This window comes from Ammodytes marinus (genome assembly GCF_949987685.1).
Source record: "Ammodytes marinus genome assembly, chromosome: 16".
NCBI classification, from domain to species: domain Eukaryota; kingdom Metazoa; phylum Chordata; class Actinopteri; order Uranoscopiformes; family Ammodytidae; genus Ammodytes; species Ammodytes marinus.
The window spans coordinates 21,730,980-21,803,068 of record NC_137220.1 but is presented as its reverse complement, the minus strand read 5'-3'; the positions used below and the strand labels follow the sequence as shown (position 1 = coordinate 21,803,068).

The 72,089-nt window shown below is 42.0% G+C and overlaps 3 protein-coding genes across 4 annotated transcripts; all 3 read right to left on the bottom strand.

The window, feature by feature from the left end:
- Positions 1–37,678: 37,678 nt before the first annotated feature.
- Positions 37,679–39,958, bottom strand: coa3b (cytochrome C oxidase assembly factor 3b). Its single transcript, XM_080043576.1, has 2 exons — positions 39,783–39,958; positions 37,679–38,427 (listed from the first exon to the last, which is right to left on the bottom strand). The coding sequence occupies exons 1-2, from the start codon at positions 39,949–39,951 to the stop codon at positions 38,321–38,323; spliced, it is 276 nt and encodes a 91-aa protein (XP_079899702.1). The 5' UTR covers positions 39,952–39,958; the 3' UTR covers positions 37,679–38,320.
- A 359-nt stretch (positions 39,959–40,317) lies between these two features.
- On the bottom strand, positions 40,318–52,992 carry LOC307263329 (NACHT, LRR and PYD domains-containing protein 3-like). 2 transcript variants are annotated; one of them, XM_080044461.1, is made up of 13 exons: positions 52,720–52,992; positions 51,326–51,356; positions 50,884–50,928; positions 49,742–50,027; positions 47,422–49,222; positions 47,159–47,329; positions 46,368–46,541; positions 46,098–46,271; positions 45,557–45,730; positions 45,266–45,439; positions 44,953–45,126; positions 44,005–44,051; positions 40,318–41,664 (listed from the first exon to the last, which is right to left on the bottom strand). In XM_080044461.1, exons 4-13 carry the CDS (start codon positions 50,013–50,015, stop codon positions 41,051–41,053), a joined length of 3,777 nt encoding a protein of 1,258 aa, XP_079900587.1. In that variant the 5' UTR covers positions 50,016–50,027; positions 50,884–50,928; positions 51,326–51,356; positions 52,720–52,992; the 3' UTR covers positions 40,318–41,050. The 2 variants fall into 2 exon arrangements, with proteins under 2 accessions (XP_079900587.1, XP_079900588.1); XM_080044462.1 differs by lacking the exon at positions 51,326–51,356.
- Positions 52,993–54,049: 1,057 nt separating this feature from the next.
- On the bottom strand, positions 54,050–63,173 carry nags (N-acetylglutamate synthase). Its single transcript, XM_080044503.1, has 8 exons — positions 62,709–63,173; positions 61,970–62,256; positions 61,577–61,790; positions 60,126–60,306; positions 59,456–59,495; positions 59,015–59,146; positions 58,645–58,827; positions 54,050–56,970 (listed from the first exon to the last, which is right to left on the bottom strand). The coding sequence occupies exons 1-8, from the start codon at positions 63,075–63,077 to the stop codon at positions 56,754–56,756; spliced, it is 1,623 nt and encodes a 540-aa protein (XP_079900629.1). The 5' UTR covers positions 63,078–63,173; the 3' UTR covers positions 54,050–56,753.
- Between the last annotated feature and the right edge of the window lie 8,916 nt (positions 63,174–72,089).

The following is a 72,089-nucleotide window of genomic DNA, read 5'->3' as shown; positions in this document are numbered from 1 at the left end:
TGCTGTAATTTGATCCAGGTGTCAGGGGAACTGAATCTAAAAGCTGTCTTTCCAAGCTCAGATCGTACTTGTGGAACATAGAACATGAGCATGTCAGTGGTGATTTTCCTGATCTTTTCCACCTTTGTCTCGGCCTCAAAATCAAACTTGCTGCTACTCAGAAACCAACACAGAAACGTGCCATCTGCCATCCGCGTCATTGTCTGCTTGGAACGCATGCAAATGGAAAACTACTCGGATGACATAACATTAAAAAGTTTTCTGATTCTCTTGTGTGAAGGTCATTCATATCACTGTTCTCATTATGATGAGAAACCAAATAAAAATGTTGGGGGGGGTGGGGGAGGGGGGGCAGATGGGAGAGTGTACATATTGGATTCATGAGTGTAACAATTAAGAACAGCTGATTTCAAAAGGCAAAAAAAACAGAGGGGAAAAAATTGTATATTTGTCAGTGAAGCTCCTCCTCCAAGTTTCAGATGACGTTCCAATCGCGGCCGAACTAATATAATATGTTAGAGAGAGGAGGCTGAGCATGTTCACCTCCTACCTCCCTCTCTCCCTCCCTCCCTCCCTCTCTCACTGGGCGTGCCTCCTCAGCCTGAGCTAGAGAACTCCCCAGGAATGTGGGATGAAGAGAGACAGCCAAATGGCTTCACAAGCTTTTAATGTGTTTCTATAGGTGTGTGCTTTTTTGTATTACCCTGTGTGTGTGTGTGTGTGTGTGTGTGTGTGTGTGTTTATATGTGTGTTTGTTTGTTTTCATGTGTCAAAAGTTGTCTCACGAGAATCAGCATGCATCATTCCAGTCAAATAAAACAATTTAGAGCGTCTTTAGTTTTCCATGCTTGTTGAATTTGTTCCCTATTCACAAATCCAATATGAAGTAATAATGTAATGTAATATAATGTAATGTAGTAGCACTGAGACAGTTCAGTTTGTAATGACTGATGCATTGAAGACAATATTAACACTGAGCCAAATAAACTTTATGAAAAAAACTGACAAGCATAATCAAGAAGCTTACCAGTTAAATTATGAGATAATACAATACAATAAAAAAGGTACAGCCAGCCAATAACCAACCATCTGAACAGAAAAATGTTGTCAACTTTCCTGAAAGGTTATCGAATCAGCCGTGGAGGAATATCCAGATCCTTCATAAATAAATGTTGCCTATAACCAAAATACAATAGTTATGCATTCATAATTTAATAACTTAAAGAGTAAAAGTGTAAAAGTATATGTGCATTATAAGATAAATGTTCTTAATGTTATAATTGTATGTAGGTGTGGCTTAGCCCTAATTGAACTATGTAACATACTGTTTGTGTCCATTGATATATACAATTGTATTGTATCATATCGTTGAACTAGTTCCCCTGGAATTGAAGTGGAGTAGAAGTAAAAGGTGGCATGAAATATGTAACCTTAGATCTATATGCTCAAATGCAGCACTGGCTCCAATATAACACATTTCTTATGATAATACGTTTAAAACATGGGGGTTGACATTTATCTGAAGATGACTATCAGAGTTATTTTAGTTTATTTTAATGGAGAGAGTACCAATATGAATGATGCCAGCTCATCCAAAAAGTGTTGCATTGTGGGTTGTTTGCTGCCTAATTATGCAAAGCATGTCTGTTTAAAGTTTAAGAGATAGATTTAAAATTTTGCTGAAGTTAAAACTATAGTGTTAACAAACTCTTAAACAAAACTGTCAACTTCTAAAGCACTTACATCAACTAAACTTTCCATAATCATGCTTAGCGCTATTCTGAAGGTGATAACAGAAGGATGTGTTCATATGCTGATTTATGATACACTTTGATATGAAAAACATGACGAAAATGAATTTGTAAGACCTGTGCATAGTTGACTTCTATGTAAAAACAGGAATAAAAAAAGGATGTATCCAAATCTGTTCCGTAAAAACTTGGACACTAATATGTTGTAAGACTTAGATAAAGACTCTGGCTTTATCTAACATCCAGATATCGTTTTTTAAAGAGTGAATGAATATACAAATAATTAGGTAGATATTCCCAAATTAGCATACATTTGAAAGATTTCCTAAAAAACTAATGTAAGTTATAAACCAGCAAAGTTTAATTATGATATTCAGAAGTTCACACTTTTTACCTATTTACCTGCACTGAATTTCAATGCAGTATATTTATTCACACTGATGTTTTTTTAACTTCCACACTAGCATGTATCCCTCCCTCTTTCTCTCTCTCTCTCTCTCTCTCTCTCTCTCTCTCTCTCTCTCTCTCTCTCTCTCTCTCACTCTCTCGTTTCCTCTATGTCTCTCTGCCTCTCTCAGTCAGCCTGTCTATGCCTGCCTCTGGCATACCTAAAGTTCCAGCCCACTTCTCCTAACAGTGTACGTCTCTCTCTCTCTCTGTCTCTCTCTCTCTCTCTCTCTCTCTGCCGCTGCTCCTCAGCGTCTTCTCTTCCTGTAAGTGTTCTTTTTCCTCCCCTCTGCAACCCCTTTCCTGGCTTCACCAGATTACTACCACTGAATTGATACAGTCCCCACCAACATTTGAGTCTGTTGAAACTTTCCTGCACAACTGTGTGTGCGACTCTGTGACCACCCAAGCTTCGAAACGCACACACACACACACGCACACGCACACACACACACACACACACACACACACACACACACACACACCGCCTGTAGTCCCATTACACTCGTTTGACCTCTGCCTATATCCAAACACATAGGGACAAGACTGCACAGGCATGCCATGTGGATATAGGGTTACACACACATTCACACGTTTGTTCAGGACACCCTCACACACAACAGGTCTTCCTCAGAGTGAGGAGGGGGTATTTAGATATGGACAAGAAGTAGTGTCACTGCTTCGTTTGTATTGAAAATAACTTGATAAGGTGAATTCTGAAGTTTGAGCATCAATGGTTCTGACACACCTTAAATAATGTTGTCTGGTCCTAACCCAACAAAAAAGACAACCAACGGACACAGCTGCTAGACGATCCCTACAGTGCCCATGTTTTACAAACCTTTACAAATGGTGCTAGCTGCCTTTCAAAACAAGCCATTTGTTTCCCTCTCCCAGATCAGTCTGGAATTTCCCCAATCTCAGTGGAGAGGAGCCAAACAAAGAATGAACAGGCTAATCAATACCCGCATTCATACCTATTGTTCATACTTTATAGTAGAAGGCAGCTTCTGATTGGTTCATGCACTTGTCAGTCTAGCCAAGTGAGACCAGCCATCTCACAGGGCATCTCACAGGGCATCTCACAAGCTTATTCGTCGATCCATGTTGATGTCAACGACTACATGAGCCAATAGGGAGCTGCCTTCCACTAACGAACGGAGCCAATCCAATCCACCATCCCCCCTGATTTTTTTTACAACTCGAGTACTGGGTCCGGGGGAATGCTGGAATAATTTATAGACACAGAATGACCAAAAAGCAGAAAGAAGAAATGTACATGTTTAAAAAATCCAGTCAGCTTCGGGAATTTTTTTCCTTCGTTGTATTTTTTAATGGCCCAATATAGGCCCCTGATCTTCGTAGCCCCGAACAATGTTATTTAAAAAATAACAAAAATGTACTGACGAATGAAAGGCCCATGAAATCTTTTTTTCCCCTAAATAACGTTTTTCTGGGCCTTCAAAGATCAGGGGCCTATATTGAGCCAGTAAAAAAAATAAAATAAAATATTTTTTTGGGTGCAGCCCCCCTCTGCCTTGGGCCCCCCAAGCAAGTCCGCAGTCCGACGGCCCTGAACGTAACTGACCATCGTCAGATGCTCATAATTACCGAGTAGAAGTTGAATGCGATATAATACAATTCAATGCAGCCTCTGAATGGGCGGCCCTCTGCTGTGTGTGTGATTGGGCCAGGCCCAGCCTAGAACCAATCATAATGAGTAATGGCCTGGGACAAAGTTTTATTTAACTTTCAGGTGAAGTTGACAGCCTGCACGCACAATTATATGTCCATGGCACTCCCGAGAGGGAAGGGCCCTCGGCTGTGTGACTTGGCCGGGCCGGGCCGAGTCACACAGCCGAGGGTCCATTAAAAAAAAAAAAAAAGATTTTAATTTAAATTTTTTTTTTTTAATGGACCCGGCCCGGCCCAAAATGCCTGCCGGCCCACCGGGCATTTGCCCGGTACGCCCGATGGCCAGTCCAGCCCTGGGCACAGCCCATGTAGGTGAAACACAGGATGTGGGTATGTCATGGAAAGTTATTTAGTGCGCTGGCAAAACTGCAAATATGAAACCAAACCTACACAGATCAAATCCATACAGGGGATTAAAACAAGAGTCCCTATTTAAGACGTTGGTACGGATTGTTAGGTGTGAAAGTCCCCTTAATCCCCTTCATACCTAGGGGGCAAAACCCCTTTTTTTTGGAAAAACAGACATGGAGCGTTGTAAAAGGTTGTTCACCAGAAATGATATCCGGGACCTTCCACGATCACAACCTGGGTGGACAACCTGGTCAACTAGCTGCTGGAAAGCTACAGGGGGCCGACATAGAGCAAATCAGAACCACTGTTTAAGTGAATGGGGGTGGGCTAATAGGGAATTTTTTAAACTTATAGATATCATTATGAAACTTTGCAAGTTGATTACTGACATTAAAACAACAACTTTTTGTATTACAGTATTTTCCAAAAAGTTTGAATAAATATGAAAAATCATCAATATCTTACTAATGATGCGTACATTTGCATATCTGCAAAGCCCCAAAATCTAGATGTTGGACAAAAGCAGAGTCAATTTGTTTTTAAATTTTGAAAACAAAACAAGTGTCCAACTGCCTGAAGCTTTTCCTAATCACAGTTCAAATTTGATCAATAACCCATAGAAAATGAATTTTTTACACTGTTTTTTCCAAGGGAATGTCTAGCCGTTTCCTAAAATACCAGCTGGAGACTCCAAAAGGACACTTTTGGTCCATAGCACATGAAATGTAACTGTGTAAAAAATGTATTCTCTATGGGTTATTGATCAAATTTGAACTGTGATTAGGAAAGGCTTCAGGCAGTTGGTCACTTGTTTTGTTTTCAAAATTTAAAAACAAATTGACTTTGTTTTCTTCCAACATCTAGACTTTGGGGTTTTGCAGATATGCAAATTTACGCATTATTAGTAAGATATTGATGATTTTTCATATTTATTTAAACATTTTCGAAAATACTGTAATACAAAAAGTTTTTGTTTTAATGTCAGTAATCAACTGGCAAAGTTTCATAATGATATCTATAAGTTCAAAAAATTCCCCATTAGCCCATCCCCATTCACTTAAACAGTGGTTATGATTTGCTCTATGTCGGCCCGCTGTAGCTTTCCAGCAGCTTGTTGACAAGGTTGTCCACCCAGGTTGTGACTGTGAAAGGTCCTAGATGTCATTTTTGGTGAACAACCTTTTACAACGCTCCATGTCCATAAAATCCGTTTGCCCCCTGGGTATCAGCTTGTGAAACGAGTCAACATTTTAACCAGATCTCAATTTTATCTTAGTATGAATTGATATGGGAACATCCACCACAATCATCAGAAACAAAAACAAATTAGGAAATATCTTTGCGACAAAAGGGGTCAAGGTCTTCATCAGTGCATAGCTTTTGAGCCACCTACTGAGTCATGCACCAGCAGCTGCCCATTGTTAACTCATTAAGCTCTGATTGGTCATGGCTGGTCTCTGGCAACATTTATAACCCATCACATTTGCCATGTTCATCAGTGGTGCCCTTCACGATGAAGACTGCACAATTCTTTTCAGGGTGAGTAGCTGCCATGCTTTAAGTTGCCCTTTGGTTGGTGTTTGGGAAACTATTGTTGACACTTTTTTCTTCTTTGAAATTGTTTCAGGGCCTCCCTCTTTGCTTTGCTGATTGTGGATGTATGCTGCTTCCCTGTTGAACAAGGTAATGTTTCATCCAATCAAGTTAAACATGGCATGTTTCTGTTGACTTCTTCCCTGATTAAACTTGCATTATTTTGTACCCAGGATCTAATCCAAGTGATTCATATGGTGGTGGTGGTTATGCCAAATCTGATTTTGGCTCTAAACAAGCCGTACCTTCTGGCTACCCTTCTCCTGGAGATATGCCTTACATTGCTCCCTCCAGCTATTCGGGTTCAAAGGTGCCAAGCCATACCAGCTCTGCACAACCAGGTACTGCTTTTGTTTGCTTTTAAAAGAAAAAAATAAGTTTGACATCAGGCAGTTGTTCTATGCCTTAAGGGTATCCAATATCGGCATTAACTTATTCCTGGGATGAGTTTCGGTTACATACTCTGAATTTCTGTACCCAGGATACAATCCCAGTGACTCCCATGGTCGTGGTTACACCTATTCTGATGTTGGCTCTGAACAAGCTGCATCTTCTGGCTATCCTTCTCCTGGAGGTATGTCTTGCAGTGTTCCCTCCAGCCACACAGCTGGGGTTTTTGGGGATTTCAAAATTAAACTCCAAGTTTGGCCTCAGTCTATGTTTATGATAACAAATATGGGCTTGAACAGTAATTCCTTGGATGAGTTTATTATAGCAACCTACTCTGAATTTCTGTCTTATAGGCTTCCAATGGCTTGTTGCTCCTCCAAGTCCTGCCTCTGGAGGTGAGAAAATGTCATTAGGTCACATGAAGCCAGCTGGACCACTGTACCAGGCAGGAGAGTTGTCCACTTATGCAAACATCATTGAGGCTGGCGACTCCCAGAAGGAGACAGAGGAGCATGGCTACATGCACCCACCACCCAAAATGGGTTACAGTGCTGTACACAAAGTCATCAGCCATCAACAACCACAGTTTGGCAAGGCTTTTTACCCTCCCTACGACTATATGTTCCTGACTGGCCAGTATCCTCCAGGCATCGTCACTCGATACACGAGTAGCCATGAGCAGGGGTCGGACAACTGGCACGACGTTCATTATGTGAGGGACTACGTACGTCATCATGGTCCTGCACAGGAGACCATGGTCTACAGTGACGACTTTTCGTCCCCCCAGAGCTTTTCCGCATGGCCGTTAGTCAAGGGTTCTGCTGGCTATATACGAGATGATGCACAGGTTAGTTTACCTGAGTCTTACTATAGAAGCGTCACAGCCAGCTCAGTTTGAAAAGCCAACTCTCGGCCGAGCAGGTGGCCATGACATGGACAAGATATGTTATGCACAAATTACTATTGAGAGCTTGCAGCAACTTGCACTAATTATGTTTTTTCTTGCCTTTCAGTTGGAATACTAATGGCAGATTCCCTACAGCATGAACAAGGCTTTCTGAATTCAATAAAGACATGTAAAATAATGTGGCTTCAAGGTCTCTTTATTAGACTGCAGTAATAAAAACTAACCAAGATTGGTTTTGAGCATATCCACCTTCTCTTGAGAATTTTTAATTAAAGCAAATTCCTTGCTGGGTGAACATCTTCTCTGCAGGTAAAACAAGGTTTAAGTGAGGGCTGCATTTACCTATTTAGTGACTGAGGTTAGACCCTCAACCCCCACGGTGCACCTGGTGGCTCACTGGGTAAAGTCCTTGACTTCGGCTCAGGGGCCGTATTCACAAAACATTTTATCTTAGCCAGCTGGACCACTGTACCAGGCAGGAGAGTTGTCCACTTATGCAAACATCATTGAGGCTGGCGACTCCCAGAAGGAGACAGAGGAGCATGGCTACATGCACCCACCACCCAAAATGGGTTACGGTGCTGTACACAAAGTCATCAGCCATCAACAACCACAGTTTGGCAAGGCTTTTTCTAACCTTTATTTATACAGGTAAATCCCATTGAGACCGAAGACTCTTTTGCAAGGGAGACCTGTTTTCCTTTCCCACGTTACCATTCACACACACATTCATACACCGATAGCAGGCTAACTATCGACATTCACACAAGGCAAGGTGGGTTAAGTGTCTTGCCCAAGGACACAACAACTGTGACACAGGTGGCAGGGCGGGGATCGAACCTCCAACCCTTTGATCATCAGCCGACCCACTCTACCAACTTTTTACCCTCCCTACGACTATATGTTCCTGACTGGCCAGTATCCTCCAGGCATCGTCACTCGATACACGAGTAGCCATGAGCAGGGGTCGGACAACTGGCACGACGTTCATTATGTGAGGGACTACGTACGTCATCATGGTCCTGCACAGCAGACCATGGCCTACACTGATGACTTTTCGTCCCCCCAGATCTTTTACTAAAGGCAGTCTGTCTAGGGTCCTGCAATGGCTGGCTATAGACAAGATGACGCGCAGGTTAGTTTACCTGAGTCTTACTATAGAAGCGTCACAGCGAGCTCAGTTTGAAAAGCCAACTCTCGGCCGAGCAGGTGGCCATGACGTGGACAAGATATGTTGATAAGCACAAATTACTATCGAGAGCTTGCAGCAACTTGCACTAATTATGTTTTTTCTTGCCTTTCAGTTTGGATACTAATGGCAGATTCCCTACAGCATGAACAAGGCTTTCTGAATTCAATAAAGACTTTGTCAAATAAAGTGGCTTCAAGTTCTCCTTTTTAAAGACTTTTGCAAACACTGACCTCAAATGTAGTTCAGTGGACTAAACTGCCACAACATAGCTACATTATAGCATCAAAACTAACCAAGATTGGTTTTGAGCATATCCACCTTCTCTTGAGAATTTTTTTAATTTAAGCAAATTCCTTGTTGCGTGACTGCTGGGTGACCATTTTCTCTGCAGGTAAAACAAGGTTTAAGTGAGGGCTGCATTTACCTATTTACAGTAGTGACTGAGGTTAGACCCTCAACCCCAAGGAGCACCTGGTGGCTCACTGGGTACCAGGTTACGTCCTTGACTCCGTCTCAGACCCTTTAATGCAGGGTTAGGCCTGGACTATACAGCGCTGCAGGAAATTAATCTGTCCACATTTTTGTTCATTCATTCAAACTTCTGAAGGCTACCGCTGACTAGAAACACAAACACATGCCCATCTTCAAACCAATCAATGTCCAGTATAGGGGGCACAGCCCATTCAGGTGACGGAACACAGGATGTCGGTATGTCATATATAAATATGAAACCAAACCTATGCAGATCAAATCCATACAGGGGATTAAAAAGAGTTCCTCAGATATTTAGGGATTGTGACCCACACCTTGCCTTCTCTTTATTCTGCCAATTTTGCCCCTTGGTTGCCCAGCTTGGATTGGATTTTAAGAGGTGGAACTATCTCCCTCTGTCATTGAGAGGTAGGATTAATGTGGTAAAGATGAATGTCTTGCCAAGATTTCTATTTCAGCGCACTAATTTATTTGTCAAAGTTTTTCTTTTTAAGTCGTTGGATGGTACTATTACTTCCTCCTTGTGGGGGGGTAACACAGCCAGGATAAGAAAGACGGTCTCGTCTTACCAAATTTTCTTCTATATTGGTCAGCACAAATGCATAAATTAACTTGTGTCGTTCCCCCGATCTATTAGAATAATAATAATTCATTTTATTTGAGGGCGCCTTTCATAGCACTCAAGGTCACCTTACAGGGCAGTGTTTAAAAAACAAAATCAACAATCATAAACACAAAAAGATACATTGAAACAATTTACACAAGTGGGGTGAAATGGGTGGGAGACAATAGACTAGATTGAATATGTCAGTTTAAAAAGATGTGTTTTTAGACGGGACTTAAAATTGGAGAGAGTGTCAGAGTTACGGATGTCGGGTGGGAGGGTGTTCCAGAGGTGGGGGGCAGATGGGCTGAATGCCCTGAACCCCATGGTGACCAGGCGGGCGGGTGGTACAGTTAGTTAAATCAAAGAGGAGGACCGGAGAGTGCGGGTGGGTGTATTGGTGTGCAGAAGTTCACAGATGTATGGAGGGGTGAGGTTGTGGAGGGCCTTAAAGGTGAGGAGCAGAATCTTGAAATCGATGCGGGTTTTGACTGGGAGCCAGTGAAGCTGCTGAAGGACAGGAGTGATGTGATTAATGGGGGGGGTTCTGGTGATGATGCGAGCAGCAGAGTTCTGGACCAGTTGGAGTTTGCGGATGGACTTGAGGGGGAGACCAAAGAGGAGGGAGTTACAGTAATCGATGCGGGAAGTGACCAGGGTGTGAACAAGGATGGCTGTGCTATGGGGTGTAAGGGATGGGCGGAGGCGGTTGATGTTGCGTAGATGGTAATAGGCAGACCTGGTGACGTTATTAATGTGTGCTTGGAATGATAGTGTGCTGTCGAGGATGACACCCAGACTCTTAACCTGAGGGGAGGGGGAGACTGAAGTGTTATTGATAGTGATGGAAAAGCTGTCAGGTTTTGTCTGGGTTAATTTGGTGCCGATGAGGAGAACTTCTGTTTTATTGCTGTTAAGTTTGAGAAAGTTGCAGGTGAACCAGGTTTTTATTTCAGAGATGCAATCAGTAAGGGAAGTGGGCGGGAGAGTGGACGAGGGCTTGGTGGAGAGGTAGAGCTGGGTGTCATCAGCATAGCAGTGGAAATGAATGTCAAATTTGCGGAAGATCTTGCCGAGGGGAAGGAGGTAAATGATGAAGAGTAGGGGCCCTAGGACAGAGCCCATGGGAACACCTGAAGTGACGGGGGAGGGGATGGATTTAAAAGACTTTGGTTGGACAAATTGAGTACGGCCAGAAAGATAAGAAGTGAACCAGTCAAACTGAGTGTCGGTGATGCCAATGGAGGATAGTCTGTTGAGGAGCGTGGTGTGACAGATGGTATCAAAGGCTGCACTCAGGTCCAGGAGGATGAGGATGGTGAGTAGTCCAGAATCAGCTGCCATAAGGAGGTTGTTGGTGATCTTTATAAGTGGTGTTTCAGTGCTATGGAGTAGGCGGAATCCGGACTGGAACTGTTCGTAAAGGTAATTGTCAGATAGGTGAAAATGGAGTTGGGAGGCAACTGTCTTTTCCAGGATTTTGGAGATGAAGTAAGAGAGGAGTGGATGATTGCAGAAATGAGAGGAATAGGGAGGGGAGGGAGGCCTTAACCAGATGTGTGGGTAGAGGGTCAAGTTGACAGGTGGATGGCTTGGATTTCCGAATGAGTTCAGTGATTTCTGAGATAGCAGGGAGCTGGAAGGAGGAGAATGAGTGTGTGGAAGGGTGAATGTCGGCTGAGATATTTAGATGAGGGGTTGATCCAAGGTGCTGGTGAATGTTTTTGATTTTATCAATGAAAAAGGACATCATGGAGTTGCAGAAGGAGGTTGTGTACAGGTGAGGGGGGAGAGAATCCTGGGGTTGGGTAATTTTGTTAAGTAGGGCAAAGAGTGACTTAGAGTTTCCTTTGTTGGCAGTGATCATATTGGAGTAGTAGTGGGTTTTAGTGCTGGCAATGTAGTCCTTATAATGCAAGATGTGGTTCTTGTACATCTCTTTGTGAATACTGAGACCAGTTTTCCTATGAAGACGTTCAAGTTGCCGACCTTTGGCTTTCATTAAACGGAGATCGCGAGTGAACCAAGGGGCAGAGACGGAAAAGGAAACAGATCTGGTTTTTAATGGGGCAAGGGAATTGAGGATATTATTGAGTCCAGTGTTGTAACGAGAGACCAGATCATCAGGAGTGGATAGATTGTGAATGTCACAGAGGCAGGAGGAGTGGATTCTTGAAGTGAGAGTGGCAGGGTCAATATTCTTTATATTACGAAATGAAATAGGGCGGGGGTTTTTTTTAGATGGAGAGAGTGAGTTTAAATGTAAATGAGAGGAGAAAATGGTCAGTTATGGGGTGTTCATCAGCTGTCAGATCAAAAGGGGTGACACCAGAGCAGCAGATTAAGTCCAGAATGTGTCCTTTCGAGTGTGTGAGGAAAGTGGTATGTTGTTGACATCCAACACTCTCTAAACAGGAAGTAAGTCTTTGGTGAGAGGCAGATTGATATTGTCCATGTGAATGTTAAAATCACCCAGTATAATTATGTTTGGTGAGAGAGGATACATGGGTGAGAAAGGCAGCAAAGTCATTTAAAAATGCATTATTCGGTTTAGGGGGGCGGTAGACAGTAGCAATGATGGTTGGAGTGGGACCAGACAACAGATTCAAACAAGCTGCAGACAGGCACTGACACCGGCGAGACCTTCAACTTATCGCGGTAAATCATCGCGAGACCTCCTCCCCGGCGAGAGCCACGGGGTTGACAGATGTAAACAAACCCGCTAGGAGTGGATTCAATCAGCTGAGAGAAGTCGTTGGGCTGTTGCCATGTCTCGGTTAAACATAGAAAGTCTAGCTTGCGATCAGTGATGATATCCTGGATGAGTTTTCTTTTGCTTGTCAGTGAGCGGATATTAAGCAGAGCGAAGTTGAGTGCGGTGTTGTCACAGCTGACGGAGCTAGCCGACCGAGCTAGGCGGGCCAACACACTGTGGTCGACGCTGTGGTCGACAGCCCGGCTGGTTGAGCGTGGAGGGGGAGGAGAGCTGGACCAGAGGGACTTAATTCCTGTAGAGCTGTTGTGGTGGAAATTCCTGCAGGACCCTCGGTGGATGTATCTACGGCGGGGCTGGAAAGCGATGTCCGGGTGGAGGTGGAAAGCCTCCGGCGTAGGTCCGGGCAGGTGACAGCGGAGCCGGAGCAGGTCAATGGCTGAGTACTGGAGCAAACCTGTCACTGGTAGATGAGCAGGCATTAATAAGATCCAGACACAGACAAACCAGATGTATGTCCTAGCGGCCCACATTGTAGACTTTGGCAGCATCAACAACCATTATGGTTTAAGCTTGAAACCCAGTCCTGTTTCTCCTCTACACGATCGGCTTTACTCACATCTTCATTGCCCAGTAATCCTTCTGCTCTCACAAAGAATCCAATTGTGCAAACTACTTTGAGGATTTGGTTCCAATTTAGGCGCCATTTTAAGTTTTCCTCTGCATCCACTCTGATACCCATAGTGAACAATCACCTCTTCCCCCCCATCTGTTGGGAATATCTCCTACATCTTATGGCAAAATCAAGGCATTAAAGTGTTCAGAGACCTTTATAAAGACGGCACTTTTGCTACTTTTTCAGACCTGTCCAAATATTTTAATTTACCTACACCCCATTTTTCATGTTATCCCTCCCTCGCTATTAACCAACCATGGGAAGATCTTCTGACCTTAAAACCTCAGCGGAAATCATTAATATCTAAGATTTATGACAAACTCATGGCTCTGGAAAACAATTCCGCTGTCAAAAGCAAAAATGCTTGGGAGCGTGAGCTTGGGGTAGATTTGACAGATCAATGGTGGGATAAGGCTGTACACAGTACTCGAGTTGTAAAAAAAATCAGGGGGGTGGTGGATTGGATTTAACATTTAGGGACATATCATTTGTGCTGATGACAGTGCATATGATGGGAGACCAACGGTGTACCCTTATGATTATTGTTTAAGCACAGATAGAGATAATTGTTATATTATATTCAGTGCTTGAAATTGGGGGGGGGGGAGAGTGCCAGTACTCCCTTATTGACATATTAGCTTGCAAATCACCAAACCATTGTAATATTCTGAATCTTTAGTGAAGATGCAAATATTCAACAGCCTCTCCATTCAGGTGTTGTGCTGATACAAATAGGCCTAATAGGTTGGCAAAGCAAGGCTACCTAAGATGCGACCTTGCAAAGCACGCAAGCAGAATTTTTGCCCTTGCAAGATCTTTGCGCTTGCTTTATGCCACAGTTACTGTATGTAAGGTTTAGACACATCAATATTGTATGGGGGATGATAGCACTGCTAAGCTTTCCACATCAGTATAACAACCATCTGCCACCTTCTATGAAAAGCAGAAATATTTAATTTTCAAATTTTCTTAGGAAATAATAGATCATTATGATGACAGTATCTCTCAATTAAAAATCCACTTGTGCTGTCAGAAACACTGATATTAAGGAATGTTCCAGACAAAACTAGAAAAATTGCAAGAGGGAAAAATCTAATTTATGTAAAAGAAATAAAAAAATAAAACCTGTAGAACGCAACATGCAATCGACTTTGATTTCATTCTTGCTGTTTTGTTTCCAAATGTTTCATGAATAAAAACAAAACGTTTATATAAACATCACCTTTTAGTTTCTTTTTTTAATTTGCCCAGCAGCAGCATCGTTGGAGGCGGAAGCAGCACTAGGCTTGTTTACAGGCTTAAATAAGCAATACGCTTAACAAACAGTTGTGTAAGTCGGTTTGGATAAAGTAGGAAGTGAATAAGCTTTTACGCACAGCATTTACTATCCGAAAGAACAAGTTAACGTGTGAGAAAAGTCGCCAAGTAGCCTACTAACTGCATTTGAAAAGGAGAGACTGCGCTCTGTGGACGTGATTGACGGTTGACCACAGGAAAGCAGGTGGTGATGCGATGGGTGATTTTGGAGGTGGGCTTTAGCCGTGCCCATCCAATCAGAAGCTAGGAATGGTAATGGTATATTATATAGACATTTTTTAATTGGCTGAAAAAATGTAAAGACATTTCCCCTGCCCTGGCAAGTGCCGGAATCAAGTGCAGAGTGAAGTACCGGCAGCATATGCGCCGGTGTTACTAAATGTTGAAATAGTGGTAATATTTCCACATTCATTGATAAAATAACAGGGGATGGCCGTTTTAGAATGGGGATGATTTTGCGATATTTATTTCCAAGGGGGATGGCATCCCCCCTCAACTCAAGTACTGGCTGTACATACTGTAGTATATGCTCATCTTCTCCTTGTGCCAGGCTGCAGCTTATACAGTTTAAAGTGTTACATAGAGTCCATTTTAGCAAATCCAGACTATCTGAAATGTATCCAAATGTTGTGGACCAATGTGACAGATGCCACGCCTCCTCTTGTAACTTGATTCATGTGTTTTTTTACTGTCCCAGACTAAACAGATTCTGGAATGACTTTTTGTATGACCATGACAAAGGTTCTAGGAGCCCAAATTAAAACAGACCCCTTTATTGCAATATTTGGAACCCCATCTCAACGACCCCATATCACAGCCTTACAATCAGAAACATTAGCCTTTACTTCCCTTCTGGCAAGACGCCGTATTTTACTCATGTGGAAATCCCCTAATCCCCCATCAATTCAAATATGGCTCCAAGATGTTATGTTTTCTTTTAAATTCGAAAAAATTAAATTAACAGTGAAAGTCTGTGCTAATACATTTGAAAGAAAATGGGATTTTTGTATAACTTATTTAAATTCTTTATCAACCCTGGCCCAAGACTAAACCCCCCCCCTATTTTTATTTATTTGTATACTTTCTTTTAACTGTTTTGTTTGTGTTCCTAACTTTATTTAGTCGATGCTTGCTTGTTTTTTTTTGTTTTTTTCTCATCTATGTTTCTAAACAGTTTTGTATGAAAACCCATTTTTTTATGATGTATTTTGATTTAATTTGAACTCAGAGACAGTTGTTCCTTGTGTTTGTTCTTGTTGCCATTAAAAATGAAAAATCCAATTAATAAATGAAAAAAAAAAGTTCCTATTTCAGACGTTGGTAGGATTGTTAGGTGTGAAAGTCCCCTCAATCCCCTTCATCTTGTGAAACGATTAAACATTTTAACCAGATCTCAAATGTATTTTGGTATGAATTGATATGGGGATATCCAACACCATCATCAGAAACAAAAACAAATGAGGAAATGTCTTTGTGACAAAAATCATGATTTCATAAGTCAAGGTCTTCATCAGTGCATAGCTTTTGCACTGGTGTGGCATACATTTTACATGGCAATACAAATGTTGGCCTCAGTAATCGCTGTGATTTGAGCCACCTACTGAGTCATGCACCAGCAGCTGCCCATTGTTAACTCATTAAGCTCTGATTGGTCATGGCTGGTCTCTGGCAACATTTATAACCCATCACATTTGCCATGTTCATCAGTGGTGCCCTTCACGATGAAGACTGCACAATTCTTTTCAGGGTGAGTAGCTGCCATGCTTTAAGTTGGTGTTTGGGAAACTATTGTTGACACTTTTTTCTTCTTTGAAATTGTTTCAGGGCCTCCCTCTTTGCTTTGCTGATTGTGGATGTATGCTGCTTCCCTGTTGAACAAGGTAATGTTTCATCCAGTGAAGTTAAACATGGCATGTTTCTGTTGACTTCTTCCCTGATTTAAACTTGCATTCTTTTGTACCCAGGATCTAATCCAAGTGATTCATATCGTGGTGGTGGTGGTTATGCCAAATCTGATTTTGGCTCTAAACAAGCCGTACCTTCTGGCTACCCTTCTCCTGGAGATATGCCTTACATTGCTCCCTCCAGCTATTCGGGTTCAAAGGTGCCAAGCCATACCAGCTCTGCACAACCAGGTACTGCTTTTGTTTGCTTTAAAAAAAAAAAAAAAAAAAAAAAAGTTTGACATCAGGCAATTGTTCTATGCCTTAAGGGTATCCAATATCGGCATGAACTTATTCATGGGATGAGGTTCAGTTACATACTCTGAATTTCTGTACCCAGGATACAATCCCAGTGACTCCCATGGTCGTGGTTACACCTATTCTGATGTTGGCTCTGAACAACCTGCATCTTCTGGCTACCCTTCTCCTGGAGGTATGTCTTGCAGTGTTCCCTCCAGCCACACAGCTGGGGTTTTTGGGGATTTCAAAATTAAACTCCAAGTTTGGCCTCAGTCTATGTTTATGATAACAAATATGGGCCTGAACAGTAATTCCTTGGATGAGTTTATTATAGCAACCTACTCTGAATTTCTGTCTTATAGGCTTCCAATGGCTTGTTGATCCTCCAATTCCTGCCTCTGGAGGTGAGAAAATGTCATTAGGTCACATGAAGCCAGCTGGACCAATGTACCAGGCAGGAGAGTTGTCCACTTATGCAAACATCATTGAGGCTGGCGACTCCCAGAAGGAGACAGAGGAGCATGGCTACATGAAGCCAGCTGGACCAATGTACCAGGCAGGAGAGTTGTCCACTTATGCAAACATCATTGAGACTGGTGACTCCCAGAAGGAGACAGAGGAGCATGGCTACATGAAGCCAGCTGGACCAATGTACCAGGCAGGAGAGTTGTCCACTTATGCAAACATCATTGAGACTGGCGACTCCCAGAAGGAGACAGAGGAGCATGGCTACATGTACCCACCACCCAAAATGGAAGAGCCGGCTGTACACCAAGTCATCAGCCATCAACAACCACAGTCTGGCAAGGCTTTTTACCCTCCCTACGACTATATGTTCCTGACTGGCCAGTATCCTCCAGGCATCGTCACTCGATACACGAGTAGCCATGAGCAGGGGTCGGACAACTGGCACGACGTTCATTATGTGAGGGACTACGTACGTCATCATGGTCCTGCACAGCAGACCATGGCCTACAATGATGACTTTTCGTCCCCCCAGAGCTTTTCCTCATGGCCGTCTGTCTAGGGTCCTTGGCTATAGACAAGATGACGCGCAGGTTAGTTTACCTGAGTCTTACTATAGAAGCGTCACAGCCAGCTCAGTTTGAAAAGCCAACTCTCGGCCGAGCAGGTGGCCATGACGTGGACAAGATATGTTGATGAGCACAAATTACTATCGAGAGCTTGCAGCAACTTACACTAATTATGTTTTTTCTTGCCTTTCAGTTTGGATACTAATGGCAGATTCCCTACAGCATGAACAAGGCTTTCTGAATTCAATAAAGACATTGTCAAATAATGTGGCTTCAAGTTCTCCTTTTTAAAGACTTTTGCAAACACTGACCTCAAATTTAGTTAAGTGGACTAAACTGCCACAACATAGCTACGTTATAGCATCAAAACTAACCAAGATTGGTTTTGAGCATATCCACCTTCTCTTGAGAATTTTTTTAATTTAAGCAAATTCCTTGTTGCGTGACTGCTGGGTGACCATTTTCTCTGCAGGTAAAACAAGGTTTAAGTGAGGGCTGCATTTACCTATTTACAGTAGTGACTGAGGTTAGACCCTCAACCCCAAGGAGCACCTGGTGGCTCACTGGGTACCAGGTTATGTCCTTGACTCCGGCTCAGACCTTTTAATGCAGGGTTAGGCCTGGACTATACAGAGCTGCAGGAAACTAATCTGTCTACATTTTTGTTCATTCAAACTGGTGAAGGCTACCGCTGACTACAGACGCATGCCCATCTTCAAACCAATCAATGTCCAGTATAGGGGGCACAGCCCATACAGGATGTTGGTATGCAAATATGAAACCAAACCGACGCGGATCAAATCCATACAGGGGATTAAAAAGAGTTCCTCAGATATTTAGGGATTGTGACCCACACCTTGCCTTCTCTTTATTCTGCCAATTTTGCCCCTTGGTTGCCCAGCTTGGATTGGATTTTAAGAGGTGGAACTATCTCCCTGTCATTGAGAGGTAGGATTAATGTGGTAAAGATTAATGTCTTGCCAAGATTTCTATTTCAGCGCACTAATTTATTTGTCAAAAAGTTTTTCTTTTTAAGTCGTTGGATGGTACTATTACTTCCTCCTTGTGGGGGGGTAAGACAGCCAGGATAAGAAAGATGGTCTCGTCTTACCAAATTTTCTTCTATATTATTGGTCAGCACAAATGCATAAATTAACTTACTGGTGTCGTTCCCCCGATCTATTATAATAAAAATAATTCATTTTATTTGAGGGCGCCTTTCATAGCACTCAAAGTCACCTTACAGGGCAGTGTTTAAAAAACAAAATCAACAATCATAAACACAAGAAAAAGATACATTGAAACAATTTACACAAGTGGGGTGGGAGACAATAAACTAGATTGAATATGTCAGTTTAAAAAGATGTGTTTTTAGACGGGACTTAAAAGTGGAGAGTGTCAGAGTTACGGATGTCAGATGGGAGGGTGTTCCAGAGGTGGGGTAGCCTGGAAATCCAGACCCTGATATCTTGAACGATAGAGGGTCTGGCCACGATCATTAGTAATTTCCAAATCAAGGGGCGGCTCCTACTCGTGCATTTCAAATGCCACTGCACGCAGTTGGATAGCACTACAACCAATCAGAGCGATGCACAAGGCGACGTAAGCCCCTTTCGTTTAGCGAACAGCTGTTAAACTGTTAAATTAAACGTTTGCCGTTGTTGGTCGGCAAAATAGAACATTCCACTTACTTGCTGATGAAAGATTTGAGTGCCGTCTTCCAAATCGTTAAGGGTCGAGGCCAAAGGAGTCTCAAACTCACACAACATATCCGCAGCCATATTTGATGTTTACTATCACGGCTTCGACGTCGCATGCACGTCACTGTCGTCATCCGGTTACGTCCTCCCCAGAGCACCATATAAAGGGCTCTGCCGCGCCCATATTAGATAGAACCAATTGAAACCACCAGCCAGATTTCTGGCTTTCTTGATAAAGCTTCAACGGAGCGTGTCCAGACCAACACGCGCAGCAAATTTAATTTGCCAGCGCCTAGTGGCAGGTCTGGGAATGCCAGGCTAGAGGTGGGGGGCAGATGGGCTGAATGCCCTGGACCCCATGGTGACCAGGCGGGCGGGTGGTACAGTTAGTTAAATCAAAGAGGAGGACCGGAGAGTGCGGGTGGGTGTATTGGTGTGCAGAAGTTCACAGATGTATGGAGGGGCGAGGTTGTGGAGGGCCTTGAAGGTGAGGAGCAGAATCTTGAAATCGATGCGGGTTTTGACTGGGAGCCAGTGAAGCTGCTGAAGGACCGGAGTGATGTGATTAATGGAGGGGGTTCTGGTGATGATGCGAGCAGCAGAGTTCTGGACCAGTTGGAGTTTGCGGATGGACTTGAGGGGGAGACCAAAGAGGAGGGAGTTACAGTAATCGATGCGGGAAGTGACCAGGGTGTGAACAAGGATGGCTGTGCTATGGGGTGTAAGGGATGGGCGGAGGCGGTTGATGTTGCGTAGATGGTAATAGGCTGACCTGGTGATGTTATTAATGTGAGCTTGGAATGATAGTGTGCTGTCGAGGATGACACCCAGACTCTTAACCTGAGGGGAGGGGGAGACTGAAGTGTTATCGATAGTGATGGAAAAGCTGTCAGGTTTTGTCTGGGTTAATTTAGTGCCGATGAGGAGAACTTCTGTTTTATTGCTGTTAAGTTTGAGAAAGTTGCAGGTGAACCAGGTTTTTATTTCAGAGATGCAATCAGTAAGGGAAGTGGGCGGGAGAGTGGACGAGAGCTTGGTGGAGAGGTAGAGCTGGGTGTCATCAGCATAGCAGTGGAAATGAATGTCAAATTTGCGGAAGATCTTGCCGAGGGGAAGGAGGTAAATGATGAAGAGTAGGGGCCCTAGGACAGAGCCCATGGGAACACCTGAGGTGACGGGGGAGGGGATGGATTTAAAAGACTTTGGTTGGACAAATTGAGTACGGCCAGAAAGATAAGAAGTGAACCAGTCAAACGGAGTGTCGGTGATGCCAATGGAGGATAGTCTGTTGAGGAGCGTGGTGTGACAGATGGTATCAAAGGCTGCACTCAGGTCCAGGAGGATGAGGATGGTGAGTAGTCCAGAATCAGCTGCCATAAGGAGGTCGTTGGTGATCTTTATAAGTGCTGTTTCAGTGCTATGGAGTGGGCGGAATCCGGACTGGAACTGTTCGTAAAGGTAATTGTCAGATAGGTGAAAATGGAGTTGGGAGGCAACTGTCTTTTCCAGGATTTTGGAGATGAAGTAAGAGAGGAGTGGATGATTGCAGAAATGAGAGGAACTAGGGAGGGGAGGGAGGCCTTAACCAGATGTGTGGGTAGGGGGTCAAGTTGACAGGTGGATGGCTTGGATTTCCGAATGAGTTCAGTGATTTCTGAAATAGCAGGGAGCTGGAAGGAGGAGAATGAGTGTGTGGAAGGGTGAACGTCGGCTGAGATATTTAGATGAGGGGTTGATCCAAGGTGCTGGTGAATGTTTTTGATTTTATCAATGAAAAAGGACATCATGGAGTTGCAGAAGGAGGTTGTGTACAGATGAGGGGGGAGAGAATCCTGGGGTTGGGTAATTTTGTTAAGTAGGGCAAAGAGTGACTTAGAGTTTCCTTTGTTGGCAGTGATCATATTGGAGTAGTAGTGGGTTTTAGTGCTGGCAATGTAGTCCTTATAATGCAAGATGTGGTTCTTGTACATCTCTTTGTGAATACTGAGACCAGTTTTCCTATGAAGACGTTCAAGTTGCCGACCTTTGGCTTTCATTAAACGGAGATCGCGAGTGAACCAAGGGGCAGAGACGGAAAAGGAAACAGATCTGGTTTTTAATGGGGCAAGGGAATTAAGGATATTATTGAGTCCAGTGTTGTAACGAGAGACCAGATCATCAGGAGTGGATAGATTGTGAATGTCAGGGAGGCAGGAGGAGTGGATTCTTGAAGTGAGAGTGGCAGGGTCAATATTCTTTATATTACGAAATTAAATAGAGCAGGTTTTTTTTAGATGGAGAGAGTGAGTTTAAATGTAATTGAGAGGAGAAAACGGTCAGTTATGGGGAGTTCATCAGCTGTCAGATCAAAAGGGGTGACACCACAGCAGCAGATTAAGTCCAGAATGTGTCCTTTCGACTCTCTAAACAGGAAGTAAGTCTTTGGTGAGAGGCAGATTGATATTGTCCATGTGAATGTTAAAATCACCCAGTATAATTATGTTTGGTGAGAGAGAGGATACATGGGTGAGAAAGGCAGCAAAGTCATTTAAAAATGCATTATTCGGTTTAGGGGGGCGGTAGACAGTAGCAATGATGGTTGGAGTGGGACCAGACAACAGATTCAAACAAGCTGCAGACAGGCACTGACACCGGCGAGACCTTCAACTTATCGCGGTAAATCATCGCGAGACCTCCTCCCCGGCGAGAGCCACGGGGTTGACAGATGTAAACAAACCCGCTAGGAGTGGATTCAATCAGCTGAGAGAAGTCGTTGTGTTGTCACAGCTGACGGAGCTAGCTGACCGAGCTAGGCGGGCCAACACACTATGGTCGACAGCCCGGCTGGTTGAGCGTGGAGGGGGAGGAGACCTGGACCAGATGGACTTAATTCCTGTAGAGCTGTTGTGGTGGAAATTCCTGCAGGACCCTCGGTGGATGTATCTACGGCGGGGCTGGAAAGCGATGTCCGGGTGGAGGTGGAAAGCCTCCGGCGTAGGTCCAGGCAGGTGACAGCGGAGCCGGAGCAGGTCAATGGCAGAGTACTGGAGCAAACCTGTCACTGGTAGATGAGCAGGCATTAATAAGATCCAGACACAGACAAACCAGATGTATGTCCTAGCGGCCAACATTGTAGACTTTGGCAGCATCAACGGCCATTATGGTGTAAGCTTGAGACCCAGTCCTGTTTCTCTTCTACACTATCTGCTTTACTCACATCTTCATTGCCCAGTAATCCTTCTGCTTTCACAAAGAATCCAATTGTGCAAACTACTTTGAGGATTTGGTTCCAATTTAGGCGCCATTTTATGTTTTCCTCTGCATCCACTCTGATACCCATAGTGAACAATCACCTATTCCCCCCCATCTGTTGGGAATATCTCCTACATCTTGTGGCAAAATCGAGGCATTAAAGTGTTCAGAGACCTTTATAAAGACGGCACTTTTGCTACTTTTTCAGACCTGTCCAAATATTTTAATTTACCTACACCCCATTTTTCATGGTATCCCTCCCTCGCTATTAACCAACCATGGGAAGACCTTCTGACCTTAAAACCTCAGCGGAAATCATTAATATCTAAGATTTATGACAAACTCATGGCTCTGGAAAACAATTCCGCTGTCAAAAGCAAAAATGCTTGGGAGCGTGAGCTTGGGGTAGATTTGACAGATCAATGGTGGGATAAGGCTGTATACTCGAGTTGTAAAAAAAATCAGGGGGGTGGTGGATTGGATTTAACATTTAGGGACATATCATTTGTGCTGATGACAGCGCATATGATGGGAGACCAACGGTGTACCCTTATGATTATTGTTTAAGCACAGATAGAGATAATTGTTATATTATATTCAGTGCTTGAAATGGGGGGGGAGGGGGAGTGCCAGTACTCCCTTATTGACATATTAGCTTGCAAATCACCAAACCATTGTAATATTCTGAATCTTTAGTGAAGATGCAAATATTCAACAGCCTCAACAACCAATCAGGTGTTGTGCTGATACAAATAGGCCTAATAGGTTGGCAAAGCAAGGCTACCTAAGATGTGACCGTGCAAAGCACGCAAGCAGAATTTTTGCCCTTGCAAGATCTTTGCGCTTGCTTTATGCCACAGTTACTGTATGTAAGGTTTAGACACATCAATATTGTATGGGGGATGATAGCACTGCTAAGCTTTCCACATCAGTATAACAACCATCTGCCACCTTCTATGAAAAGCAGAAATATTTAATTTTCAAATTTTCTTAGGAAATAATAGATCATTATGATGACAGTATCTCTCAATTAAAAATCCACTTGTGCTGTCAGAAACACTGATATTAAGGAATGTTCCAGACAAAACTAGTAAAATTGCAAGAGGGAAAAATCTAATTTATGTAAAAGAAATAAAAAAATAAAACCTGTAGAACGCAACATGCAATCGACTTTGATTGTTCCTGTGAGAGATTTCATTCTTGCTGTTTTGTTTCCAAATGTTTCATGAATAAAAACAAAACGTTTATATAAACATCACCTTTTAGTTTATTTTTTTAATTTGCACCTTGCATCAATCTTAAAACATTTACAGTAAGCAGCCTGAGCCGATAGAAGAGAAGGCTTTGGGGGAGCGCTTGCTGAGAGGAAGAGACAGTGACCCCGCTGTTGCAGCAGCAGCATCGTTGGAGGCGGAAGCAGCACTAGGCTTGTTTACAGGCTTAAATAAGCGATACGCTTAACAAACAGTTGTGTAAGTCGGTTTGGATAAAGTAGGAAGTGAATAAGTTTTTACGCACAGCATTTACTATCCGAAAGAACAAGTTAACGTGTGAGAAAAGTCGCAGAGTAGCCTACTAACTGCATTTGCAAAGGAGAGACTGCGCTCTGTGGACGTGATTGACGGTTGACCACAGGAAAGCAGGTGGTGATGCGATGGGTGATTTTGGAGGCGGGCTTTAGCCGTGCCCATCCAATCAGATGGTATATTATATAGACATTTTTTAATTGGCTGAAAACATTTAAATACATTTCCCCTGCCCTGACAAGTGCCGGAATCGAGTGCAGAGTGGAGTACCGGCAGCATATGCGCCGGTGTTGCTAAATGTTGAAATAGTGGTAATATGTCCACATTCATTGATAAAATAACAGGGGATGGCCGTTTTAGAAGGGGGATGATTTTGCTATATTTATTTCCAAGGGGGATGGCATCCCCCCTCAACTCGAGTACTGGCTGTGCATACTGTAGTATACGCTCATCTTCTCCTTGTGCCAGGCTGCAGCTTATACAGTTCAAAGTGTTACATAGAGTCCATTTTAGCAAATCCAGACTATCTGAAATGTATCCAAATGTTGTGGACCAATGTGACAGATGCCACGCCTCCTCTTGTAACTTGATTCATGTGTTTTTTTACTGTCCCAGACTAAACAGATTCTGGAATGACTTTTTGTATGACCATGACAAAGGTTCTAGGAGCCCAAATTAAAACAGACCCCTTTATTGCAATATTTGGAACCCCATCTCAACGACCCCATATCACAGCCTTACAATCAGAAACATTAGCCTTTACTTCCCTTCTGGCAAGACGCCGTATTTTACTCATGTGGAAATCCCCTAATCCCCCATCAATTCAAATATGGCTCCAAGATGTTATGTTTTCTTTTAAATTCGAAAAAATTAAATTAACAGTGAAAGTCTGTGCTAATAAATTTGAAAGAAAATGGGATTCTTTTATAACTTATTTAAATTATTTATCAACCCTGGCCCAAGACTGAACCCCCCCCCCCCCCTATTTGTATTTATTTGTATACTTTCTTTTAACTATTTAGTCGATGCTTGCTTGTTTTTTTTTCATCTATGTTTCTAAACATTTTTGTATGAAAACCCAATTTTTTTTATGATGTATTTTGATTTAATTTGAACTCAGAGACAGATGTTCCTTGTGTTTGTTCTTGTTGCCATTAAAAATGAAAAATTCAATAAATAAATGAAATAAAATAAGTTCCTATTTCAGACGTTGGTATGGATTGTTAGGTGTGAAAGTCCCCTCAATCCCCTTCATCTTGTGAAACGATTCAACATTTTAACCAGATCTCAATTTTATTTTGGTATGAATTGATATGGGGATATCCAACACCATCATCAGAAACAAAAACAAATGAGGAAATGTCTTTGTGACAAAAATCATGATTTCATAAGTCAAGGTCTTCATCAGTGCATAGCTTTTGCACTGGTGTGGCATACATTTAACATGGCAATACAAATTTTGGCCTCAGTAATTGCTGTGATTTGAGCCACCTACTGAGTCATACACCAGCAGCTGCCCATTGTTAACTCATTAAGCTCTTATTGGTCATGGCTGGTCTCTGGCAACATTTATAACCCATCACATTTGCCATGTTCATCAGTGGTGCCCTTCACGATGAAGACTGCACAATTCTTTTCAGGGTGAGTAGCTGCCATGCTTTAAGTTGCCTTTTGGTTGGTGTTTTGGAAACTATTGTTGACACTTTTTCCTTCTTTGAAATTGTTTCAGGGCCTCCCTCTTTGCTTTGCTGATGGTGGATGTATGCTGCTTCCCTGTTGAACAAGGTAATGTTTCATCCAGTGAAGTTAAACATAGCATGTTTCTGTTGACTTCTTCCCTGATTAAACTTGCATTCTTTTGTACCCAGGATATAATCCAAGTGACTCATATCGTGGTGGTTATGCCAAATCTGATGTTGGCTCTAAACAAGCCGTACCTTCTGGCTACCCTTCTCCTGGAGATATGCCTTACATTGCTCCCTCCAGCTATTCGGGTTCAGAGATGCCAAGCCATACCAGCTCTGCACAACCAGGTACTGCTTTTGTTTGCTTTAAAAAAAAAATGAACCTATTCCTGGGATGAGTTTCAGTTACATACTCTGAATTTCTGTACCCAGGATACAATCCCAGTGACTCCCATGGTCGTGGTTACACCTATTCTGACGTTGGCTCTGAACAAGCTGCATCTTCTGGCTACCCTTCTCCTGAAGTTAAGTCTTACAGTGTTCCCTCCAGCCACACAGCTGGGGTTTTTGGGGATTTCAAAATTAAACTCCAAGTTTGGCCTCGGTCTATGTTTATGATAACAAATATGGGCTTGAACAGTAATTCCTTGGATGAGTTTATTATAGTAACCTACTCTGAATTTCTGTTTCTATAGGCTTCCAATGGCTTGTTGCTCCTCCAAGTCCTGCCTCTGGAGGTGAGAAAATGTCATTAGGTCACATGAAGCCAGCTGGACCAATGTACCAGGCAGGAGAGTTGTCCACTTATGCAAACATCGTTGAGACTGGCGACTCCCAGAAGGAGACAGAGGAGCATGGCTACATGCACCCACCACCCAAAATGGGTTACGGTGCTGTACACAAAGTCATCAGCCATCAACAACCACAGTCTGGCAAGGCTTTTTACCCTCCCTACGACTATATGTTCCTGACTGGCCAGTATCCTCCAGGCATCGTCACTCTATCCACGAGTAGCCATGAGCAGGGGTCGGACAACTGGCACGATGTTCATTATGTGAGGGACTACGTACGTCATCATGGTCCTGCACAGGAGACCATGGTCTACAGTGACGACTTTTCGTCCCCCCAGAGTTTTTCCTCATGGCCGTTAGTCAAGGGTTCTGCTGGCTATATACGAGATGATGCAGAGGTTAGTTTACCTGAGTCTTACTATAGAAGCGTCACAGCCAGCTCGGTTTGAAAAGCCAACTCTCGGCCGAGCAGGTGGCCATGACATGGACAAGATATGTTATGCACAAATTACTATTGAGAGCTTGCAGCAACTTGCACTAATTATGTTTTTTCTTGCCTTTCAGTTGGAATACTAATGGCAGATTCCCTACAGCATGAACAAGGCTTTCTGAATTCAATAAAGACATGTAAAATAATGTGGCTTCAAGGTCTCTTTTATTAGACTTTTGCAAACCCTGGCGTCGTGGACTAAACTGCCACTATAGCTACGTTATAGCATTGCAGTAATAAAAACTAACCAAGATTGGTTTGGAGCATATCCACCTTCTCTTGAGAATTTTTAATTAAAGCAAATTCCTTGCTGGGTGACCATCTTCTCTGCAGGTAAAACAAGGTTTAAGTGAGGGCTGCATTTACCTATTTAGTGACTGAGGTTAGACCCTCAACCCCCACGGTGCACCTAGTGGCTCACTGGGTAAAGTGCATACCAGGTTAAGTCCTTGACTTCGGCTCAGGGGCCGTATTCACAAAACATTTTATGTTAGCGCTAAGAGTACTCCTAAGGAGCACTAAAAGTTCTTAGTGAGGAGTAATTTCTTAAAACCTATTCACAAAGCTGATAAGACCAACTTTTACTAAGGAATGGGAGGGACTCCTTGGCTAAGACTAGAGGGTGGTGTTGACCCTGTTGCTATGGATGATGTCATGTTCATACCTTCTATGCCCACAGTGATTGGCTGAGAGGGAATGAGAGCTAAGAGTGAATTTATGATGGAAACACTGGGAGATATCCATATCGTGTCGCTGTATTAAAGTAAAGAGTTTTTATATACAATTAATGACAAGTGACACTGATTTAACATGAAACCAAGATACTGCAGTGTTTCCCACACATTTGTTCACAATTAACCTACAATAGCGCCACGTAGGTCTATTAATTTAAAATTTTACAATGATTTGAATCGGAAAAAATATCCTCATTGAACAGCTGCACGCCATGCACTCTCACTGTATTTCTCTCAATGGTGGACTATGCAGCAATAGTCAGACAGCGACAAACCAGGAAATTCACAATTTAGAAACAACAGCCGGCAAAATCGTAAAGTGCATGAGGAAGGAAAAAGGCGAGACGCGCAACTATACAGTAGCAGACCTGTGGAACATAGGAGATGCTGGGAAGTGCCACATATAGGCCTACTCTAGTAGGAAATTAAACCCAAACGTGACACCAACAGTAACTTTCAGTGCATCGTAAACCCAAAGCAACTGGAGGAAAAGGAACTTAATAAATATTTTTTTATATAAACATAATAAATATAAATGTGTCTATACTTTCTAAATATAGCTTTACTAAGATCATTAAACCCTTACAGCTATTAAAGGTACCTTTTATAAAGCTCACTAGCATTAAATCTCTCCAAAACACCATCAAATGGTTGTCTGTGATTTACTCTTAGTGACTTAGGAGTCCTCTCGAGGACTCCTAGCTTTTTATAGATTTAGGAGCTAGTTTTAGCGCTAAAATGCTTTGTGAATTACACTTATCTTAAAAAGTTAGGAGTCCTAAAATTAGGAGTGAAACTCCCCTTATTTTTGAGAGTTACTCCTAAATCAGCACGTTAGGACCTACTCTTAGCCTTAAAATGTTTTGTGAATACGGCCCCAGACCCTTCAATGCATATCGTCTTTACCAAGAACATTGTGCATCCTTCATATAACACTACTAAACATTTCATTTAGCTGATGCATTTATCCAAAGCGACTTCCAAGAGGTGCATTCCACACTGGGGGTATTAACCCATTATATGAAATGGTTGTGACTTTCCTAACTAGCAGAGGAGTGTTTGGGCATCCCTATGTTGTCCTATATTTGCTTTTTTGCCCTTCTTGGTAGTGAGGGGTGCGGTTATAGATCAATACAACTTAATGTGTTTAGGACCTGCCCTAACGAATATACCTTTGTATTTTGAGTAAGTCATTAATCTTATTACACACGATATGTTTTAAAAGTGTCATCAGAACATTGACATTTATACAAAAGAGAAAAAAAAAGTAAAGTAAAATGCCTCTGAACCTATTAATAATAAATCACAACCAAAAACCATAACCCTGTGATTAATCACACCATTTTCCTGATGTGTCTACCTTACATGAAGCCCGATAATTTGTCCCAAATTAACACATGTAACCATTTTAAATGTAAATATACAAATAATTGTATTATATATGTAGAGGACTTTTCTCTTCTGATACCTATCTGCATTGTAAGAGGTGAAATGGCCAAAATCAGATCATGTGGAAACGGTTTGTTAACTTTTTCCGTCTCTGGAACGTCATTTAGTGACCATCAAATCACCAGAGGAACATTTTCACTGTCACTGGCATTTGTTCTCTTTGCTTTGAAGTGCTGCAGTTAATTTCCTATTCTTGCTATGTGCTTGGGTTAATGTTTTTCCTTACAAAATAATGTGTTCTACACTTGAATTTGGTCTAACTTTGGGAATGGTGCTCTATAAATAAATGTAACGCCATTCTACATAACTGCAAGCCATACGTTGTTTAAAAGCTATTGTCTGTGCGCAGTTGTTTGGACTCTAAAAAGTCAAATGAATATATGTCTGAGTGGGCGTATCTTCAGGGCTGGGTCAGCTGGATCTCATTCATTGTAAAACTCCCTCTAGTGGATCATTTCTGTTACTTCTTGGTCATACACGTGTACTGTTTTCTCCCGTAGTCAAGCAGAAAGCAGCAGTGTGTGGGCAAACTAGTATGCTGGCCACCACAGAGAGGGAGAGCCGTGCATTATGGGAGCTCTCGACACTGCGTTGGCCGGACTCTGACCAACCAGGTCCCTCGGCTGAAGCTCAACCAACGTTTTTTAACTGGATGCGTTGTTGACCTAAGCCATCTAAAATCCATCCAACACCAGACCGGCTTCGTGTAATTCTACGTTGCAGTAATTACACACGGAGGAAAAAGTCTACTTTCAGAATCGTGGTTTTCCGCACAGGGCTGTGCTTTAACTCTTGACTCTGTCTTTCTAGCTTTATTCTACATCCAAACCGACAGAGGCAAAGGCACACACGCACACACACAGAAATACAAACAGATACTAAGGTTCTTCCTATTATCTGCAACTTCCTTTTGCATTTTACAGACGTGCAACACACTGATGTTCCCAGCCTTTCCCATGCTCTAAATGGATAACTTATTGATACAGTAGAGAGCATTGTACATACCTTGGGGAGTTTGTTAGACAGCAGATTGGCCTACAGATTGTCAGCTTGTTTCTCCAAAATAAGTATGATATTCACCATATCTCCCACGTTGGGTTATGGAGATATACTGAATGCTCATGTTGCTATTACTACCCTTACACCTATTACGGTGTATTACGCTTGCCCCTGAGGTATATGAAAAGGTGGTAGTTGGCTTATTAATATCAGAACCTCTGTCAGTGAGGACGATGTCAATTTACATGTCTTGTCCGAGGGCAAAACAATGTCTCATAATCTATCTGAGGCTCATGCTTTTTCAGAGTCACAAATAGCACCCTTTCTTGATGTTATTTTCAACATTAAAAATATTTGTGGTCATTTTTTGATATTATTTTTTTAATAAATAATATAACTACCCTATTCAAAACGTACAGTACAAGAACCATGACACCCCTGCCCCCCCTCCCCCCCCCCCAAAAAAAGCACCTACTACCAAAATAAACAAATTCCACCTCTTCAAAGTAGATAACACACACTGGTTAAAGGTTCATTCCAGTGATCAATTTTTATTTATTCCTGCAGTCAAATGCTGAAGGTGAAAGTGACAAGAGGAGGAGGCCCCAGCCCCATACCAGGAAAAATTGTCTCGCCCAATGATGGATGATTTGCTGAAGCATCCTAGCACCCCCTGGAGGCCATGTTGAAATGGTGCCGTACCCAAACAAGTGTGTATTTAGTAAATTGTGATGTGTACAAACAGGCAAGAAATATTTCAAAACAATAAATGTAGCAGCAGGAACAATTCGAATTGTAAAAGTGCATTATAATAAAACTGCATGTCTTGCACATCAAACAGTGAGTCATACAATATGTAAACACCTCATATGATAAGGTTGCGGCCAACTGTCATTTCATTTAATGGAGGTTCAACTGATCTTCATCGTCATTGTTGATAGTCTGAGAACATGTAACAGCAAACTTGACTGTACATTTAGAAAACACAAAACAAGATAGTATACAGCATATCATTTATTTAAACTCTAGAGATCACTGAGGGGTGACCCTCATTTGCAACAACATTGAGTCAAACAAACAAACAAACAACCAAGATAAGTAAAAAACACAGTTAAGGCAGTCCTACAAAAAGCCCATATCATAAAGATAGATTTTAAATGTTTTGGAAATGAAAGTGCCACATACAAATAAAACTTTAAAACAAACAGCTTTCCAGGATGTTTAATTGGTAAAAAAAAAAAAAAACATATGATTCATAATTTATATGTAATACAGAAGTCCATATATTCACTTTTTCCACCCTTAAAGGTGAAGTAAGCAATGTATTTATGTTAAAATAAGTATTAAATCACTCTTTATTTATACAGTGATCACGTTTATAGTGTGCACGTTTCAGAAAACCGATCCCTCAGTCACTCGCTCTGCATGTAATCGCCAAATACACTTTTCGGGGATCCCACTACTAATAACCAATCAGAAGAGAGAACGCTACAAACCGGCACCCGTCTCACTGCCGGTGCATGTGCAGAGCGACAGATGAGGAAATGTGTATTACATAATTGAGAAATGGTAAAATAAGAAGTAGTGTTTTGAAAGCATTAGATTTGTTGAAATAAATGTGTGTTTAGGACTTTTTGTAACATAAGAAGTTTCTTGTCAGTGTGCAGTCCACTGTACTGAAGAGCTGGCTGCTCCTTTTCGGCAAGGCGCCACAGAGATTCTGTGTTGTTGGGCAGCTGTTAATATCTTCGTACTGCACTTTTTCTCCGCCGACCCACACCCACTGACCAGCCAGGTAGCGCAGGCCTGTCCACACCTATACCGACATTTAACAGACAGATGTAAACACACAAGAGAAGTCGCTCAATGACACACTGATACAGTGCAGACAAACTGTACCTACCTCATAAGTGCCAGCCGCTTGTGCCTTTTGTCGTGCAAAGATGTGGTCATCTTCGGTGAGCAGGGTGGCCAGGTCATAGCGGTGGTTCATGTAGGCTGTGGCTGGCTGTCTTGGGTCCACAGCCTTCAGAGACCTGCAGTGCTGCAACGCCTCCTCCCACGTCTTGCTCTCTTTCACCAGAACCAGGGTGTCGTCGGAACACGTGAATTGATGTTCTTCGTTACAGCGCTTGCTTTGCCATTCGCCTGGTTTCTTCTTAAAGGCACAGTTTTTTCCAGTGTGTGGTTCAACTAAAAGAAGTAGAAGTTATACTTTTTTCTTTTTTTGCTTCAATTAATAGACAGTGTAGAGCTGACAGGAAATAAGTAGAGAGTGATAGGGGCTGCCAGAGCAATCATTAACATTTAGGCATCCTCAAACTGTGCATACTTAAGAACATATGACAGATTAGTATTACAACTATAAGTTTAAATGTGAAATTAAAAGTTTGTCAATGACTGCCCCAATAACCACTAAAGATTCACGTGTACTGTTTGATAGTTTACAATAGAAATGAAAAAGATGCACAAAAGATCAAGAGCAAAGGAGGTGGTGGGGGAGGGGGGCACAGGGACTGCTAATGCAAAGGACCCCCGTGTTCTGCTCTACACTCCTGCTTGTATGACTGTAATTTATAGCAGAAACGTGGCTGAGGACGGCACACGTCGTAGCACTGTATGAAAAGAAAAAAATAAGATCCACAAAAATGACTTGAAGTTACAGAACTAAACATCTGAAAGCCTTGAAATATGCTTCAGTCAGTTTATGTGCATGCTCTGCTTACGTTCTTTAAATGAGGTGAAGTCGGCTATCTCGTCTCCTCCGGACCATTTCCACTCAGCGGTGGATTCCTCCCGGTACAAACCGATCCAGCCCACATCTATCCCCAGATTCTCCGTTTCATCTCTAACGGTGACCAGGTCAGTGTGGTGCTCCCTACAGAAAGCCTGTGCACTGTGCCAGCTCCTCTTGTCATCGTAATGTGTAACGTTCACCCTTCTCAGGACTAACTCCTGCCCACACACAGGAGGGATGAGCAGCACTAACAGTGGGGTAACAATGCACATCATCTTCATCCTGTTTTCCATCGGAGGGTTCCCCAACAACTGTAAATCATAGACACAATGTTTATTGAGCACTTCATTTTTTTTTAGCCGTAATGTGAAGCGTTTCAACAACAAAAAAAGTTAATCAAGTGATGGAGCAGACTTGCTGTTGATAGGTGTATTTTCTTATGTAAATATAGCCTAGTTTTTTTATGAGATGTTTTACACAGTGGTATTGCAATGTGCACTTAGAAGGAACGCGCAAGAACCTATTCCTTTACCGTGATATGAAGAAGTGAATCAAGGCATCCAATTGTACAGTGTTGTGAGATCACAGGCAAGTCTCAAGTCTGCCAGATGACTTTCTCACTGCACTGAAATGACCTGAAACCAGCTGCTGCCTGAAAAGAACAATTCCGAATACGTTGGGAAATTCTAAACGGCAGGCTAAAATGTGTCAAAGGCTTAGACACATTTTAGCCTGCCATTTAGCATTTCCCAGAAATAAGCACTATGGTTAGTATTATTTGATACACCATCTGACATCCATGAAGCCCCAGCAGAGTTAGTGGCTTGTTCTACTCACCTTGCCAGCTTTGCTCCCATAAAGTGTGCACTCACCTTTCAGTTGTTCACGTACTGATGTTTTTCTCAGTCCATGACATGAGTATTCATTGACTGGCTGCACCAATCACAGCTCAGATAAGACTCTGACTGGACCTAATCACAACTCTGTGCAAAACCTTAAGCTGATATGCAGAGTAACCCAGTCGCCTGTGTCCTTCGCAAAGGTCACAAGAAAACTCACCCACCCTCTCTCTGTCCGTCTGTATCACTTCCCGCCTTGCAGCAGCTATGCAAAGTAGAATTTAACATCTAGGCCTTGTGTTTGGCTAGTTAAGAAATTTGATATATCACCAATTACCAGTTACTCATTTGAGTTATGGTATACATTAATCCACTGAATAAGTAGTTGTTACATTACCCCTATTACAGTAATCCATCTAATGACAACAGGCAAAACATCAATCTCAAATAGGATACATATACAGTATATCATCACATTCTACATTAATATATGAACGGCAAACTTGTTGGCAACATTTTACACATCAGTTATTTGGAGTGGTGTTTTTAGTTGCTGCAAACTCTAAAAGAAATGGGGCTAATAGGGCTCTATCCTATTCTATGAGAGTGGTGAGAGTGAGTAAAGTTGTGGATCAGAAGGTGATCATTCTCACTAGGTACATCTCTATGAGTGAGAGCTTTCACATTGTGACACGAACATATTACATGTTGCACTTAATACAGTATGTAGCACTTAGTAGTTAAGCGTATTTGAAGCTTACTTACGTGATTCTTGCTGTTCTGAGGCTGGAATCCCATGGTTATGGTTATTGGATAGAGGTGTCAGCTAAATGATATGTAATGTACATACAGTGTCGTGCAAAAGTTTGTGAACCCCTTGAGCCTTTTGGAATTTTATTTATTTTAACCATTATTAATTCATTTTTTTCAATACCAGTATTTTTTATATGAAATAACAGATGTTTGTTTATCAATTCAACATTTTTCTTTTCCAGAAATCAATTGTTAAAATAGATAAAACAAATGATTTGACAAATGTTGTATGTGCAAAAGTTTGTGAACCCTAAGCTGCATTGCTTAAATCGAGCAGGTAAACACAATCAGGTGGGCCAAAATGATTGATGAAATAGACCAATGTAATGAGAGATCTTGAGGGAAGAAATTGGGCGCCACTAGATAAAACAAAGATAAAACCAGGTCAGTTTAGGCCCACCAAACTGAACCCATACAGGTCAGACATGCTCAAAGGGGAAACAATCTCAGAGGATCTCAGGAATAGAGTTTTGATGTTGCACATTTGTCTGGGGACAGCTATGCATTCGTATAAAAAAGTTTGAGCTCCATCGGCCCACCGTGAGGCAAATCATCTACAAATGGTGAGCTTTAAGAGTGACTTAACATCTGCCTAGAAGTGAACTTCCTTCAAAAATATCCTCAAGCACCACAAGAAAAGGGATTTTTCAGGTAAAAGCCAACCCACACATTACATCTGGAGATTTGCAGACCATTTGCCACCACCATTCTTCACTTGGGAGAAGGTTCTCTTGGTGGTAGGCAGAGTTGCGTTTTTGCCCAAACATGGCGGTTCTGGTTATGACCAAACAGATACATTTTGGACTAATCTGTCCACAGAATAAGACTTCAGGTATCTACAGGTGCTCTCTGGCAAAGCTGTGACAAGCAGTTTTGTTCTTTTTTGAGAGCAGAGGCTTCTTCAGCAACCCTCCCTTGAAAGCCATGTTGACTGAGTTTTCTTCTTATTGTGGAACCATGCACATCTGTCCCAGATGTTGCAAGAGAGGTCTGCAAATCACTAGATGTAATGTGTGGGTTGGCTTTTAACTAAAAAAATACTTTTCTTGTGGCGCTTGAAGATATTTTTGAAGGAAGTCCACTTCTAGGCAGAAGTTTAGTCACTCGTAAAGCTCTCCATTTGTAGAGGATTTGCCTCACGGTGGACCGATGGAGCTGAAACTTTTTTTTAATTAATTTATAGCTGTCCCCAGACAAATGTGCAGCATCACAACTCTATTCCTGAGATCTTCTGAGATTTCTTTCCCTTTTAGCATGTCTGACCTGTATGGGTTCAGTTTGGTGGGCCTAAACTGACCTGGTTTTATCTTTGTTTTAGCTAGTGGCGCCCAATTTCTTCCCTAAAGATCTCTCATTACATTGGTCTATTTCATCAATCATTTTGGCCCACCTGATTGTGTTTACCTGCTCGATTTAAGCAATGCAGCTTAGGGTTCACAAACTTTTGCACATACAACATTTGTCAAATAATTTGTTTTAACTGTTTTAACAATTGATTTCTGGAAAAGAAAAATGTTGAATTGATAAACAAACATCTGTTATTTCATATAAAAAATACTGGTATTGAAAAAAATGAATTAATAATGGTTAAAATAAATAAAATTCCAAAAGGCTCAAGGGGTTCACAAACTTTCGCACGACACTGTATGTCAGGTCTTAAAACTTTGACTTATTGAGACCTAACAGGAAAAGTCAGGGGTTCATGGGGTGCTCCGTGCCATAGTGGGTAGAGCATGCACCATATAGACTCAGTACTTGTTGTCGCTGGGGTCACAGGTTCAAATCCAACCCAAGGACCATTACTGCATGTCACCCCCCTATCTCTCCCCATTTCAACTCTGTACTCTCAACTGTCAATAAAAGGCTAAATTACCTTAACAAATCATAAAGACAGGGCATTACTCTGGTTGAATGTTAACTGGATATTTGTATAAAATGTTATAGGTCCAATCAATAGAGATATTTCAGTCAAGACAAAAGTGACCCAACAGACCTACAGAGTTATCCCTTGAGCCCCATTGCTACATCAGATTGTTTATTGCTGTTGGTTCTCTACAAAGGATTCTGCAGATGCACTACTGTCATTTTGTATAATGTGATGAGCACATATTAATTAAGGCTCTTTCATATTTTTATTATTTTCAGTGCCTGCAATTGTTCTACACGTCATTGTGACATAACCTTTGTAATCTATACCTGATATACTTGCCGACGACAACTCAGGGTGTGCTGTTCCAACACACCCATCATTCAAATACCTCCATGCCTGAGTGGTAGACAAAACATTGTATTTGATAAACAAATGTCTATTTTCACTCACTCGCCTTGTCTCGTGACAGGCAGAATGCGAACAGGGTTAAGATGTTTGTATATAAATGGATCAATCCCCCAAAAATATATTCAAGCCACACACTGCTTAATTTGCGCTGATGGAGTACCTTCATTAATGTGGCTTTAGCGACATGATTTAAAAACAATACCAATTCTGACCACACATCAGTCTTCCTCAGGGTCAAACAATTACATCACACCCAAAGCTTTTTCTTCTATTTATTATGAAATATAGTAATTTGCTTAAGTCATATGACTAAGGGAGAAGGGGTTTGAGGGCATAGATCAGTGGGGAACTTCCTACAAAGTCCCTTCATATTTCAATGTTCTTCTACAGTAGGCTATATCATTCTAAATTAAATGATACAATCTTGTCCCAGGCAGCAGCCATGTAGTTCCTTGTCGTGAACAAATTACCTGTGCTATTACCTGTACATACTGTATCATAAAATATATCACACACCAAAACGTTTTTAGTACATGCTAGTTTTGTCTTGAAGGTAGGCCTATACTTTGCCACTCATCTAAGAAACTCGATCTGGGAATATTAACACTTCAAATAAAATAGTAATTAAATAGTATGCATAAATGAATGTAAAAACATACAAGACTTCTACATTTAATATATAGTGTACCAAAATAAATGTTTGTTCTCATAGACGCTCAGGTTCAAAAGACTGGAATAAGTTACTGTTCCAGTTTTTAAAAATCAAACAAAAATGAAGGCTGTCTGATTCTTAGAAGGGCGTGTCAATTCAAACACCACAGGATAATACATTTTAATCAGTGTGAGGAGCCTGACAAACCAACCAAAGGGACAGGTAGAAATTACAATTGTCTAGCTTCTGTATGAAATGGAATTCCAAATCACTGCTTATACGCATTATTTCCCTTTTATCATGATTCCTCAGTTATACAGGGGCAAACCTAGCAATAGGCCTACTAATAACTAAATAAATAAGGTTTCTGCCCATGTCAATACCAATAAAAACAATTTTAGAGACAAGACATATTTTCAGATTTATTGTGAATATTGTCTGATAAATCTTTACATTTACTGTGGGCTGTTCTGACATTTTCTGCTCTGTGTGTGTGTGTGGGGGGGGGGGAGGCAATATACAAGATGGAATGTCACCATGGTTACATCGGCCCGGTTCTTTGTTAAGTGGTTCAATTATTTAAATAAATATATGTAGACCCGTTTTACATTGTTACAGTTGTGCTGATCAGCTGTGTACAGACTTAATGACGTTCTAGCATTCTAGCATGTCATCTGAATGAATTAACTGGAAAGGTGCCAACCGAACACTTTGTGTGTTGCCCATTATTATATAGTAGCATAAGGCCTATGAGGAACTGTTAAATAAAGTGTTCAAATAAGTTTACATTCACACTGAACACAGATCAGATATTAACTATTTCAACAATAGATTGTATTTATTTCAAAAAACAGTCAACAAACAATAACAGAAAACACATAATGTCCTTATATGGATTGGAGTGGCAGGTGGTATGCTGACTGTCTAAACAGACATGAGCCCATCAGCACATGCCACCCAGTGCAGCCAGTATACAGTCTATGGGGGGGTCACACATCAGGTCGGCGCTCCACTCTGTGGGGAGGAAATAGTATGTTGGTGGGCAGTGTGATCATGAGTTGGCGCCGGTCCGCGGGCCCCTGATGATGTTGATCCTGGCTTCATCGTCCAGCTCCTCCAGGATTCTCTCCTGTTTGACCGACAGGACGGTGTAGGCAACTGGACCACAGCAGGTTAAAGGAAACTCAACCACAAACCACCTTCTTTTTTTAAGCCATGATGATCCAGATTCCAGACACACACAAAAATAAATTAATTTCGGATTTCTACTCTTACTGCACTCATAAATCATATTAGCAATACAAAAATACTTTATTATATGTTATTTTTCCCATCCACTGGAATGGATGAAGATGATTAACGTGAGACACCACCCAATAGTAAGACATTTATTTATGTTCATTTATTTTATTTTATTTTATCAATGTTTAACTACTATCAACAGAGGCTAACTATAGTGATGGTTGGAACCACATTACATATTTATTGTTATTGTTTAAAAAATATATGTACTTAAAAAAATGATATATTAAAAATAAATCCATTATATATTATTTATATATCATTTATATTATATTTTTTCTTTTCCGTTTTTAGTTTATTTGGTTAATATCACAGCAGTAAAACTTGTTGACGTTGTTTTAAGGTCCACACTGTCACTTTTGGGTGAAATGTTGGAATATCTTCCCTCAACCTCTTAAGTGCCTTGCTTCTCCTCTGTCTAGTAAGCATCTTGGAATTGGAGTGGACGGGTATCTGAACAGGTCAATTCATTATTTGAATCATTATCAGACTGGAATATATTCCCCAAATGCTCACTAGGCCTGTATACCAAATGTGTAAAACATATGTTGTACTTCTCATAGGCTATTAGGCCTATCACTTTCCGCAGGCTACACTTTGCCACCCTCTGCTGACAAACACTTAATAGTGCAATACAATGTGATAATTCAATGTTCAGAAAAGCTAAATAGCTTACTCTAGGCTAAATGTGTTATTTTGACCCTGCATCTTTGTCTCTTCTTCTTTGGAACGAATGATGAGTGTGTCTGATATGCAAAGGCTTTTCGTAACTCTCTGGATCGCACACTACTATTCTATAGGCTACTTTCATGAACGCTGGTTATTCTAGTTTTAATCAAAATAACATAACACTAGGAGAAAGAACAAAGGGTTTGGTTATTTCCAACATGCAACTCCTGTGGTAAGTAGGTTAACATTGGCTCATGGTTTTGACTATTGCTCTTTCAAGTAAAATGAGGCTAAAAGACAATAAAAAAAAATATTTGGCGTGTTTTAGATGAATTATTTGCTGTGTTTTTCAACTACACAGTTTGACACTAATGGAACAGCCTGTGTGAAGATGCAGGTTGTCCAGATAGGCTACATTCTTCGATAGACAACTGCATATCTCTTACATCACTGTATTTTAAAATATTATTTACATAATAGCCTACCCTTCGATCCCCTGGATGAAGGACGTATCAGTTTACATACAGCCTAGTGAAGGATACACATGCCGACGACAAACGCTCCGATCCCCAGGCCGGTCAGCAGGTTTCGCTGGCGGAGCCGTGCCGCGTTCTTCTTAAAGTAGGCAAGCTCTTGTCGGCGGCGGACGAGTTGTTTCTCCGCCGCTGTGAGTTCGGCTTTAGCGGATTCCTCCGCTCCTCTGTCCGCCATGCTTTGTTTTGGATCATCAGCTGGTTGAAGGGCCGTGACACATGAACCGGATTCATTCTACTTCATTAAAAAAAGGGAGCACAGTGCCATCTGGTGTGACGGAGTAGCCCTATGTTGAATGAGGCATAGGCCTATCCTCTCAAATCAAAGGTCCACGCCTATAGTCATATTGATAACAGGCTAAATTCATAGTTAAATTATGAATTTGCTATTGTTTATAGTTGAATGGGAGCATAGGAAGGTACACTGTCAGGAAGGGAAGTAAACTGATAAAGGTGAAGAGGTAGGATTGTGAATGTGGCTAGAGAGGAGTGTCATAGCATTCATGCAAAACAAAACAGGATTCCATAAAGAGACATTCAATTTTCTTTTTATTGTCCAAAAAATCATAGAGTAAGTTCTATAATGTCCTTAAACCCCTTACCAAGTTTCACACAGCTATACATTTTTTTAATATATTGTGCAGAGCCTACTTTCTTATGCGTTCTAAAGACTTCATAACATCATGTGTTCACTTGTTGATTTAATAACATAAAGGCATGACAATGGAATGACTGAAAACGGAGAAAGGCTACCTGCAGTAGGCTACCTGGCCCACATTTTTGTAGTATGCCACATTATGAGACATTTACAATTATTTACAGTCAACCAGTATTGATTTCCTTACTAAAAGACACAGTTATCATTATAGCCTACTGAATATAGGACTAAATATATTGTAGTACCAGTCAACATTTTCCTTTACATACCTATTAGGCAGCCACTTTATCCAAAGAAAGGCATACAAGGAGGTACAAACCATAGTCTCAAGTAGTGACACAGAACTGTTGCAATGTGACTGCCTGGTGCCTGAAGTGAATACATAAGTTAGCAGCATGGAGACATGAGTTCTCTTTTATTTGTTTGTGTTTACGTCTGAATTACATTGAGATCAGACAACTTTTTACATGACAAAATAAAGAAGAGAAGTTGCAGTATTTGCAAGTACCCTTTTTCTTGGCACTTTATACTAGTTGTTATCCTTATAGTCACTGGGTCTGCGCTGGATTTAAGTTGCCTTCCCATTCAAGGATTCACAGAAGAGAAGCGCCGTACATGTTTAATCGGTGATAGCAGCCTCATCTTTACCGTTTGTTTGCTCTTTCTCACGACACAGAGAAAGTGACACTGGGTGAGAATGTGACGGAGAGCCAAACCCAGGGAAAAGGGGTTCTGTGAATCTGGAGTAAATGGTGTTGAAATGTGTCAGTTTGTCAGATGAAACAGCGTAGAAGGACAAAGTGCCAGCAGGCCAGTCAAGATACACTGCAAATTTGTTATACAATGTGTTAGCAATGCCTCGTGTCGCTGTTATTGCGTTGTTGTGCATTAGATAGTTAGTCTCATAACTGCTCATAAACCCGGGACCCTTATTCATGTAGCGCAGACTCCAGGACTTGCCATTCCCCCCAAAGTTGCTTTCACAACCTTTTCCTCTCCTGCTGATTCCTCTGTAACTCACTGCTATTTCATACCATGACTTACCCACTTCTATTTCCCAGTAACTGCGACTAGTCAAACCATTACTACACAGAACCTGTTTGACGTCAGTAAACCTGTCTGGGTGAAACTTATAAGGCTGTTGCTCTTCCACATGTTTCACCCGGCTGTTGTCCTCTGAGATGATAAGCTGTCTGTGTGCTGTGTTTGGGTCCAGGGCGAGTTCACGGGCATCTGATAAAAAGAACAAAACACAATAAAGCAGTATTACATACTTGATATAGTCAGTGACTACGTTTACATACACAGCATATTCTGATTAAGGTCCATACTCTGGTTAAGACAATATTCCAAATAAGGTGTTTGCATGTTCAGCAGCTACAGGGACATTCCCCCTACCAGTACCTAAAGGTTAGTGTCGGTGGTGGAGACCAGGGTGGGAAATTAGCACCCGCCACCCGCCAATGGCGGGTATTTTTTCAAATTGGCGGGTGACTTTGCCATGTCTACCCGCCACAGTGGCGGGTGGATTTTTTCAAAATATAGGCTACTACAACGTGTTCACGGTTTCAAGCGCTGTGTACAGAAACATAGAAGCTCTCCCGGGCTTTGGGCTTTTCCTCGGAGCATCATAGATGTCTATGTCGGAGCATTAGGTTGCGTTCCGAATCGCATACTCTTTCTTTTTTCTATTCTACATACTACATCCGACGATAAAAAGAATCTAGTTAGGATGCAGTAGACATACTATTGGGACATACTTTTCTCTCTTATTTCATCATAACATTGCGCCTTGATCTTGCCTCTTGCTTTTATATCCGTCGCATCCCCGTTTGTTTTCATAACATGGACCTATAGGCTTCGTCGATGTTACGTCACTTCACGTGCGCACTGGATTGTGGGTCAGAATCGCCCAAATAGGATGCACTTTTCAACACTAACAATCTTGGCCGCATGAAGTAGACCATCCGGGTATTCTAACCATCCTAAATCTGGCCACAAGAATCGGGACATCCTAAATCTTTTTTCTACATACTATATAGTAGAAAGTATGCGATTCGGAACGCAACCTTAGTTTACGTCACACAAACGTGGCAGCCGCCCATTGGTGTACAGGTGTATGACGTAACCAACCAAACCTTTGATTGGTCCAAGACTCTCCCAGAGCATCATGGGAAATCATTTGCCGCGAGCATCGAAGCTAACCTTCTTAATACATCCATGCAGTGTTGCCAATTTAGCGATTTTGTCGCGATATTTAGCTACTTTTCAGACCCCCTGGCGACTTTTTTTTCAAAACAGCGACAAGCGACAAATCTAGCTTTATTTCTGGTGTAATTGGTGACTTTTTCGCCGAAGCAAATATCACTTTTAACGCTTCTCAACGAGCAGCGGGAGCCTCCCGGCCCGTCCCCCGTCACAGAGCACTGACAGGCGGCCCGGTCCTCGCGCAGCAGCCCCTCCCAGCTGCGGTCAGAGCAGGAGATACACCTCTCCGCTCGTGTTCCGTTAGCATCACTATTAACAGTTAGCAGTTTTTCCCACCTCTTCTACAGTCTACGAGTAGTGCAATTCAAAATGTTATGCAGTGCTTGAAAAAGGTGGCAGGTAAAAAATAAAAGTGACTGGTAAAATTTGGCATCCACCCGCCACTGTGGCAGGTGGGCAAAAAAGTTAATTTCCCACCCTGGTGGAGACGCTTGCCAGATCTAGCGATAGTGCTGTCCCATTATACCATTTTGTCACTTAAGTCAGTAATAGTTCCGTGCTTGAGGTTTTAGGGGGGACATTGATATTCACGTCTAATGCATCAAGTAAGTAAGTAACATCACAGAGCATCGGCCAGTTATTTTCATGCGTAATGAGGAGCGCATTGTAACAGCCAGAATCTATAACATATAGTGCTACTTTCCTCAGTCAGCCCATGTTACAATAGCGGACTGTAGCGGGCAGATCAAATGGGCGAATGCTCTGACAATGTGCGCTATATAACTTAATGACGTGCATTTGATGAAATACATCGTGCAAAATACGGCGAAATTATTCATAAATACTAGGCTTCTTTTGATAAGTTCGGATGGGGTTCACACAAGAGATGATCCGCTGCCGAGTTCACTTGCAAGCGGCCCGAGACCACCTCATTCAATCGCAGCATAGTCCGGTTGTTTATATGGTCCGGTTGTTTAGTGCGCACCAGAGTCTCTGACTCAAACCAACCCAAATGAACCGCACCAAGGGTTCTAAACCAAACAATATATCTTACTCCGCATCACCTCCTCTGATATTCAGGCATTAGGGGTGCTTTAGGTAAAGGACAATAACATGTCTTTCTTAGAGCTGGGCTCAAACAAACAGCCATTATGACATCATAAATTACATCTTCTGTCTTTTAACTATTTTATTGCAAGGTCTTGGTGAGATGCAACCTATTATACCAGCATGCAGTGGAGCGACAGGCAGGTTATTCCATTAACATGTCTGCAACATTCATGTTTATCATGTGACACAAGTCCACACAACATGAAAGCTGCTCTGTTATCAGTAATAATAATAATATATTTTTTTTTAACTTACACTTCCGCAGACCAGACTTTAACCTCTGCATTCCGCCATGTTCCACACTGAAATAATTAACATGGTGAAGTTGTTAAAATGGTCCCGAGGTGCCAAACACAGCATTTGAGAGACATTTCAGGAAAACCTAGCAACACAATGACATTTCACAAAAGAAAATGTCCTGTGTATTGCAATATTTCACATTCATTTTCAACCTGAGTGAAAATCTATCGAAACGTCAGCATTACAATTTCGGTCTTTATCATTTATAATCTCATTCTACTCTGTTCAATTGTGACAAATGTTGAGTAATAACAATTTGCTGTTTGACCAGTGGTTTCCAATCTTTTTTCTTAGCCCAATATTCAAGTTGTAATAAACAGTATTTGTCATGATCCTGCCTGGGCCTCTTTGCCTCTGTTTTGTTTTTTGCCCTTTCTGCTTGTCTGGTTTATTGCAGGGTTGGAGCAGGTGTGTGGGAGTCAGTTCAAGCACTCACAGCTGCCAGCAATCACCAATCAACCGCCCTTCACATACCCGGCCCGACCTTCCAGATACTGCCAGATTGTAGTCTCAGTTCACGCAGTCAGTAGCACTATCTCTTGTTACCTACCTGTTTGCAGCTCCGTTTGCATTTTTGCCTCGTTCTCATTCTTGTTGTTTTTCTGCCACAGCTCTCCCGGTCTGACTCCCCCCATCGGCTCCAACCTGCACCAGCGAGCACTTCCCTCCGGACTCCTATGCCCACCTGCTCTGGTTTGCTCTCGCCCAAGCCCCTGGACATTCTCCTTTGCTCTCTCCCTGGACACCCCCCCCCCCCCCTGGACAGTTGGAGTTTCCCTGGATCCCAGCCCAACCCCCAGCTGATTCTTGCTAAATAAACCTTCTTAAACTGGTACTGTCTCCGCGCCTGTGTCCTCCCTGTCCAGCCGTAACAGTATTATCATTAGTAGTAATGATTCATACTTTAAAGTGGCCAGTTGCCACTGTGGATCTTCCAATCCAGCAGAAAGCAGTTTCACTCCTGACTCTCCTGGATGATTGTAGCTCAGGTCCAGCTCTCGCAGATGGGAGGGGTTGGAGCTCAAAGATGAAGCCAAAAAAGCACAGCCGTCCTCTGTGACCATACAACCTGACACCCTGTTTACATAAACGGATAATTCAATTAATTGTAATTTTTAGAATTAAATTGTGTATTTTAGTATGTAGTAAAAGTGTTTATAATCTCAACATACGGTGTACAATGTGACAAAGTCTTTAAATGCAATTATGTTCCAACCTAAGAGTTTCCAATCTGCATTGATGACTCCTTAATCCAGCAGAAAGAAGCTCCACTCCTGCATCCTGCAGGTCGTTGCTACACAGGTCCAGCTCTCTCAGATTAGAGGTATGGGAACTGAGAGCTGAGGCCAGAGCGTCACAGCTTCTCTCTGACAGCTGGCAGCTACTCAACCTGGATAACATTTGTTGATGATGAAACACAGCCTCTTTTGTTGGTGGTTCTATGTAGAATATTACTATAAATTTGTATTAAACAATCCACTAAATATTTAATTACAGAATTACTGACCTGAGAGTTTCCAGTGTACAGTGTGGGCTCTCCAGTCCAACAGAAAGGAGGTTCAGCCCTGAATCCTGCAGGTTGTTGTTACTCAAGTCCAGCTCTCTCAAGCTGGTGGTTTTACAGGTGAGAACTGAGGCCAGAGCCTCACAGCTTTTTTCTGAGAGGTCACAAGCACGTAACCTGAAAAGAAGAAAAAGTCATCCTGACGCAAACAAATAATCTGCAAGTAGTTTTAAACATGTCAAATAAAAAAACAAATGTGTAGAAGAGTCTTGTTCCTGAAACTTAATTTTTAAAGAAATTAGAAAATAACTAAAATATCAACCAGGGAGCAGTGTCACATTTAAACCAAAATGTAAAAGAAACAAGGACGAAATAAGGAAATGGAAATCCATTTCACCCCACTGACAGTGAGTCAGTGTGAATTTAATGTGCTACAATATGTTGAAGTACCATTCTGAATTGTACACCCAAACTCTAAAGGAAAATATAGAGAACCTAAACCTGTAAGGTGAAACTCAATGAAACAGTATAGAAAGAAACTGACCTGAGAGTTTCCAGTTGACAGTGTGGACTCTCCAGTCCAGAACTGAAAACCAGTACTCCTGAATCCCGCAGTCTGTTCATACTCAGGTCCAGCTGTGTCAGACTGGAGGACCGGGAGCAAAGAAAAAGGGCCACATCATCACAGCTATCCCACGTCAGCGCACAGCCAATCAAGCTGAAAAAGAATGAGTGATAAAGAGAAACATCAGCACTGAAAATGCTGTGTTTCCATCTAATGCGACAGATTAAGTTAGACAAAATGCCATCATACCTGAGGGTTTCAAGTTGACAGTGTGGACTGTTTAATCCCGCCAAGAGCAGCTTCACTCCTGAGTCTCCCAGGTTGTTGTTAGTTAGGTCCAGCACTCTAAGAGAGGAGGACTGGCCAACAAAGACTGAGGACAGATTTCCACAACACTTGTCAGTCAGATTACAGCAGCTCAGCCTGAAAAAAAATGAAGTACAAATACTTTTAAAATAAGTTTTAATTTAAAGCAGTTTGACAGAATGTTGATTGCTTCATAGAAAAAGTACTTCCTTTTTATAAATATGTTTAATTATAATCATTCTTATTCTTCCTTTAATCTCTTTATTAGCACATTATTAGCATAGTTTAGTAGCTAATGCTTATTAGCTTCAGAGAGGCGCCTTTCAAGGAATATTTCAGTATATTCAACTTGCATGCCAACAAGTTCACCCAAGGGTATATCCCCATTCAGTAAGCCATAACGGCTATTCCAGGTGGGTATTGTTTTTTTTTTTCTTGTTTTGGCTTGACCGCAGGGCAAGTCCAGCCCTGCAAACGCACATGTTGCTCAGTGAGTGTGTGCATTACTGACTGACTGGCTGACTGAGTGAGTGGGAGACCAGAAGTCAGCGATAGGTGATAAAAGCCATTACGTCATATTAGTCAGCCCTTATTTGTAGTATTGCTTTCAAAATAAATCTACACCAGCAGGTCACGGACACACAAATCGAGGTGGAGAGGAATCCTGCACAGTCTGTATTAAGCACAGGCAAAGAGATTTTAAAGAGAAACATCCATAAATAAAGCAAGCAGACCTGAGGGTTTCCAGTCTACATTGTGGATTCTTCAAGCCACCTGTGAGCTCCTGGAAACCACAGCTCACGTCGTTGTAACTCAGGTCAAGCTCTTTCAGATTAGTAGCTTGGGAGCTGAGAACGGAGGCCAGAGCTTGATAGCTTTTCCAAGACAATTTACAGCCACTCAACCTGAAGATGTCATAGCAAGAGAAAGAATAAATATTCAAATTCAAAATTTAACATTTACAGTATGTTATATGTTAAATAGGATGTACACCCACATAGCAACCCTGGACGCTTGCACCACTGGCAGCAACCTCAGAAGACCTTCCTCTGAAGCAGAGAATTTCTTAAGGTCAAACACATCCAACTCTTCCTCTGATGATAGTAAGATGAATACTAGAGCTGACCACTGAGCAGGAGACAGTTCATTTGTGGACAGACTCCATGAACTGATGTACTGTTGGATCTCTTCCACAAGATAAGGATCATTCAGCTCATTCAGACAGTGAAACAGGTTGATGCATCGCTCTGGAGAAAGATTATCCCTGATCTTCTTTTTGATGAACTGGACTGTGTCCTGGTTGCTTTGTACACTACTCCCTGATAGGTTTAATAGGTTCTGAAGACATGCCTGATTGGTCTGCAGTGAGAGGCCTAGGAGGAAGCGGAGAAACATGCCCATGTGTCCATTTTGACTCTGTAAAGTCTTTTGGACTGCACTCTGGAAGAGGTGAGTCACTGCAGATGTTTCTGTGGTGTCTACATACTGTTGGGAGGTTGATTGTTCTTCAGACAAGAGGTTGACTCCAGATATGATGAATGACACAAAGACATGAACAGCAGCCAGAAACTCTTGAAAGCTTGAATGTGCAAAGCAGAAAAGTTTGTCCTGATTCAGCCTACCGTCCTCTTTAAAGATATTTGAGAACATTCCTGGGTAGACAGAGGCATTTCTAATATCTATGCCGCACTCGATAAGATCTGCTTCACAGAAGATCAGGTTGCCTTTCTGAAGCTGCTCAAAAGCCAGTTTTCCCATGGACAGAATCATCTTGCTGGTCGCTGTGTTCCAGACTGGATCAGTCTCAGTTCTTCCGCGATATTTGACATTTGCCACTTTGGACTGATCTAAAAGAAAATGTATGTACATCTCTGTCAAGGTCTTAGGCAGGTTTCCTCTGGCATTACTTTTCAACAAATCCTCTAGAACTGCTGCAGTTATCCAGCAGAAGACTGGGATGTGACACATAATGTGGAGGCTTTGTGATGCCTTGATGTGGGTGATGATTCTGTTTGCCAGCTCTTTATTTCTGACTCTCTTCCTGAAGTACTCCTCCTTCTTTGGATCAGTGAACCCTCTCAGCTCTGTTACCCTGTGCACATACTCTGGAGGAATCTGACTGGCTGCCTCGGGTGCTGTGGTTATCCAGAGGCAGGCAGAAGGGAACAGTTTTCCCATTATGAGGTTTGTTAGTAGCACGTCTACTGAAGCTGAATCAGTAACATCATTAAGGATTTCGTTGTTGTGGAAGTCCAAAGAAAGTTGACACTCATCTAGGCCATCAAGGATAAACACAATCTTGAGTTTATCAAAACTGCAGATTTCGGCTTCTTTGGTTTCAGGAAAGAAGTGATGAAGAAGCTCCACCCAGCTGTATCTTTTCTCCTTGAGCAAATTCAACTCTCGGAAAGTGAGTGGAAATATGAACTGTATATTGCTGTCGATTTTGTCTTCAGCCCAATCCAGGGCAAACTTCTGTGTCAAGACTGTTTTCCCCATACCAGACCCTCCTTTTGTCATTACTGTTCTAATCAATACATCTTGATCAGGTACATCTTCAAACAAGCCTTCTATATTGAACGGGTGTTCCATATTAGGTGTTTTGTTTGTTGCTGTTGCAGTTTGTCCAATCTCCTGTTTCACACTGACCCCTCCAGACCTTTCCTCCGTGATATGGAGCTCAGTGTAGATCTCATTAATTAGCAATTGCTTTCCAGATTGGGTTGCTTCCCCAAACAAATGCTTAAACTTCTTCCTCAGGTTGGATTTGACTTTACGCTGGCAATCATTGAGAGTCTCTGAAAGAATTATCGAGAGATAACAGTTATTAGTATATGCATGTAAATGTAAGTGGAAGGAATGGCTTTTTAATTTGAAAAAGTATTGACATTTTTAAGATTATATTAATAACACCTTTAATGAAACTGTAATTCATTGTTCAATGGATATTGTAAAGTAGTTTGAACCATATTTATGTCATTGGGAGATTACCAAACCTTGGGGCTAAAGGAGGAGTTTGCAAAAATGATAATAATGGTGATGCTAACAAATGGGAAGTCATTGAAGGATCATGTTTTGTTCTACCAACAGTGTGTATGAGGTCAATTAGTTGTTTTTTTCCTATAGTAAGGTAGGACCTATAGATACTTTAATACATACAGTAGGCTACATGGTAAAGGGATGTCAGCACAAAGCAGTGCAGACACAGTAGAACACTTCATGATATCTTTACCATGGTCACATAGTAATAATAACACTGCAGTTACTATGTAACTCTATTCTATCATTTCATGAATTCATTTATTTCCCCTTCTTACCTCTCGGTGTTGGGTTGATGTTTGATAAACGCTCAGCCAAGTCATTCTTTTTGATCTTCTTCAAAACAATAATGGTCACCTCTGCTGCATTTCTGTTATAGGTCTCTGTGATCTCGTCCAGTGTGTCCAGCCTGTCTTTATTTTCTAATTGGCACTTTGGGATGGCTGGGAAGCCTTCCAAGATCTCCGCCTGCTGCAGGAACCATTTGAACTTTTTGAAGTCTCCATCTGCTAAATCCTCCAATGTTGCCAGCAGCTCTACGGGTGTTGCCATGGTTTCCTCTTACTGAAAGACCATTAAATATTTTTTAAATTTGAAACTTTAAAAAAAAAAAATTAAACAATTTATAATTAGGGTGCATGATTAAAGTTATCAATAGACAATGTTTAGGACTGTCCCCGACTCAGACTTTTCTCAGTCGAATCGGATCTGCCTGTTCAATCCAGAGACTCGACTATTTGTGATACTATTTGTCAATCAGAAAAGTGCAAAACGGTGGAAAACGGACTTTGGATCACTCAAAACGTAGCTTTTATTAAACACCGTGCAGGTTGAAAACTTATTTTACGAGTGAAATGGAGATTTGGAACAGAGCTGAGGCGCCAGCAGACGCAAGCCTCAATGAGTCGATGGAAAAAGAAAAGAAACTGCAGAGAATGACACCGATTCTGGTGAGACACACAAGTAAAAAAGAAAGAGACGCTTGCGCTCTATATATGGGGTTAATTGTTTCCAAGGTGACCTATCTTTACTACAACATTACTGCACCAAGCAGATCAGAGTCAATGGTGCACAAAAGGTTTAGATACACTTTGGTATTAAATTTTGTCATTTCAAGTTTTGTTTTTACAACTCTCTTCTATCGTTTTGGACACAAAGTGACATATTATCGACACCTACTGGCCTGGTATGATTATGTCATCGCATTGCTTTATTATTCTCTTTTATTGTGATGTATACTGTCTGACTGAGAAAAAACCACGGCTCGTGTTGAAAAAAATTGTCGTCGACTGTGGGGGTTCCGATTATTCGAATCGCCGAGTGTCAGGGGGCAGCCCTACTTTGATTTGTAGTATAACTGTTTGTAAATGTGCTAGTTATACCTCAGCTTGTGGATATTAACCAATACTTGAATACTGACCAGTTTGATGTTTGCTCCTTTGTGGCAGATGGCAACTGTAGTCAGCTTGGAATGACAGGAGTAAGACAGGATTACACATTAAAAAGCATCAAAACAGCCAATATAAAACAACTTAAAGCTGGGGTGGAGGATTTGGGGAGCAAATGGGAGTTGGGATAGAGATTCGAATCCAAATACCTCAACCGCTCCACTTTTTCTCTTTGGTCCCTCCCCTATGGTCCCTCCCTGACACACTATACACCAACAAAGTCGTGCCAAAGTGAATGGACAGTTCCAACAGCCAATAAGAACAGAGAATCGGAGCCTCGCTCTGATTGGTCAAAGTGTACAGCTCATGTTAACTTTGACCAATCAGAAATCTTATACCCCAGCTTTAACTTATGAAATAGAAATCAATTTCTAAGGTAGGCTCATTTAACTGTAAATCGGTTGTGTACAATACCTTTTCATGTTGAAAATACCCTGCTGCAAGACTAGAATGGAGGGAGAGACAGAGAGCTAGTAAATTTCAGAAACCACTTATCACTGAGAATACTTAATTGGATTATTATTCAACAGTTTGAGAACTGTTTTGCAAATAATAAATATAGCTATAGAAACTATATGTGGTCTTTAACATCTCATAACAGGAAAATGTAAGTGCCTTTTTTTTAAGATATTTTTTTGGCATTTTTATGCTTTATTGATAGTGTAGAGACAGAGTTGAAATGGGGCAGAGAGGGGAGTGACATGCAGAGAACGACCGCGGGCTGGAATCGAACCCGGGTACGCTGCTGGCCAAGGCCCATGGGGGTGACGCCCTACCAACTGAGCTAAGGGCGCCCCCAGGAAAATGTAAGTGCTTTTGTATTGGTTCTTGTAATATGCATTTGTCAATAGGTAATAATGTCCTTAATAGATGCTTCCTAACGTTAATATGTGTTAATAAGTTTATATAAGTGTTTAAAATAACACTGTTATAAAGAGCTGTTAGTTTGGTACCAAAGCTGTCCACATGAGTGGCCAGTGGTTGCCGTTTGGTCATGCTTTCGATACATGCACCCATTGCACCCCTCCCTTCCTCTCCCGTAGCCTACATTTTATTGGTGGTAAAATCCGAGAGATGTGCCGACGGATAGCCAGCAGGGGACAGTGTGGTGTGTGTGATCCGCTCCAGAGCTCACTTGCAAGCGGCCCGAGATTAACCTCTTTCATGCGGACCAGAGTCTGGTTGTTTAGTACACACCAGAGTCTCATACTGCATTCAATCCAACCCAAATGAACCACACCTATAGGGCTGAAATGCTCCAGGGTTTGTTTCAATCACATTAAACAAAGCTGGTGTGAACACGCCCTAAAATACATTCGTAAGCACTTATAAGAAACCTTTACTGATCTTTTTCCTTGTTGCTTTATTAGGTAAAAACCGCTTAATGAATGTATGAGTAGTTAACGATGCACTTATTAAACAGTTAATTATGCTTTTTGCAGCTAACAGATCTAAAGCAGGAATAATGCCTTATTAAGGCTAATAACCCCTTTAATATACACGTATTTCATCTAGATTAAGGACTACATGTTCTCAAGGTTGATACAATGTGAATGTCAAATATATGTTTTAGCGATGAAGCACAAACACACACTTTCGGACAACTCTCTTGAAAAAAAATGTACTTTAAAAAATTTCTCAAATCGTTTTAACATTTTAATTAACACGTTGCATAATTGCAATTGTAACCTTAGAATTAGGTAGTTTTAAACAATTACAATAATAAGTGTGGAGGGAATTGAGATCAGACATTGAAAGACCACTTCCTATAGGTTATACTGTGAAAGAAGTAAGTTAAAAGACCGTACCTTTTCTCCCCCGACAGAGGCCTCAATTGAAGCTCCTGCTCGATGTTGAGGGCTTCAGTCTGTGTGGTGTTATAACAGCTGAGCATGGTACATATTATTCAAAAGAGGAACCAGAGATTTCCTCATGCACAGATGCTTCCTAATGTTAGCCAGAAGTGACTCAGAAACAATAGTTGATTTCAGTTTTTTTTTTTACCAAATATGATAATGTATTAATCATTAATTTCTGTTGAGGAGATCTGCATCAAGTTGGGAAGTTCCTCCATAAAGTTTCTAAAGTTGAAAAGAGGAACATGCATGTGTACTCTCTGCTTTATGAGGCTGTTGCACACTGCAAATTCCAGAGCTGGTTTGGCTGGTATTTTCAGTTAGTAGAGGGATGCGTCATTGACAGCCAACCGAGTGAAACTGTGTGTTCATTTCTGCTTAATATACTTTATACTTCACTTTAAGTAAGCCTACACAACTTGACAATATTAATAACATTTATTATTTCCTCTTGTGAAGCTTTAATGCAAATGACATGGCCGCCCAAAAAGTTGGAATAAAATATTTTTGACCTCTTCTCATGAAATGATTGTGGTTTACAAATGATTGTGGTGTGATTTATTCTTGATAAAGTGTATATCTTCTCAAAACATTATTGATCAATCTCCTTCCAAACTGTGAAAATTAACCCATAATTAATGTTTGCGAACTGTGGATTCAGGTTTAAACCAAATTGGCGCAAGCAAGCCATGGCATATTGTACACCCCTTTTTTAACCTTCTCATATGACATCAAGTTAGCAAGTGCAGCACCGAAATCTTTCCAGAGTTTCCGAGTTCCAAATATCTATATTTGTTGCAAATATCTATTTCTATAAATATTCAAGCACACTGATTTCTGTCAAAACTCATTAATTAAATGTATCACATTACATGACGTACTGTAATTGTTTTTCCATACGTTTTCTGCCTGATTTGCATAATCTTCCCGAGACCACAGAGGGTCCCAGGGCTACATGAACCTTTTAGTTCCTTGAAAAAGGAGTTAATATCTGTATTCAATACTGTGTGACTATTATCCATGATAGCCTTCATCTTCTTCTCAACAGAGTTTTAGTGCCAGGCAGGTAGCATTCCAAAATCAAATCAAATAATCTCACCCATTGTTTAAAAAAAATGCCCCACCCTGACGCTCCTAAAGGAAGTGTTGACATGTGTGCCACTAAGAAGTGAGAAGGGAGAGACGCCACGCTGCCTATGGGACTCTTCAGCACACAAAACTACTAACTATTCATTTTAAATAACAAGAACAAAACGTACAAAAACAGTTTTGGTTCAAAGTAAAGCGGCCATGTTTATTATTAGAATGCTTTTTATGTAACAGTCATCAAATGATACTGGAGTAAACATCAACATATTTCTTTTTTGCTACCCACCAAGGACAGCAAGCCTCAGGTTCATGTGTTTTTATTTTTCTAGAACCACTTGAATGGGAGTGGTGGCAAGGTTCACCCATGTTGTTTGAAGAAACATATTTTTACATTATGGGAAATAGGCTAATATTTAATAAGTATTTAGTAAAAATAAGTATTTCGTAAAAATACATCACTGTGTAACTTTAAGAAAAGTGCTATTCTTTTAAGTGATAACTGTGGTAATAACAGCATCAATTAAGAAATAACAACAATAATAATAATTAGACCTATTTACTCCTAGTTCTAAAAAAAAAAGTTAGATCAGAAATGCATCACTGTGAGGTTTCTTGGCAAGTTAGGTTTTTACTCCTACGCCTGGTAAACAAACACATTTCTGGTTACCTGGATTTACTAGGTAAAAAATCATTTTATCCATTTAAGGATAAGGATTGATCTACAAATAAGGAAATCACACCCATCTCTGCTGATGCTAAGGAGAGCTGCAGACAGGTTTTACCTGTCGGGAATCACCAGGAGTTGGTGTGCAGAATTTTTTGGCAACGGCAATGAGCTTTAGTTAGGCTACAATGAAAGATTAAATTATCCAGCAATCCGCAGTTTGTTTTACTAGGTTTTTTGCAAGTGTTTTTTGAAGTGTTCTGAAGTGCTTTAATGACCTGCAACATTGTAACATTACACACATTTCAGAGGTGAGCGAGAACCGGCTCAATGAGAGCCTCGTTTTCTTAACAGCTGCCACAAGAGCTAGTGAATTCTAACCTTTGACTGGCCACTTTCACAATTCTGCCAGGCGAAAACTGTAGAACTCACAGTGGACATTAAAGGGGCACACCAGCTACTCAAGTAGAGGGACTTGAAAGTGACATTTTTTAGAAAAGAATGGTCACAATCAAAGCAGCAGAGGCCAAAATATGCTCCCTTTAAAGCTTAAATGCTGGATCCTAAATTTCCCATAATGAAAGTGTCTTTTATCAGTCCCTGCCTGAGAGGTAAATGCCCACATCTTTCATACTCTGAGCCCCCAATCTGTAACACAGGCCCTCTGTTAAGCTTAAAAAAGCTCAGACAATGGTTTTCATGAACCCTTGTAAAGTAAACTGAACTTTGTGCCCCTGAGCGATAAACCTATTTTGTGCACCAAGGTGTATTAGCCTTCAATATTTCACGCAGGGATCTGGAGGCGATAATGCATCTGTCTTTGTTTGTAAAGGCATACAGTACAGTGGTTATTTTGAAGAAGTTTGTTTTCTTGGTCCACATTACTCCCTAAAGGTGCGAACACACCAAACGCGTTAGCCACGTACAGGGCGTATAAAATCGGCTATTTTTCCATAGGGAACCATTGGTTTACGCGCGTACATGGCGCGTAGATGCGTCACTCGCGCTAAAGCAACATTTTAGCCGCGTTAGCTGCGTATGAGCCGCGTATATACGCACCTACGCGCCGAGTTCAAAAAATTTAACTTTTTACGCTCCTACGCATGACGATTAGCCGCGTTGGCCAATCAGCGTTGGGCTTGACCCGACGTCACATACATTGGCAAGGTCGGAGAACAGTGTACTGTACACAGAGGCTGATGAGAGACACGGAGGAGGAAAATGTATTGCAGGCGGCCCGGTGCTGTATGACAGCAGCTCGGGAATAGAAGACGTGGGGAGAGTAAACCAGGAGAATGGACTTCCTGGTTAATTCAGTGAATATGCGGCTGTGCTTTAGCCGATAAAACAAGTTAGCGCCGTATAGCATTAGTTAACTCACCCGGTTGTGTGCGGGCGGCTAGCGCCTCATATTATGAACCCAAACATGACGGCTATGTCCGGGGGACTTTCACAACAAGTACCTACAGCGAAGCACCGGTGTTGATCTACGCCAGCCACGGTCCCCTGTCACAGCCAGGTAGGGTAATGTTGCTACTTGCCTTTATGTTGTGCCGCCGTGCACCGATGCTGCTGTAACTGTGTTTGTTATGTAGCTGCCGTGAATATGCAATGCTGTTTTAATGCTAGGCTATTTGTGCTGTTCAGTTTGTCTTTTGGCACAGTTGTTGGCCGTGTTGTTGTTGTTTTTGTGCGGACATGCACGCTGTTGTGTCGGGTCTGATCGCAGCCATGGTTGATTAGGGGAAATACAATATCGGTAGGTAGACTAGGCACGTTACGCGCGTAGAACCATTTTTGACACAAAATGATCAAGCAACATTTTAGCTGCGTTACGCACGTAAATCTTACGCGGCTAACGCGTTTGGTGTGTTCGCACCCTAAGACTCTAGTTTTGAAGTTTCTTTTGGATGTGAAATACACCAGTGTTGTCTGGATGAAACTTGCACAAAAGAAAAATCAAGAGTAAACGTTGCCCTTAAAAAAAAATTAAATAAAAACTTGGTGTGTACATGGTGTCAGTAGTTCAAGCTTTAGTCAGTGGAACACTCGGGAAAAAAAATCCTTACTGTAGGCACTGTAGGTTGTCAAGTTTCATGGTAAGAGAAGAACCCGAGAATAAAAATCCTGTAAAGAATAAGTCGGAAAACAGCATCCAAAGCTCCGCGGATGAAGATAGAGAGCCTTGTGGAGGCTTGGGAGCTGAGAGAGTCAGAGTCCAGAGTCAATGGGCTCAGTCACCAGCAGCAGCAGAGTGGAGACGCTTCAGGGGGCTTCCGCAGGTGTCTGAGGGGGGCTGCTGGCAGGCGCTGAGGGGGGACGGGTGGAAAGAGTCGGGGATGGTCTTGGCGTGCTCCACCAACTCGTAGGAATCTCTGATGTCCATCAGGCCGAACCAAAAGACTGCCCACACCCCGTTGACAAAGCTGCCATCACAATGTTTAAAGTACCTGGACAGAAAGACAGAGAAAGACAAATGTTACTGTTGTTACTAAGGACTAATGCTACGAACACACTGCACTCTGCGGTGCGGCGGTTGGCCACGCAAATCGCAGGTTCCGCGCCGTGTGATCACATTGGGTCATATTGTGTCCGCCGCCCGACCAGAGTCGCCTTCTCTAGGGATATGCTGGTGCTAACGGGTGCTGAGGGGACCAGTCTGCTGTGCTGATGGTGCTTTACCCAAGCCAAAGGCCAGGACACACCGGTCCGACTACCCGAAAATGGAGTCTGCCGTTTCAGGCAGCTCCAGTTTGCCCGTCATGGCCAAAAAAGTGCCAAGAACACACCGAGGCGACTTTTGACTTTCCATACGCTCTGCGCTTGCGTGGGACGTAATGTCTCCATAACAGCAGGCGGCGCTTATCTGTATTGTGGCCCAAAAAAATACGGACGCCGGAAATGATGGGACAGCTGTCTAGTCCATAAACATAGATATAAATACGTATTTATATCTCTGGACCATAAAGAGCACCATTTTTAGCAGAGAGTGTCGAGCAGTCAAGAAGGGTTGATGCATGTGAGTACTCGCTGAACGAAACAAACAAACACATTAAAACAATGGCTAGCGATGCGATACTGTTGTTAGCCGTTTGTGCTACCCGCCTCACTTCCGGGCTTCACTGATTCGCTGGCCCTCCACCGATCAAATTGCTCTGACTGAAAGACTGCCCGATGCCGATTGAACATGAAAAGAAGCCCGATGACATCTACGACGGCCAACGTCACCGAACACACCAAACAGATTTGTGTCCCCGCCCCCTCCAGACTCTCCGACGGCGATTATCAGGCCGGTGTGTCCTGGCCTTAACCGGTGCTAACTTGGTTCATAAAAAGCAAAACTGATAGCTGTACACAGGCAACAGACAAATATTCACAGAACTTATGGGAGCCCGACCTCCATGCTCACCCTGATAGTAGCCTATATAAAAGGCATGGACATATAAAGAAGATGCCTGCTCCTTTTCCGGTACTTGTGATGTCATAGAGCACCGGGATCCCGCAAACTGTGACTATTATGTTTTCATCCATCTTAATTTCCTCTGTCTATCGTCCCGAAGCGAGTGACGTCGGGAGGAGCTCAACGCTGATTGGCTATCGCGGCGCGGCCGGCCGCACAAAATACATTGACTTTGTATGTAACCTTGCCGCGCGGCGGAGTGCAGTGTGTTCGTAGCATAAGGACTAGAGAAAAACCTTCCTGTTCCAACCCCATTCCGATACCTGGATTTGGATATCTGCCGATACCTACACTGATTCTGTTACCAGAGATATTGTTGATTTTATGTGTGAGGTTACATGAGGCTTAAGTCAACTACACAGCACTATTAAAAGTTGGAGTCAGTCAATGTTTCTGGAGAATGCTTGATTTCAAAAGAACTTTGTCAAAATCTGGGAATATCTCCTCATGGTACACTACCTGACCGTACTGTGTGTGTGTGTGTGTGTGTGGGCTTTAAGAAACTCCAGTGTTAATACACCGCCTAGGCTCTGTAAACTGGTAAGTAAACAAAGGGGTTCACTGTGGCTAGAAACATGCCTGTTAAGAGAGCCTAGGCTGTGTATTAAGGCTGGATTTCTTTTCTTTGTGTGTGTGCGTGTGTGTGTGTGTGTGTGTGTCATACCAGGGGTTGATCCTGTTGGTGGGTCTGGACCTCCAGAAAAGTTTGCCCAGGTCCTGTTTGATATAGTCCCACAGGATGTGGCTGGTGCCCTGACCCTGCTTACTGCTGCTCACTACAAACTTGTCGAGGTAGGGGGTGCCACCGTTCACCGGCTCCATGGTCACGATGGCTGCCGCACTGTAGCTGAAGGGACCGAGAGGAACAAAATCTTCAGGGGAGGCTCGCTAGTGTTAGAGTCAAACATTTGACATACTTGATCTTGGGACCTTCGCTTAGTTAGGAACAAAGACAGGAAAACATTTTCTGGATTTCTGGTTTTGGATCGGTCCCACCGATTTGGACATTTTATCCCTGGAATGGTTGCACTCACCCTTCAGAGAGGTAGATGGAGTGCAGTCGTCCTTTCAGAGAGTCGATGTATTCTCCCTTTAGGGTTTTATCAAAAGATTTGTCAATGAGGGCCAGCAGACGTGGCACATCAATCCCATCCAGAGAAGTGTACCTGCACACACACACACACACACACACACACACACACACACACACACACACACACACACACACACACACACACACACACACACACACACACACACACACACACACACACACACACACACACACACACACACACACACACACACACACACACACACACACGTCATTGTAGCGTGCGTTGCACTTTTAAACGTGAAGGAGGTCATTTGTGGTTAGGACCTGAATTTTGGATTACACGTGTGTGTGTGTGTGTGTGTGTGTGTGTGTGTGTGTGTGTGTGTGTGTGTGTGTGTGTGTTAAGTATGGTACCTACCGGTGTATGGGGTCTGAATTTTTAAAGAGTGTCCCAGAGCCTTAAACAGGAGTACAGAAGAAAACAAAAAGAAGTTATATGCATATTATTTGGACAAAACACCAGTTTGTCAAAGCCTTTTCCCCAAACAGACTTCACAGGGCTCCAGCGTGCGCCTGTTTTGGGCAAACATGCGCCTAAATATCTGTGTAGTGCGCCTACATATTTTCACTGGTCGCAAAGGGTGCACCTGAAATTTATCACGTCATATTAAATGTAATATGGGTGTAGTACTGCAGAATTAATCTAATCGCAATGTGAGCTAGTGCAACTACATAACCGCACAAATGGCTGTGATTCCGATTTATTGTAAATATGCGCGCACATGTCTGTAAACGCTTCAACCGCTCCTTTCGTCTTTATGGTAAAGCCCCTCAACTCCTCTGACTGTGTGTGTGTGTGTGTGTGTGTGTGTGTGTGTGTGTGTGTGTGTGTGTGTGTGTGTGTGTGTGTGTATGTCGGTGTATGTGTATCGGAGCATGCACTACACGTGTCCAGTGCCCACAAATCTAAAGTTACACCCCTCAAAATAGACTCTGTGTGTGTGTGTGTGTGTGTGTGTGTGCGAGTGTGTGCGTGTGTGTGTGCAACATGCTAAGGGATAGACCAGAGAGTGGCTGAACGGTCTCACCTCTGTGGCTGAACAGCTCGGTCAGTAGTGTGTCTGCCGAGGTGATGACGGCGGAGGCCTCACTGGGCAGCTGGTTGAGCAGCCTGGCTATGGAGCTCACCCTGCGGCGCTCTGCAGCACTCAGCCAGGGCGCCATGGACAGACCAGGCAGGTCGCTGGGCATCGACACTGTGCCCAGCACCTGGAACACAAATCAAAAGGTTTACAGGAGAAGTTGTACAAAATCGTTTTAGATTCAGTATATGTACATTTAGGGTGTATTCACACTGGGAAAGTCCGCTAGTTCACTTGCTTTGGTCCAGACCAAATAGAGTTTAGATTTTTCTTGTTTGGTGTGGTCCACTTTCATATTGCCCCTTTTGCAAGTGAACCAGCATCACGAAGCAAAACCACACGTGATCTGAGGTCATTCATTCATTGGACAGACATTCTGGGGTGGAGAGAAGCAGGTAAAACGAAGTAAAAACTGCGAAATATATAACTGATACGATATGGGGTTAAAAATAATAAATAAATAAATAAATAGGCCAACATCTAGCCTATAAATAAAATTTAAAAAAACATCAAATTATTGTTGTTTCATATGGTTATAATATGTACGCCTGTGTCAATGTGTGGCTTGTAGCCTATACGATGTGAAACATAATATTTACTGTATTTTTGCTGCTGGACGCGCGGCTCGCGAGGAATAGGCTCAAGCTGACACAGCTGAATTAGCCGTGTGTCAGCTGGGTGTGAGTTCGGCGCGGCTCAGCTCCAAACTGACACAGGGGTAGTATTGACGGTACCGTAACATGGGATGCAAAGTAAAAACACGCACTTCATACAAAGCGCAGCGTGAACCTGTTGTCACTGTGCGGGAGACGCTCCCCTCTCCTTCATCTGATCGCTGAACACATCAGCATGTTTACGCGTCCTGTCTATCAAATGTAATATATTCGCTCGGGGCTCCCGGTCAAACCACAACTAATCTTCCTAACAATGGCGACAACAACACTTTCCTATAATGTGAAGCTGACAGCGATTTATTAAAAAAGAAAAGGCACAGTGCTTCCTGCAATTGGGTCGGATCGAGTCCGGCCAAATTCACACCACAAACGAACTGCAGCAGAGTACGCTTTGAAGCGCATCGAGACCACCTCTTCAACTGGGTCTCGGAGCGTTTGTTTGGTCCGCCCCCGAGTGCGATTGCTGTATTCACACCTGTCTGAAAGATGCGCACCGAAGGCGGAAGTGCATCTGAGTTCGTTTCAACTGAACTAAACACGGCATGTGTGAATACACCCTTAGTCTCTCATAACTAGCAGTAGCTCTCTTTGAAGATATACTCTGTTTGTCAGATTCAGATCACGTTTGCAGATCTAGCTCAAAGTGGACATTCTATCTCTAAGTGCCGGTATATCTACTATGTCTAAAGGAAATACAGTCAGAGTGGGAGCACCCTGTCTTGCCTTATGTTCCTGGCTGCAGAGGCCTCCGGAGCTGTTAAGGAACATGACTTTATGAGGCTGCAGGGCTCGGGAGACGGCCGCCGTGACCTCCGTGTGGTCCAACATCACCGAGCAACCGTGCTCGTCCCTCCCCACAGGACAGACCAATGGGATGGTCCCGCAGTCCAGACTCCACTGGAGGAGGCTGGTATCCACGGCGATGGTGGGCAGGGCACTAAGGGATGAAGGCAGGGTTGTTAGAGGAGAGGAAAACAAGTGTCACGTTAAAACGGTAATGTCGAGATCTTGTAAGAACCCTGACTAAGCTGCTGTATTTTGTAAAAGGTTGTGATGCGCTGAATGCGAGAAGCTGAGTAGAAAGGCTGCCATGGTCCAGTGTGTCTGGAAGCTCACCTGCTTCCTCGTGGGGCTTCATGCAATAGGAGGAAGGACTCGGCGGAGAACAGCGGCAGGACGGTGGCAGAGTGCTGCTGCAGGGCCTCGGTCAGCCGCTGGCTCCGCTCCACCAGCCCTCGGGTGCACCGGGACCCGGCCGCCACTGATTCCTTAGTTCCTCCCGTCTCCTCATACTCAGAGCGCCCCATCACCACCACGGGCTTCATATCCATCCGCTGCAGGAAGGAGAGCCCGAAGGCCAGGCGCTCCACTGTTTCCCTGCTGTCAAACACCGAGCTGTCCACCTGGGAGAGACAGAGACAGACATCCATCCTGTCTCAAACTAAGTTTCTCTGTACAGGGGTGGTTTAGTGTCTGAATTAGGGGTGTACACGTGTACACATAGGCTTCCATACACTTCCATGGACTTACTTTTATTAACCTGTAGGCTACATCAGGAGGTCCATTTTCACAACTCGGTATTAAAACAGTAGGACATCATTAATATGAATGTATAACTTTTTCTCAATTGGCCTTATAATTAAGTAATATCTAACAGTAGGCCTAATAACGTATTGAAAAAGGGTATTTTTTCAGTTTTAAGTGGAAGAAATAGGCTTCTATATTATGATAAACGGTCCATAGATACCCAGAAAAACAATCACAACAAACCTATTGGCGCGACTTAATTTTAGACAAAAGTCTTAACTTTTTACTGAATCAAAAGTAAGCTTTTACTATACGGTGTCTGCCATACCTCAAGTACGGCAAAAGCAGGCGATTGAGACGCAGTCGCTCTCTGGAACTGTGTCAGCCAGTACCGAGCCTCCCTCGGGTCTCCACCGACTTCATTAAGAAAAGCCTTTACGTCCCGGTATATCAGATTTCGGTTGGCCTGTACGTGTCGGTCTGAGGCGGAGAAGTAGCCTATTTGCTCATGGTGGGCCAAAGCCGCGGCTTTTCTTCCCTTGCCAGCCGCATCAGCGCCTATCTCGCGCCGCTGAGGACCGAACATCTTCGGCTGACAGAAGCTCCGGCTCAGCGCCGATGGAGACGGGCTCGACAAGTACTTTCCTGCCAGCAACACGGCCCGACGACCGGAGGAACCGCTGTTCACTTTAGCCATGTTGCTTGCTGACAAAGTTTCGAGTGCTTCGGGGTGACGACTGGACTTCACTGGGAGCCCGGCATGAGATTCCCAGTCACTGCTAGCAGCTCTCAGTAGCAGCCGCAAAGAGCGTTTCATTCACAGCGCCGCTGTGTAGGCACTTCTCACATTTTAGCAGACCACGCCCCCGCCCGTGAGGGTGTAGAAAATAACCGTCTAGGTTCGTCCGGTTCAATGTTAACAATCTGACATGACACTGCGCTCTTCGTTTATTCAACTCGTGTTTAAAAGTCACCCAGAACTGTTGTCATAGGGACAGGTCTTTTTGTCATAGGGACAGACAGGTCTTTTTAGGTCGGTGAGATTGTATACCTGAACAATGCGCGGAGGGGACCCTCTGTCCGCTTAAATGCCCGTATCTAGGCAATAACAGAAAACTGACAGATGGACACAAAAAGGGGGTCCTCTGCCAGATTTGTTTCCCCCTGTTTGACTCCCATTTCCTGCATTTCTACACACAGGTCTAGGGACTATGGTGAGGTGATAGCCTACAAAGGCAGGTAGCCTATAAATTCTGCACCCTGAATGCAATAGCCTATAAGAAAAGGCGTCGTTCTTTTTGAAGGCTATAGAATATTACAGTAAGCTAAAACATGCATACCATGAATAAGCAATAGGCCTACATGAATATGATAGGCCTATTTGAAAACTACACCCCTGTAAGGGGCATTGGGGTTATCCTCCCTATTAATTTTATTAGTTTATTTTATCGATTGTTCACAGTCAGTTGTGACATTTTAAAGCAATTAAATGTGAAACTTGATCAATTGAAACACTGCACCATTTAATTGATTTAAACAGTATACAGGCTGTAACTACTTTGCTACACTGTATTCCCACTCAACAATATCCTAATTTACTGTCTGACACTGTCCTGTGCCTACTGAAGTGTAGGCCTATGTGGGAATCTTTACTTTTAGGCCACATCAAAATTAAAATAATTTAGATTCAATAGCCTATTATTTGTGATGAATACGAATAAACTAATAAGCCTAAATACAAAGTGAAAACATTCTGGGCAAATATGAATCGACTGTACAGCAGGTTTAGTGAACCTGCGAGTCTCCAGCGATGTCCTTGTGTGACAGCTGTCACTCGTCAAGGCCCTAACTGTTCATTCATAATTTCATCGCCCTCATCTTCCCCTGATGTTCCAGTGATATTTGGGTATGATCTACTGCACCAATAAAGATAATCTGAAGGATTGTATTGCACATAAAATCCAAGTAAACATCATACGCTATGTTGCCATGTTTCTGTGAAGATGCATGACTGTCACAACAAAGCTCTGTGCCACCACAGTCCAAGATCATCTGGGTGCACTATCCCCACGTTCCGAATCGCATACTTTCTACTATATAGTATGTAGAAAAAAGGATTAGGATTTAGGATGTCCCGATTCTTGTGGCCAGATTTAGGATGGTTAGAAGTAGCCGGATGTCCTACTTCATTCGGCCAAGATTGTGGAAAACTGCATCCTATTTGGGCGATTCTGACCCACAATCCGGTGCGCACATGAAGTGACGTCACATCGACGAAGCCTCCATATGAAAACAAACGGGGATGCGCCGGATATAAAAGCAAGAGGCAAGATCAAGGCGCAATGTTATGATGAAATAAAAGAGTAAAAGTATGTCCCAATAGTATGCCTACTGTATCCTAACTAGATACTTTTTTATCGTCGGATGTAGTATGTAGAATAGAAAAAAGAAAGAGTATGCGATTCGGAACGCAAGGTATGTTTCTGATTCTGAACAACTGCTGGGGTCCATCTTAATTTCCCAGGGTACAGTTCCACTCTGACCTCTTCTCAAGGAGCTAGTGGTGGGCGGTGTCATAGTACTTCTGGGAGGATTTAGACCTGTCCAGCAGATGCTTTACTTTGTTGGAGTCGTAGGCCTTTGGGACGAGCAGCTGTTGAGCTGTAGGTTGTTTCTGGGCCTTTTACCCATCAGCAGTTGTGCGGGGGACAAGCCTACTGTTGACGAAATCTATTTCTCTATGATTGTATAACATATTAATGCTATTCATTCTATTCACCTCACATTGAACTCTGGTGTACATACACTGTGGTAAACATGTTTTACTCTTATTGCTTGAAGAAGTAAAACTGCCTCGTAAGGAATTTTGGCACACAGCAAGATGCGAACACACACACATGTTCAAGGACGAGTACTTCTTGTACTCGAATCATTTTATTATCAGTGCAATTAAAACTCATCCCCCATATTTTCCAGAAACTCAGATGACCAGGTCATCAGGACCTGGTCAAATACGTGCCAATATGGGTATAAAAGTTGTAACATCCCTCTCTGACTTTAGTCATTTCTCTGTTATACTACATGTGTGTACATGATAACTGACTCAACTTGCAAGTTTCAACTAAAGTCTCTGCGGATGATGAAATCTCCTGACTCTTTGTGCATTATTTCATACTTATATTGAAATTAGAAAAGTTTAGTAACACCTACACTGAGCTTTCAGTGTTTCAACAGTGCGACTACGCTGGTCTTTAAGTACGTCCACTTCAATGAACGTTGAGTAGTAATGTCCACTAGCAGCAAATAGTTTTTATCTCCGACTCATAAATGCCAGAGACCACCTGTTTGAACAGGAGTTACTGTTGGTATAAGTAGCAGTCTAGGGAGTCTGTTTTGGAACTCTTCACGTTTGTGCTCTTATTTCAGCACTCATGCCTGGCTAGTAAAGCACTTCACACGACGTCATCTGCATGTGCTTTTTACAAACCCTAGGTGGGACCGATGTATGAGCTCTAGCATACGGTGTCTCATAGTGGGAGGCACTACTTTGCAAAGTCCTTTGTACCTTGAATCCCAGTATGTCTGAACAGCAACAGGAATGTCTCTCATGTGTTCCGGCCATGCCGCACTGCTGTCATGGGCGCATCCTCTGTATGCGCATCGGGGTGGAGAGCAGGGATATCTTGGAAGATGTCTTTGAGATGTTTGTGGGCATTGTAGACAGTAACCTGCTTGCCAATTATCAATATTTAATGGTGAAATTTGGAGCATGCATGGACAATAAAGAGCCTTTCCTTCTCTTTAGCGGGTTTCGGCGTCTGTGGGAGAACTTGAGGAAAAGGCGACAGGACTGTCGTCCTGCAGGAGGACATCTCCCAATCCGCTGCTGCCTGCGTCACAACAGGCCCTGCTGGATCATATTACTTCAGTACTGGTGGCGGTGAGCACAAGTCTCTGAGCCTGTCAAAAGCTTTTTGCTGAGCTGGCTGCCATGAAAACTCCATATTGCTTTTGGTGAGTTGACCTATAGCGTTGCGTCTTCCTCACTGAGATTTAAAATGAACGTTAAATGACAAATACTTGACACCTGACTGCTTCAACTTTAGCCGGGTCTAGCTTTAAACCGTCTGCTGTCAGTAAGTGTCCCACATACGGCACCTGGCTTTTCCGAATGATATAGCTTGTGTCTCTCTTGATAACTTTGCTTAGTTTAACATCATGTGTGTTCACAGCAGCTGCTGCAATCAGAATGGCATCCATGATGCTGTTGGACCTGATATGCCTTCCAGCATGCAATCCATGAACATTTTTGGGGGCAAATTGAATGCCAAATGGTAGGCTGAGCAACCTGAAACTGCCAACTGGCGTGTTAAACCTGGTATTAAAACCAAGGATTGATGAGTCATCATCCAGTTCTATCTGTAGAACTCCAGATTCGGCGTCCAGCACAAAAAAAAACTTATGTAGTAGGTAACACAAAAAAATAACTTATGTAGGTAACACATATCTATGTTGTAGGTACTACAATTGTGTGTACCTTATTGTAAAATGTTACCCAGAGAATATTTTGGCACCTACAGGACACAACTTCCTCGACTGTGTGCATGGAGCAGTTTTCTCTTTAAATGACCTTGTTGAGATTGCTGGGTTTTATGCACATTATTGTTTTTCCCTCCACGCGAGACAGTCCCATGGAGCTGACCCGTCATGCCCCTTTCACTACGACGCAAAATTCTAGCTAGTTCGGAGCTAGAGCCCAGTTAGAGTCGATTGTATGCTGCATGCTAACTAGATTGTTTTATGATCAGCTGTAGTATGTAGAATAAAAAGAAGAAAGAGTATGCGATTTGGAACGCAGACATTGCCTGCAGCAGGGACAGGCTCTTTCCCTTCAAAACAACTGACATAAGAAAAGGAAGTTCCATCTAGTGGGGCACATTTAACAGACTTGTTGTTGCCGTTTACTAGAAAGTTAATGTGTTTTGGGGTAAAGAAGAGACGTGATGGCAGAGACATTAATGAGTTATTTTACTCATTGTTAAATAAAATAAATTAGTAACTATTTTTAAAGAAAACAAAAACTGCGCCAATACTCTCTCACGCGAGAGCTGTCATTACATTATCGTCAATAGTTCTGTTTGCTGAGTGATTTGCGACACCTAGTGGAGAAAGTTAGGTATACCGGTCCGATCTGGTATTTACATTTTTATAACGGCCCATCCCTATTCCATCTTTGGAATAGTTTGTTTTTGTAGTGTTGAAATTGACACCGACTCCTTTGGTGAGATTATACGCGTGATGTATTTTACATGACTGACAAACTTATGTATAACTCTTCTTGGTTGTCACTGTTTGATGACATCATGCCTCTGTCTCTGTTCCTCCCTTATCTCTGTCTGTCATCAGGCCGGCCACAGAGGACTACATCTGCCCCTGCTGCCCTCAGGCAAGCACACACACACGCGCGCGCACACACACACACACACACACACACACACACACACACACACACACACACACACACACACACACACACACACACACACACACACACACACACACACACACACACACACACACACACACACACACACACACACACACACACACACACACATTCTCAGTGAGGGCAGTGCAGGGGTGCACGTACTGTATAATCTTCAGGAAGTGATTAGGGGGCGTAAGATCAAAGGTTTTGTGCGACGGGAAAACATTCCTCCCTCTGTTCTCCCCTCGGGGATCGAAGGACGGACAGCTTCCTCATGTGTAGGTTTCGACACAACTGACACTCAGAAGCACGCACAATTGTTGTGGCAGAAAATGTTTCAAATCAAAAGGTTTGATTATGATGCTTTTAAAGCAGGGAGGATTTGTATTTATTAAATTTCAAGATAACCTTTGTTCTCGCAGTATTTCAAGCACCAGGACGATTAAAAAAAATTGTTTACTGTTGAATGCTGCACCAATACCTTAAAATGTTCCTTAAATTGTGATATTCTCCTTGAAATACAAATGATAGATTAGATCTGTATAAAAAATGTAATAAGAAGTATACATAAAACAAAACAGGTAAACCCGAGTATAACATTTTAGTGACTTGTTGGAAATAGTCGGACAGTTTATATAAATACATTTGGTCAAGTACATTTGGTCAAGTACTGTACAGTTTTGAGGGTGATTGAACATTTTTCACAACAGGGTATTCAATTAGAAAATTAAACGCAACAGTACGTTAATGCAACAGTACTTTCACTTTCAAAACATAGGTACTTACTTTAACCTCAAGGGGAACTCCGCTGATTCTACAAAGGAAAGTGTCTTTCACAGGTGTAGGGGATTAATGCATGTGAAATGAGTTGTGGGCCTATAAATAATTTTCCTTCATTGTCGGTTGGGTCTGAAGACAACACGTTTGAAAGATGTGAGCTCACCAGACCTCTGTAGCACTTTATTCACGTCTGATCTAGGCTGTGGCCTGCATTACCCGCATACCACAGCTGAATCTCTGGTTCTGTTGCATGGATTTTGATTCCTTGTATTTTTAACTGTTCGTTGTCAGTCGGACATTCTTGTAGGAGTGCAATGATAAATTGATGTAGTGCTCCTTTAACATTTTAATTTTACTGGTAATAATAGAATATTTTAATATCGTTCTATTTTTCTCTGGAAACCTGGTCTAAAATAGTAAAAATCTGATATTAAAGTTGGAATTTCTGTAAAGTTGATTGAAAATTGAAAATGTTAAGAAATATTATAAAACTTAGTCGAAAAACTGTAGAGACTGTTTGACAGGACTGTGTGGGCTTGGTGTTATCAAACGGTCTACATGGCAACAGTAATTGTTCGGGCAGAGAACTGCGGCGATTGGTCCAAAAATAATTATTGTGTAACAAAGAACTAGAGCATAGCCAACCTCAACTAAACTGAATGTATGTAACGTTTACCAAACTTAAATGACAATATCTGTATAGTCAATTGATACGTATGCCTAACTCTTTTCAGATGATAACTATCATGCATGTAGCTAACTCTCCAAATTACATTGTGTGGATTTGGGTTTACAGGGGCTTTAACTTTCATTAAAAACAGAATCTAAACACTTGTTCTGCTACTACCCATAGGAACAAAGGGGTTTAATCTCACATCTTACCAATTAAGTTAAATATCTAGCACAATATGGCATTGCCCCTCATATAGAGAATTTGATCTGATCATATGTTTAGATTCAGTGTCCCTTTGAAATATACAAGTTACAATTATACAATTGCAAGTGTTCACATTTGAGATAGGTCCATATTAAGCCAGTCAATCTCTAAACTCATAATTATCTGTTGACAGGACCAACATAATAATGGTAGGCCTATATTTGAAGAAAGCCTGCTTGAAAGGTATCAGACTGTTTTTAAATCTAGATATAAATGAATAACAAATACAAACAATATATATATATATATATACACACACACACACACACACACACACACACACGTGTTTACATACAGTATATGTCCTCTTTGACAACTTTTTTTCTTTATTCACCTGAACCATCAACATGAACATGTCTTAACAACATGAACATGTCTTAAAAACAGTAGAGGGCAGTAGACACCAGGATCTGTGTGTGTAATAGTTTGTGTGTGTGTAATAGTTTGTGTGTGTGTGTGTGTGTGTGTGTGTGTGTGTGTGTGTGTGCGCGCGTGCACGTTTGTGTGTCATATTACTGAATATCATTACACTGTATTCTAGATCCTCTCCACTAACCTCTTGACTGACATGAAGAATGGCAGCAGGTTAAATGTCAACGCAAGCAAACTGTATATATGCTAATGTAGTTCAGTGATTGCTCAAGTTAAAACAGCTTTACTTCTCAACTGACATGTGAGTTTCAGATGTAGTTTCCACATTTGTGATGAGATGTGACATGTCATGCGAAAGTATTTCTCAATGGGAACCTTGAACACATTTTTACAAACATGCCATCAAGGTTTGTTTCATTCCATGAAAACAAATTAAATGGTTCACTTTTTGAACAGTAAGAAAATGACCAACTTGTGGTATTGAAAGCAGTTGAGCGCTCTCGGGGGGAGTAGATAGAACACAGTTTTCAATTATGGATGCGGCCTTGCTTTGTGAATAAATATAGCCTGTTTTAAATTTGACATGATTGAGTAATTATAGTTTTACATGCTTGAGGTTAAGAACACTTAATATGACACGTTGTTTGCCTCCAGCTCTAGTTATCACATTGAACAGATTGATAATGAAGAAATCTATAAATGTGCAACACTAACCCAACTTAACCAAACAGATTAAATTGCCACTATAACCACACAAGGACTAAAGGCTATCCATCCATCAATCAATCAATCAATCAATCTATCTATCTATCTATCTATCTATCTATCTATCTATCTATCTATCTATCTATCTATCTATCTATCTATCTATCTATCTATCTATCTATCTATCTATCTATCTATCTATCTATCTATCTATCTATCTATCTATCTATCTATCTATCTATCTATCTATCTATCTATCTATCTATCTATCTATCTATCTATCTATCTATCTGTCTGTCTGTCTGTCTGTCTATCTGTCTGTCTGTCTGTCTGTCTGTCTGTCTGTCTGTCTGTCTGTCTGTCTGTCTGTCTGTCTGTCTGTCTGTCTGTCTGTCTGTCTGTCTGTCTATCTATCTATCTATCTATCTACAATTTAAAATGAAATGTTCCCCTTAATGTTCCCCTCACTGAATCAATATTTATTAATATTTAATGGTAATATTTTTGCCTTAAACGTTGTCAGTGCCCTTTAAAACTCGACCAGATCTGTGAATTTTAATAATTTTGACTGTAAGAATATTGAGTTAGTGTGATCAAGATATCTGACACTGTTAATTATGCTTATTGCTTTTTTTTTATAAGTTTGGAGTGCCCCACCCATGTTTCTGTTCAGTTACTTAAATATTGTAAGAGTAGTGAACACGGAAGTGCTTATTGACAGTTCAGATAGATTGTATGTGTGTAATGTGGGATTTCCAGCTGTGTATATAGTCTATTGTAAACCAAAGAAATGTATTTTTGTTATCTTTCAATTTCAACTCCATTTATATGTAGCCTGTGTGTGTGTGTGTGTGTGTGTGTGTGTGTGTGTTTGTCCTATTTAACTATGATACAACAAACATGTTATTTAGTAACTTTACCAAATAACTTTATGTTGGTTTTTCTTAAGTTTTAATGAGAGTTTATTTCTATCAAACCATGTATTTTTTTTGATAATTTCTGAAGTGATGTTTTCTCCTAGTTGTTTTAAATTCTCCCAAGAACAGGTAATAGTAGTATCATTGTCAAACAAAACTAAACTCAAGGCATTGGAAACATTACATGTCATTTATATACAAGATAAACAGTTTAGGACCCAACACTGACCCCTGGGGGACGCCACAAGCAATGTCCAAACATGATGAATAATTTACCAACTTCACAAACGGCTGTCTCCTGCTCAAATAGCTTTTAACCCAATCTAATACTATCCCCCTGATCCTTTACCCTTTTAATTTTTTTAAATAAAATTGTATGGTTGATTGTATAACAATAAACACCCCTACTGCATATTTGTGTTCAATAGTCATTCTATAATTTCGAGCGATGCCAATATATTTAATTTGCATCCATATTGACAGTGAGTGATTCATTTGTGTGTTTTAATA

Bases quoted from the DNA above. Each gene is read 5' to 3' on its own strand.
- nags (XM_080044503.1), bottom strand. From the start codon at position 63,077: ATGGCTAAAGTGAACAGCGGTTCCTCCGGTCGTCGGGCCGTGTTGCTG. The intron at 61,791-61,969 runs GTGAGCTTCCAG...TTCATCCCTTAG, and splicing joins GAAGCCCCACGAGGAAGCAG to TGCCCTGCCCACCATCGCCG. The intron at 59,147-59,455 runs GTAGGTACCATA...GTGTGTGTGCAG, and splicing joins AATTCAGACCCCATACACCG to GTACACTTCTCTGGATGGGA.
- LOC307263329 (XM_080044461.1), bottom strand. From the start codon at position 50,015: ATGGCAACACCCGTAGAGCTGCTGGCAACATTGGAGGATTTAGCAGAT. The intron at 49,223-49,741 runs GTAAGAAGGGGA...TAATTCTTTCAG, and splicing joins CATCAACCCAACACCGAGAG to AGACTCTCAATGATTGCCAG. The intron at 41,665-44,004 runs GTAAGTTAAAAA...TCTTTTTATCAG, and splicing joins AAAGTCTGGTCTGCGGAAGT to ATGCCCGTGAACTCGCCCTG.
- coa3b (XM_080043576.1), bottom strand. From the start codon at position 39,951: ATGGCGGACAGAGGAGCGGAGGAATCCGCTAAAGCCGAACTCACAGCG. The intron at 38,428-39,782 runs GTATCCTTCACT...GCTGTGGTCCAG, and splicing joins AGCGTTTGTCGTCGGCATGT to TTGCCTACACCGTCCTGTCG.